This window comes from Vicia villosa, linkage group LG1 (genome assembly GCF_029867415.1).
Source record: "Vicia villosa cultivar HV-30 ecotype Madison, WI linkage group LG1, Vvil1.0, whole genome shotgun sequence".
Classification (NCBI taxonomy): Eukaryota; Viridiplantae; Streptophyta; class Magnoliopsida; order Fabales; family Fabaceae; genus Vicia; species Vicia villosa.
This window is the reverse complement of record NC_081180.1, coordinates 71,961,167-72,027,849: the sequence shown is the minus strand read 5'-3', so window position 1 is coordinate 72,027,849 and position 66,683 is coordinate 71,961,167. Positions and strand designations below refer to the sequence as shown.

Below are 66,683 nucleotides of genomic sequence, written 5' to 3'. Positions count from 1 at the left end.
GTACTCTTTCTATTTACACACTTCTTTCTTTTTTCATCGCATTTTTTACAGCCCATTTTACATATTCTTCATACCATGTCATATCAAGCAGATGAAATATAGTCTTTCGTAATTATGATATATGCAAATGATGATGGTTACTACTCCACATGTATTCCACATTAGTTCCGCTGTAAATAACTTAAGAGATGAGTTATTTGGTAAATCACACTTTTTTATAAAAGAGCAGCTATAAATGACATGGTAACCAAAATAACACTACTTTTCAACTAAAATTTTACTTATAGAAACCCAAAAAAAAAGCACATTCCATCTTTTCATAACGGCGTCGTGAATTCACATATAGCAATATAAAGTATTTCTAATAATTTAATTAGCATCCTTCACACTAAAGTAACAATTTTTTATAGTCTTCTAGAAAACTAATCCTTCTTTTTATGCTAGTTAGCTAGAGATGATATAGTTCGAACTATTAAAAAGCAAAAATTCATCTAAGGGGATAATTGAATGTTTGCCTTAGCTTAGTAAAGAAAAAGAAGTACCAATTATATGTAATTACGAAAATAAAGTTTTAAAGCATAAAATTTGAGACATCACATATGATAGTACCATATACTATTATTTCTATTTATCATTTTTATTGTTATTGTTGTATATGATGTCATACACAAATTTCAAAATACATTAACAACTTTTTTTATGCCTTTTGGATCCTCTACTATTTTTTTTATCCTTTTCTTATCCTGCTCCAATATAAGTTTTTAGATTAATCTAATGATACGAGAGTGAACAAGGTAAAAGGAATTTAAACCATTATATTTAAATCCAATAGTGAGACATTGCACTGGAGAGGTGGCTGCAGAAAAAACAAAGGCAGGAGGGGTTATGAAACTCATGTATATCATCATTTGATATTTTAAAAATCGAACTGGTAATAAAATTAATGAGAATATTTGGTTACTGATGTATTAATTGAACCACTGAGTTATTGTTCGAACCACATGAATAAATCGGATTAAATCAGATAACACAGTTGAATAAATCAGTCTCTACAACAAAATATATATAGTTATTAAACCGGCCGAATCGATTCCGTCTCTAAATTTAACAAGTTCATTTTTAAATTTAAAATTCTAGACATTGTTTTCACACAAAATAAAATAGTACAAAATACAAATATAAATAAATTTTGAAATATAATTGCAATATAAATTAAATAATAAAATAAATATAAATTTAATTATAAAGAAAAAAAAATTATTTCATATAACTTTTGAATAAAGTCTACTTATATTTTAATTTTTTTAAAAAAAAATATCAGAACGACGTCGTTTCATCTAAAAAACATAAACATTTAACCCGCCGAGTCATTGGTTTTGTCCGGTTTCCACTTGTGCAATAACTTATCCGGTCCAGCAATCAGTATAAACTGATGACCCTTCCAGTTCGGTTTGATTTTTAAAATATTGACATCACTAACTTATACTAGTACATTGTGAGGGAATGAGAGAGAGATATACCATATCTTCACCCAATATCTTAAGCATCATGTATATTAGTCATCTCTTATAAATCCAATATTTTACTTATTTTTGTGCAACATAAGGCTTAACTAATAATTACACGTCTACACCCAACAATTTCTACAAGAGGTGTGCTAAGTTGACACCGAATTATCTTACACCATAATTGTTTTTAAGCATAAACCTTGTGACAAAAAATACCGAGGCAAAAGAAAAATATTAAAAGAAACAAATGTATAGCTAACTTGTGTTGATGTAAGTTTTGGTGTTAATATATCATTTCTCTTTCTACAACCTGCATGATTTTTAGTGAAAAACCACGTATGTCGATTATTGTTTTTAGAGAAAAGCTATTTATACACCCATTTTCAACACCTACACCGTAAAACACAACAAAATATATACACATTTTATTTTTTAATAGTATATTTTGCATTGGTTTGTGTGAAAGAAAATTTTGCTTTGATGATATATACGGTGTACCATACGGTGTACTCAATTATGGTGTATGATTAGCAAAGTTGTTGTTTTTAATTAACTAACATTGATTCAACAATAGAAAACTTCGTCGTTTTCCATTTTTTATTAACAACTAGTTATATTTAGCTATAACAATAATATTTTTATTTTTTTAAATATTTTTTTTCCTCTTCAAATAGAAGAGTCCATTAAATTTAAAGTAGATTATCTTTATCCATTCACTAGTCTTCAAAGTTATATATTGCATACTATAATTACATTAACTGTTAGCATACCCACATTCTGTGTGCCACATAATTCATGAGCTCTCATCCTCTGTCAAAACCAATCTATATGCGTCCAACATCAGAGGCAATAGATAGTGGCCAATGGCCATTATAGTCACTGCAAGCTTCAGATAAAATAACAAGAAAGTGGAGTCCAAATGCACTAATTTCATATCATACTAATCAACATCATTACATAAACCACTAGTTCACATCTAAACCAACTTCTGAAATTCCAAGGCCCATTTTCAGCACACTCATGCCATACAACACTTCGTAACTTTCACACCAAGCAAACGTATCTTAACAATTTCTTAGTTCTTACTAAGCAGTAATTTTGAATTTTCCGGGTCATTTCGAAAAATTCCGAAAACTCGCATAATATAGGGGTTAGTTCTGGTAAAAAAAAATAAAAACTAAATAGAGTCAACTTTAGAAAATAAAAATTCCTACGGCATGAGCCACAATGATATGTATCAACTCCGAGGAAGAAATGTTAATTAGGAAACCAATCATTTATGTTTGACCTATGCAAATCAAAACAAGAACGTTTTCAGTATGAAGAGCTTTCAAATCTAATATCAAGATGATGTTGTGTGATGGTTAGGGAATCCTATATGTTAATTAAAAAAGCCACGAGTGACCATTTTTGGCAGTGTATATTTACTATTAAAACGATAAGATAAAATAAAGACATCTTCGAAGTGGGATATGGTTGCTGAATATTAAATTCTTATCGATGATCTTCGTAGTAAAATTTGAAAGAAGTTGAGTGTACATGTGATTGGGGCTGGTCAGCTCGAGTGAACAAACTTTTTTCAGTATTATAATAAAATCATGGATATAGTAGAAGTTTGCCTTTGAAACCTCAAGTGATGAAGAGAAGAAAAATATGTTTTGAGATTGATAGAAATCAGAGCGCTATGAAAATCAGTCGGTGACGATGGTGGTTGTGGGCGGCCGACGTCTATCTAGAGTCCATCTGAGTCGGACGGTCAGCGGCGGCAGTGTGTTTGGACTTGCAGTCTATGGGCATCATGTCCTGTTCCGGATGTTCGTGGGTATTGGACTTGGTTTTTTAGGTTCGCGAGCCCATTTGTTAATGAGTCGTGTTTTTGGCCCATTATGGATCTATTGGATTTCAGTAATCATAAATATGTATTTTTATCATTCTTTCTAAACCTTCAGAAGATAGTGGGAAAGAAAGAGAGAAGAGGTGGCAATCGTAGTACTGAAACTTAGAGAGACAATGGTAGAAATTCTTTAAAGTTCTTGGAGTTTGGGAAGCATTTGGAGATATATAAGGGGATTGTGAAACACTTCTAAACATATTGGGTTTGTGTGATTCATATATAAAGAGGTGGAGAGATTCCTAAACACTTTGGTGACTATTTAGTTGTAACTCAGTTGTAACTCATTTGTAATCTGTTTTAATACTTTTTGGAAGTATAGAGAATCACAAAGTTGTTGCTCCCATAGTATATCAGTTTGATAAAACTTGATAAAAAAATCTATGTGTTCTCATCTTTTATCTCCCTCTTACTTGATGTGAATATGCTTAAAGTGATACTAGGTTAATTTGGTGCTTTATGCCATTTATTTTAGTTGTCATTATTCTTTGTCTCACACGTCTTTACTATCAACGCAATTAATATTATTGTTAGATTTAATGATGGTTTGGTCTGATTAAACCATTTCAATTTCACAACAAATGTCGCACATCGTGGAGAAAAAGGCTTTTGTGCACGATAGATACTAAATGAGATATTGAGAAGTTTTCAAAATACAACGATTTTGTACAGTGGAAAGTGAAGATGCAAACATGCTTAACTCAACAAAAGTGTATTGAAACATTGAAGGATGAGACATTGATTCTTGAACGCCTAACACAAGCAAAGAAGACCGAGAAGGTGGATATGGCCACAAGTTCCATTATCATGTGCCTCAGGGATAAAGTTCTAAGGGATGTATGCAGTGATAAGTAGTGGTCGTGGTGTGGTTTTAGTGGTTTTAACGTTAAAAATCATATGAACTGCAAGAGAAAAAAATGTGCGGTTCGATTTGGTTCGGTTGACATTTGAACCAAACAAGACCAAATTAATGCGATTTAGGTTGGTTCGATTTTTTACAAAAAATTTATTGAGGTATACATGCACATATAGAGAAAAATATGATTTTATGTTTAATTACTCATACATTACCATAAAAAAGTTTATAATTATCAAAATAAGTTTATAGTTTGATACATAAAAATATGTCTTACAATTTTTTATCATGTCTAAAGAATGATATACATGAAATTGCATTTGTAAATAAATATTACATAAAGAATACGATAAAATATATTTTGTCAAAATAGTATTTATAAATGAATAATATTTTGTTTGTTGATGATGTATAAATTAAAATAAATATCATACAGAGAACATGATAAAATATACACATAATACTAGTTTATCTATCTAAAAAATTAAAAATATATATATTAGTTGGTAAGATTTTGTAACATAATGCGGTTTGATTTGGTTCGGTTCGATTTGCAAAATACAAACTGCAAACTAAACCGAACCGCGCGGGTATGTTAAAAAATGGACCAGACAAATTCGAATCAAATGCAGTTTTTTGCTGTTTCGGTTTGGTTTTGTTTGGATTTGCGGTTTTCTATTGGGCCGGTTCAGTTTTGAACACCACTAGTGATAAGAATGTGATTTCAACATGGCCAAAGTTAGAATTGTTGTATATGATCAAGTCTTTGCCTCACAGATTGTGTTTGAAACAACAACTTTATTCATTTTGAATGGTACAGAACAAATCCATAATGGAGAAAATGACACAATTTCACAAGATCATTGCTGATTTGAAGAACACTTAGGTGAAGATTGATGATGAGAACAAGACACCTCATCACCATCTATCAAGACTTTGTAAAGAAATTAGTCCACCAATTCACATCAAGCAGGCACTGAAAGATGTCGCCACTATCCTTTTCAACATTTGTTAGGGCCTTCTGAGTCTTTGAGGGAGTACCTTGCACGCTTCAATGAGGCAGCGATCAAGGTCGTCCATCTAAACCAATACATTTTTGTGGGTGTATTTCAAAATGGATTTAGCGAAAGACATATTAATGAACCCCTCCCTCGCTCAGAAGCCAACGTTTTCCTTAGCTGAGGTGGTGATACGTGTAGAATGTTATATAAAGGGTGAGGAAAGAAATGCTGAAAATAAGGCTAGAGATGTTAATGAGCGTACCTCTAATACTCAAAGCTCACAATAGTCATGAAGGAATAACTACACCTAGCTCATCAATGACATGACAAAGTTCAAGAGAAACAAAAAAACCCACCGAGAACTTCACGCCACTGAACACTCCTCCGCGTGCACGACATCCTACAACCTATAGCTTCAGAGTAAGATGTCATGGGGCCTAGGCCTAGCAAATGGTACAAGTTCCATGAATTTAAGAGATACCATATTGACGACTGCTATCAACTCAAGTATTCCTTGCCTCCTATAGAGGCAATTACTTACGTTGGATCCTCATTGATAAGTGCCAAAATGTTGATATTTTGAGTATATAATCGTGGAACTTATCAATTCTTTTCATTTAGTTTTGTAATAAAATCTCTACTTTTATGTAAATATTAGCATAATTGAGTTTTGATTCATTTTGTGTACCGTTTTATAGTTTTTCCTTTGTTTTATAGGTATTTATGCATATCGGAGCCTCAAGGAATAAAGTGTTGAAGGCACGGCTTCGATTGCGCAGTTTTGGAGCTAAATAAGGCAAAATAATACAGAAAGTCCGCTAAGCAGAGCACCAGCGCGCTTATGTTATCAAATTTCAATAACCCAGCTTGAAGCGGAGCAAAACAGAGGCGAATCAACTTTTTGAGTCCGCTTAGCGGAGCCATCTCGCTAAGCGAGATCACCTTTACTGTTGTAGATATTTTGTGTAATGAGTGCAGTCCGTTTAGCGAGCCTGCGTAAATTTCTCTTTATATTTCTTTCATATGAAACATTTAGGGTTATGGTTTTGGGAAAGTTTTTGGTCCCAACTCCATCAATTTCATTCTTATAGTAGGATTAGCTTAGAAAACAACACTGGGACATGCACTTGGATAATCGGAGGTGGATTTCTCCTCAACCGGAGCTGACAACCCGTAAGATGTTTGGTTTATCTCTTCTCTTCTTTGTGTATTTATTTTGTGTTGGGTTTTGTTTGTATGTATTTACTTCGAACTCATGTATATTTGTCGCCCATGGTGTTATATAAAACTTGCTTTACAAATCTGTGTTGATTGTTATCCTGGATTTTTGCTCTGTGCTGGGGATTTGGGTTGCTTTAGACATAAACTTCTTGAATCCTTATCTAGGATGATTATCTGTTAGTTTCTGAACTATAGAGATAGATTTAGAGCTAACATTCACTGTTTGTATATGTACTTAATGCTTTCGTGTTTGAGAGGTGCGCGAGAGATCGCCGACGCAAGAATATGAATGTTCTCGTGACTTTGCGTTAGAGATAACCTTGGTCGTGAGTTGATCTCGTATATGCTCCATAGATGGACACTTATGTGAGAGATACGTGATAACATGGACGAGTATCGTAGGTTGAGTATAACTGGTCGATAAGTTTAAGTTTGAGATGAGTGAGTATATTTGCATACTTGATAAGTTATTTCTCTCCTAAGAATGTGTTTATTTTTTCATGTCCATATCTTTGTTTACTTTTCGTTCATTCAAACCCAAGCTCGAAACTATATAAACTATTGAATGGCATCTCTCCATCTCTATGGACACGATAAATATCGGAGTAATATTTCCAAATCTTTTATTGCTTGCCGTTATGCCTGCTTCAACACTCATGCATAGATCCTTGCTTCCTCACTAAATCATACACTAGAAATAAGTCTATTCAAAGTTTTTTCAAACACAAGAGAAATAGTTAAAGGCATGTAATCCCGTCATTCAATCAAACCCCTAGGGGTAAAAAGTATAAAAAGGCCCTTAAAGGCACCGACAATCATTACAATAAATCCCTTTAGAGCATCATTACAAAGGCCCCTAGGGGCATCACAGATCAATAAACCTCACGCTCACCGGCCCTCCTCTAGAGCCTCCTTTTCCTCTTAGAAAATCTCCTAGGGAGCAATATCTCCCATAGGATTTTCCTCTGCTGCTTCCTTGTCACCCTCAGGCTCAATTTGGCGCCCTTATCTGGAGATACAACTGGCTTCTGAGGAGGTGGAACCTATTCTTCCCCCACCAGCTGGCCGCTACATACCACTTTAAAGATATCCATCTATCTGACTTAGGTCTGGCTTAGGGTACAAGATGGTTACATGCTCCTTTGTCTGCTCAAATTAAAAAAAAAAAAGCTTACTAATTCTTCTTTAAGGATAGACAATTCCTCATCATTTTTCTTCTTAGAGAAAAAGGTGTCCTCAAGGGACTCCTTTAGGCTCCTTTGAGATGGTGAGGTCCTGGGCCTTTGACTCCACCGCTTCAATTTTGACCTTCAGATCCTCTTTCTCTTTAATCAAGGTCTTTATTATTACCTAAACTTAGGCGACATTTCCTTGGGAAGTGGTGAGCTTGGACTTCAGCTCATTCATGATTTGGAAATGTTCCTCACGATTAAATTATTTCATAAAAAAGACCCTCGATAAGTGATTCTCATTAAAGTCAGGAAATTTCTAAGGCATCTTACTGTAAATGACCTTGTAGTTGCCCGAGAAATCTTCAGAAAAGGGAGGCAGACGCTAGTAAATTTTATGGCGTCAAATGTAGGATTGTTCCTTATGGACGATTGAGGAGGAAACTCGTTCTCTACAGGTGAACAATGCTCGCCCTCCCTATCCTCCTCAGGGGTCAATGTTGCATTATCTTTTAGGGGAAGGGGAGGAGCTCACTCCCTGCTTCTGTATTTTAAGGGCGCATAACTCATTGGGGTCGTCACCTCAACTTTCCTCTTGCCCCCTTCATAATCACACCATCTAAGCAAATTTTTGGACTATCAATGCCTTGTTCTCGGTGACTGGCCTTCATGTTGGCCATCCGCTCTTTCCTTTTGGCTAGAGGAATGTAGGACATTTTCTTTGCAAAATGATACAAAAAACGGGCATAAGTATTCTAGATGATAAATAGTCCAAAAATAAGGGTCACTACAATCCTAAACATACTCAAATAATTGTCAATATCACTGTCATCCTACTAGTCTAATATGATTATGGTACAGGAGCTCATGACCTTGAATTTGTCCGAAAACTGAACCACCTCCCTCTCATCATGCGTGAGTGTTAGCTGGAGATTTCGATTCTGAAGATGGGTAATCTGAAGTTGTGTATTCGAAATGTTATGGAAATTGGTTTGAAAGAGGTTATTTCGTGCAAATAGTTTTCGAAAGGAATAATACTTATGTCGAAGTATAAACTTAGAATAATCCTTGAAATATTTACAAGTACACTTTCGACAACATTGTTCGCCCAAACTCAAAACTTCAAGCGGGAAAAATTCGAAATTCAAATGGGAATATATGATCAGGCAAACACGTGGAGACATCTTAAAGAGGCAACGCTTGAGGCTACAAACATGGCAATCGTCTATGTAGGGACCGTTAGGGTCGAGTTAGTATAAATAGAAGTCTAAATGTTTAGATTTGGGTGTTCGAATTGATATACAAAAAATTCACAAAATTACTCTAAGTACCAGCGTAAGAGAAAAGAGTCTTTGCTGAAACAATGTATGTATGAAGAACACCATATTTACCTTTCATGTTATTTATTCAATGCAAGTCACATTTATGTCGAAATTTATTTTGTCATTATCTTTACATTTACAAATTCATTTCGTTTAAGTCATTTATTTACTGCAATTTAAGTTAGAAAGTTTTCTTCATTCAGTCTATTTACATTTTTGTCATTCATTTCCAGTATTGTCGAAAACCCTTTTAAAAGATCATTCAGTTTGTTTTACATTCAAAATCATTAGTCCTTAACTTCTACTTAGAGTTATTATCAACAGATTCTTAAAAGTTAACACTAGTTTAAAGATCTTAATAACATTTATAAACCAGAAATACCATCAGTTATGAACCAAATCACCGAAACACGAATCTTTGAGACACATGTCTTAGGATCAATCTAGTTAATCCTGTAAGTTACCAAAGTTTATATTTTTGGAAGACTAGCGGATGTTTGTCAAAAATTACTGGTAAACAGTGAGGTAGTCAAAGTCATAAATGGTGATTGACATTGGATTATGTGTCAATGTTAGATGGAAACAGGGGCTGCCATTCATCCAGTCATGACCATAAAGGCTCAGTTTTTCCCCCTAACTTCCATGAACTTGTCTTTCCAATTTTTATAATGATTATAATGGGGTTTGAATAATGATCTTTTGGGTAAGGCAATCAATCTCACCCAACCACCTTTAATCTCTTGGTACCATAAAAAAAGAACATGATTTCAAATGCTATAATCAAGCTTCAACCGTTAGGCAAGATCTGGGAAGAGGCGATGTTGACCACCTTTAGAACCTCTGTCTCGAACTTGGTGAAGTGGATTATAACTCCTAGGTCATGGATAATAGGGAGGTGTAGGTAGAAGTTTTGACAGGTCATCTAGGGCAGCCATATTAACCATCTTTACCTTATATCACACCTCCTAGACAACCCTCATCGTCACTAGAACACGACAATTTGACATGGCTCCGAAAGAAGGCTATCCTCTCCTCACCAGTATAATAAGTCTCAAACTCCTTGACGCAGTTTTCTCCAGAATCGGTACCCACCATTTACTTCGCATTTATTAAGAAAATAGAAGGGAAAAATGAGTCCTTAAGCATGCCTAGCTCTACTAATTTGAAATTAGTTGTCCCATTGGGATGTTTGGCGTTCCTATATTAGTGATTCCACATTTGTATACATTCACTGCAATTCGAAGGCTTTACTAAGTTGTCGCTCTCGTCTAAGTCCCTAATTATCGCCATAAATAGGAAAAAAGAGAACAAAGGGTAACAAACATATACATGCAAACGAGGGTTGATAGCTTGTGCTTGAGAAAACTGGATAATAAGTGTGCTCTTAAGGACTCTGAGGGATTTCTCACGAGAATGTTGAAGACGACGATATGTGTAAAAGTAAAATGATTAGGACTAAACCCTTTTTATAGGAATTTGAAGTCTAGCCATATGGGTCATCTAGGGTCTCTCTCGATGTTCCCCAACAGTCACAAAGGATTTCTCACATTTCTGACACATGTGAGATATTAAGGCCAATTTGGCTTCCCAAGGCTAAAATATAATTCATCACATTTAATATTGTGTGTACATTCACCTCAACTAATGTTTGACGGTTTACCTCAACTAATGTTTAGGGATTCACCTCATTGACGCCAAGAGGTTTACCCTAGGCCATACATGAAGGACTCACCCCAGATACGCCTAAGGGGTCGTCCCACATCATATTTGAGGGACTCTCCCTAGGTACGCCTGAGAGACTTGCCCCAGGTACACCTAAGGGACTCACCTTAAGTACGTATTAGGGAATCTCCTTAGGGATTAGGCCATACTTGAGGACTCGCCCTAGATCATGCTTGAGGGACTCGCCCAAATGACAGAAGGTGATTAAACTAAATCACTTTGCCCTTTACAAGTTCTTGCACTTGAGAGATCGTGTATTGATATATTTAGAAAGGGTCCACAAGAGGCGGTATAAATGTTCTCCAATGATATGGGATGCAATATGTCACCCCTTCTAGCTTCCTTGTTGCCTATTTATTGGAACATGAGCCCATATTTTGTAATGGTTTCTTGTTGATTGAAATATTCGCCCATTTATTAAAATGTGGGGAATGACATTGTCCATACCTAGTAACATTAGGGGAAGTCTAAGAGGAGGGTCATGTTCTTTAGTATAATAGGGAGAAATAAATACCCATTTCTCATGCTCCTAAGAGAGGAAAGTACTAATATTGCTCTTTTGGGTTCAAAGACTCAGGTCCAAGAGGTCTCTTTAAATAGCCCAGCCCTAAAATTTAGAAGGACAATCAATTCACTCATAAAACACCAATATACTGAACTTCTCATCATTCATGCATGAACTTACTTTAATACCACAACAATCCTATAATCCTAAACAACCTTACACCATTAAGTATTGTTACTTATTATATATATATATATATATATATATATATATATATATATATATATAAAATCAAATTACACGTAAAAAGTTTCAGTTATACCACGAGCTACACTCGCTCAATAACTTAATTTCGAATAATTTTTTTAAAATCAATCGTTGGATTGAAACATAATATCATATAGATCATACCTATAAAGTTTGAGATTAATCTATAATGATTTACTATGTCATTGAATTACATCATTATTGATTAATCTCAAACTTTATAGGTATGATCTATTTGATAGTATGTTTCAATCCAACAGTTGATTTAAAAAAAAATAAATTAAAGTTATTAAGCAAGTGTGACTCGTACAAATTAAAGTTACATGACAAATTTAAAATTACAAACATTAGAAATGGAATGTACAAAATTGAGGGTTTAAAATATCTAACATTTTTGCTAAAAAAAAAAATCTAACATTTATAACTTAAAGGATGAAAATAAAACTAAAAAGTTTATGGCTCTTCCATATCATTTTTCAAAACCACTCCACTGGTCATAGCTCAAAATAGAAATGAACAGATAGATATCATTTTGAGTTAACCCATACGACTTCAACACCGTACTTATAGATTTACAATATTCCGAAACTATTTACATCAATATTCAGAATTTTAAGAACCAAGTTCTTTATGCCTCCAATAAATTAGTATAAAATAATCTTTAGTTAACTAGTAACAAATCAAAATCAACCGTCACCCTTTAACCATAGTCTTAATTATGATTGAAGAAGAGCAACGACGGTTAAACAAATTACAAACATCATGATAAAAACAAGAAAATTACTACATCTATAATTTCTTCTAGCAAATGAGTGTTAGAATTTTATCTTGGCTTCTTAGCTTAGCAAAAAAGTGGAAAAACAGAAAAATGCCGTTTTTGTGTCACTTTCTTAATAGAATAAAAAATAGCATATAACTCCAAAAAAAAACTTTACTCAATCGACAAATTCAATACGGTCCTATCCAATTTTTATCCTCAACTTACTCAAAATGTTATGTTATATTTTTCTTCTTAACCATTGCTTATATCATCAAGTCATATTAATTATTTTTTTACACCATTATATAAGACACACCACCTTGAACACACTTTTACTCATACTCTTCCACTTCCACCACTTCATCTTCCATTTTCTTTTGAGTGAATGGAGAGTTCAAGAATCATGCAATGGTTAGACATTCTACTATGTGCACTGCTATTGTTACTAAAGACACATGGACAATTTGTTCCACTGACTCGGCTCGAGAGTGCGGTATCAAAAGGAGCAGGTGAGGATTTTTGTTTGTATTTTTTGTAATATGTTTATGTGATAGTAGAGAAGTTGAAGTGTTTAATATCTTGTGCAGTGTGTTTGGATGGAAGTCCCCCGGCTTACCATTTTCATGAAGGACATGAAGAAGGAGTTAACAACTGGATTGTTCACATTGAGGTCTCTTTTTGAAAACTATAATGATTAAATATTTGTTTCTTAGTTATATACATACGAATCGAAGCGACAATAGCTATTTGACAGATTAACTCTGGTTAATATATTGTTGTATGATTTTCACACGACTTAATTTAGGGAGGTGGATGGTGCCACAATGTCACATATTGTCTATACCGAAAGGACAGTCGGTTAGGTTCGTCGCATGAAATGGAAGAGCAGACTTATTTTTCTGGATATTTAAGTAACAACCAACAATATAATCCTGGTATAGTTTAATGTCAATTATACTATACTACTAATCAATTTTTATTTTTTTTAATTTTATTTTAGCAGAACATTTTATGTAGCTTTTGTAACAAATCTTAATAAAATTGCAGATTTCTACAACTGGAATAGAGTTAAAGTAAGGTACTGTGATGGATCATCATTTACTGGTGATGTTGAAGAAGTTGATCCAGTAAGTTTTACAAAATACATGAACAAAATATTAATTTTTTTCTTCGAATATTTATCTGTTGTGATGCGATTCTTATACTATGTTATATAAATCAGGAGACAAATTTGTACTTCAGAGGATCAAGGATTTTTTCTGCTGTAATGGAAGATTTAATAGCAAAAGGAATGGCTCATGCTGATAAAGTACAAGATATTATTTATTTACCACTTTTTACTTCCTTTTCGATTTTTTTTCATTCACTAATTAGATTTTTTAACTGTAGGCTATTCTTTCTGGATGTTCTGCTGGAGGATTAACTGCTATATTACACTGTGATCGATTTAGATCAATGTTACCTGATGGAACTAAAGTGAAATGTGTCTCAGATGCTGGCTATTTTGTTAATGTGTATGATCCTTTAGTTTTTCTTCATGTATCTAAAATTAAAATTCAGTAGATTATTGTATGATTTATGATGTTGTTGTTGTATAACAGAAAAGATATCTCGGGAGATTATTACATTGAAGATTACTTCGGTCAAGTTGTTGAAACACATGTACTAGTCCTTTCTCGCTGATTATATTTTGGAACTTCAAACATAATTACTGTGTCATCGTGATTTTGTCAAATTTACTGGGATTCCAAATGAACGGAAGACTTATTTGTTTTTGCATTTATTATTTTAGGGTTCGGAAAAGACTTTGCCTCAATCTTGCACTTCAAGACTCACTCCAGGACTAGTAAGTTTTGGCTTGTAATTTTATCTTGTGGCTTTGCAACTTCAACGGCGCGTTTCTAATTTTTACGAATTGATATGCAGTGTTTTTTCCCAGAATATGTGGCACCAAATATCAGCACTCCAATCTTTATTGTAAATGCAGCATATGACTCATGGCAGGTTAGATTTTTCAGTAAGAAACATAAATTGTGTGTTAATTTCAAAATAAACATTAGATATGATTTATTTGGTTGGTAAAATAATGATCGTTTGAGGCAGAACTACTATCAGTATTAGTATCGTGTCTGGTGTCTGTGTCAGTACATCACTGTGATGTTTCTTATGATTCAGATTAAGAACATTTTGGCGCCCGGTGCTGCTGATCCGAATGGTCAATGGGGTAGCTGCAAGACTAATCTAAACAACTGCTCACCAGAACAACTAAATATAATGCAAGGTTAACATTTTCTGATCTAATTACATAAGGTGTATCATTTGTTATTGCAATATTTTCCTATTGTTTCCTAACTTTACTTTTATGCATGAATTTATTTTCAGACTATAGGTCACAATTCTTAAAGGCGTTGAGTCCTATAACCATCTCTCCATCTAATGGAGTGTTCATAGACTCTTGCTATGTCCATTGCCAAACAGAACCACAGGAAACATGGTTTACAAATGACTCTCCAATGGTTGACAATAAAGTATGAGACATATTCTTTCATTTCCTTCCTTCTCCATGTGAGGGATTCAGACTCTCTGCAATCATAGTCGTAGATTTTGACCATTAGATGAAGATCATGCAACTTGTATTTCGAGTTGTATTATGGAATCTGATTAGGTGAAGTGAGAATACAAGTTGCATATCCTTCATCTAATGGTTAAGATAACTTGACTTTGTGACAACATGTTTTCTCATATTAAATGTGTGGATCTCGACTGTTAGATGATGATCATTGTATGACAAGTTTTATTATGAAACCAATTTGGTGGTCATAATACAAGTTGTTTAATCTTCATTTATCGGCCGAGATCAAGTGACTTCGTGACAACATTTTTTCCCATACTAAATGTGTAGATCTCGACTCTTAGATGATAGTCAGACGACTTGTATGACAAGTTTTATCATGAAGCCAATTAGATGAAGTCAGAATACAAGTTGTCTAATCTTCATCTAACGGCTGAAATCACTTGACATTGTGACAACATGTTTGCCCATACTACATGTGTGGCTCAACCGTTACATGTAGATTAGACGACTTGTATTTCAAGTTTTATTATGAAGCCGAATTGGTGAAGTCGAATATAAGTTGTCTAATCTTCATCTAACGGCTAAGATCACTTAACTTTCCGTGACTGCGCATCCTTTACGAGTATTTCAGTGTGACATTGAAAAGATAATTTGTTTGTTTGGTTGATTGATACTTTGCAGACAGTTGCAATGGCAGTAGGAGACTGGTTTTATGAAAGAAGTCCTTCACGTGAGATAGACTGCACTTACCCTTGCAACCCTACTTGTCAAAACCATGTTTTTAATGCACAAGCATACCCAGGAATACACTAGGATATATATTCATCTAACTATTAAATATTTATTACTCCTATGGTATAATAAGACTTATATTATAGAATGTAAAACTTAAGTAAGCAAAATAAGAGAGATCGCGCCATTGGATATTTGGATTGAGTTTGTGTGCTAGGCGCACTCAAAATCATTGTTTAATGTAACAATTACTATATACTCTTATGGAATTGTAAGTTCAATACTATCACTAATTGATGTGTCTACTTTTCTAATGTAGTTTCTTACTATTTCAAAAGTGTAAATCATTATAATTGAAAGTAGATGAAATACTTCACTATAACCCTAGCCTTGCAAATCATTATTATTCATGTTTTTTTAATAATAACTAGTAACAAACCCGTGCATTCGCACGGGTTCTGATCGGACACGCGTATTGTTTTTTACAAATAGTAATTGTTGTTTATAAAAATACATAAATGAGAACATAATTATTATTTGAAGTATAAAAATATTTTTATTCAAAGTAAATTATAAGATGTTTTTGAAAATAAAGTCGCAAGATATTTAGTAATTATTTAACGACTAGAATGAATGATTAGAAAAAGAAATTAAAAGAGAGTTAAAGCGTATGGAAAAAAATTGTGACATTAAGAAAAAAAATTGAAAAACTAAAGTTGAATTTCCAACAAATATATATATATATATATATATATATATATATATATATATATATATATATATATATATATATATATATATATATATATATAATATGGGTTTGTTTGGTAAAAATAGCGGTTGATTGTTAAGATAGCTGATAGCTTATAGCTGATGACTGATAGTTTATAGCTTATGGCTGATGGTTGAGACTAATAGCTAATAAGTTAATTGAAGTGTTTGGTAAAATTAACTGTTCAAGTAACTTTTAAATATAAAATGACATAAAAAATATTTAATAAATAATTATTTTATTTTAAATTAAAATAAATTATAAAGAATAAAAGTGAATTTTTACTAAAATAATAAGGATAAAAAAGGAAGAAAAAATGATAAGCTATAAGCTAAAATGCTATTTGAAATAACAGCTGGAAAATAAGCTATAAGCTAGCAAAATAACTTATAAGCTCGAGATGAAAATATCATTATTAAAAAGATCTAAATTGTCATATGAACTTATAACAAGCTTAAAATAGTGTCTTACCAAACAAAGTCTAATAAAGAAATGATAAAACAAAAATATTTCTTTTTTGCCATCATTTATACAAATACATAAATAAGTAGCATGTTTTTTCTCATATAAAAATAATATCGTTTATAAAAATATTGGTGAATTCTTATCTACCCAACCTAAAAAGTTGGGTAAAGTTACCTTCAATGTAAAATGTATTGGAAACAAAAAAAAAAATACTATTTAATAATTGATTAAATAAGATAAAATTAAATGATGCATGATTGGTGGAAGGTACCCTACCCAACTTTTTGTGATGGGTAGAGAAGTTGTCCCCAAAAATATTTGGGTTAATCATAAATTATTTTCCCGTATTTTGACATCATTTATAACAATATTTAAATCCCGTTTATAAAAATAATACAGATAAAAATTTGATTTAGTAGTTTCATTTTTCCAGTTACATATAATTTCTACATTATGAGGCAACAAAATTTATTAAAATTTTATTGACTCACTATATAATTCATAATTTTCATATAATTTATACGATATTAGAATATAAAATTTATTAAAATTTTTGACCCTCTACATATTTGGATCAATAGTTTCATTTTTTCCGTTTCATATAATTTCCACGATATGAACAAACAAAATTTATTAAATTTTATTGACTCACTACATAATTCATAATTGGATCAGTAGTTTCATTTTTCCCGTATGAACATCAATATCCTACATATAATTTTCTTGTATTTTTATAAGTGATAAAACTGTTAATCGTTAATTATTTTAATAAATATAATTTTTTCTTGGATTTATTCATTAATTATTTTTAATATATAAATTTTAGTAAGTAACACATATTTTTCTTGTATTTAGATCAAGAATATTTCTTTGCTCGCTATATCACCGTCACATGTTTGTTCAACCATTACTTCAATTGTATTTTGATCACTAATATTTGTTCTCGTATTTACATCATTAAAAAACATAAATAATTATATTAATTACATAAATTTCAATAAATAATATTCTTTTTCTTTTTCGTATTTGGATCACAACACATTTGTTATAAATATAATATTGAATTTAAAATACCATAACCGATTTTTATTTTGTATGTATATTGCTAAAATTTCAAACAAATAGGAACTTAATAAGTTATCAAACACTTTATACATGGCTATTTTCATTCGCGACTATCTATTGTGCCAAATGCTTTGTAACAATTATTGTCAAATATCGCTTGCTGAGAATTTCACTGCAACCATTTTTGTGAACACTTAAATATGACACAAAATGTTTAATAATCTAGTAGGCTAGTTGGTGAATATAAGTTTTAACAAATTATTTATACTGTCCCCCATCTATTTAACAATGAGCGATTCCCTAAAAAAATATATTGACTTATATGAATGACTCTTTTAATATTAAATTCAATTTTTAAATTTCTTTTTTTAATTGTATCTTCTAATTATCATCACGTGTAAATAAACTTCCTTCTAACATCACTCAAGTAAACTTCCTTCTAATTATCATCACGTGCAAATAAACTTCCTTCTGTTGGGATCTAAAGGCCAAAGAACTCTTGAATTAAAAGGAAGCAAGGCATAAGACATTTTCAATACAGTATATACATCCAATAACAATATACAATCCACCATAAGAATCTAAACCAGAACAAAAGCTAAAACACCTCAACTAAAAAATTGATACATCCAACCACCATCGGAACTGGAAATAACAACAACAAAATTTTGATAGTAGCAATTACAACCCAATAAAGATCCAAAACCAACAACAAAGTTGAATAACTATTAAAATTGGCACCAATTACAACTCAATCAGGATCTAACACCAACACCAAAGCTAACTATTAAAATTGAGTAACATAAAATGTGACTGTCATTCCGCAAAACCAAAACGCCGCTACTGAGCCGACCCGAGCTAATACTGATACTGCAACTGCAGTCGAACTGAATTGGTAAAGAAGCCTACTGAGAGAATCTAGACAATCGGTCTCACAATAGATAGCCACTACTACTATCTGTAACAAATAGACACTTAATAAGTTCTCAAATACTTTATACATAGGTAGAGGATGCTCATTGTTAAGCTGCGATAGAAAAATTACAAAAATAACAATCAATTGGAATCGTTTATGACATGCATATGCACATATAATTCATGAATTGAAAAGTAACTTGAGCCATTAAGTTGTAATAAATCATTAGAACTAAAACAAATTGTTAACTACAAGTCAACTGTTTTCTCTAACTATTACTGCAAGATAGAATGAACATATTGATATCCAATAACACTATCTCCTTTCATACAAAATAACAAACATCACTTCATCATATACCAAACGAACATTGTTAAACTATAAACATTTCCTAAACACATTTGACAATTGCACAAATTAGCAACAATGGCAATCATTGTTCAGTTTTAAAGGAATAGAAAACATGAGTGTAGATACTTCTCTGTCAAATTACTACCTGTTTCACAATAGTCACAGATATGCTCCCATTACATAAGCAATCTAGATTTGAATGATACTTGAGTTCTCTATCCATGGCCTTGTATACTTTCATGAAAGCTTATCTCCAAGTGGCCTCAAATAATTATTTAAGATTTCTAAAAGCAACCTAGGTAGATTGTGTGATAGAAAATAGTTAAAAACCACATGCCTCCTGTATCGTGTCAAGTGTTAAAAACCAATATTTTGTGTTAAAAATCAATATTTATGTGTTAAAACTCAATACCATAAAGTTTAAAATACAAAGCATAATAAAAGTTCAAAGATGAAGTGCTAAAAATCAATACTTTCTTATTAAAAATCATTCCCGCAAGTTTAAAATACAAAGCAGAATATTAAAAAACAAATCTTGAAATAACATACCAAATGCATAAGTTATAGCTAAAACAATCAGATCTTAAACATACCAGGTTACATAAAAATATGCACATCATCCAAACCCAAGGAATATTTGTACTATGAACTCTGAAGACACAAAGGAAGCCTTAAGCATTTAACATGTATTTTAGTTCCGGAGCAACAAAACATAGCTTTAGATGCAACCAAAACAATTCCAACGAAACTTTGATCTTTAGCTTTAACCAAATCATTCGATCGATGTCCTCCGACGTCCTCCAACAACCGTGGTATGACCATAAATTACACTAATGGCCACTGCCTCTCCAATTTCCAAGCATTTTTCCTAAGAGAAAAGAAAACCAGATCAAGACAGATTTGGAAAAATAAAAACTGGAAAAATGTAGAATATAATACAAATCTGGACATTCACAACCAAAATAAAGAAAATACAGATTTCAACAATAAAACCAAAATATACTTAAAAGAGAAACTCTAAACACACGCAAAGAATGGAAATACCTCACGAATTCGTCCCCTAATTCTGATGAGTATCTGTTCCCCTTTCTGTTTTTGTTTCGATTAATATTTTGATTTTGAAATAGAAAAAGAAAGAAGATGAATCCTTAGTCCTTCAGCTTCTCGAAAGGTCTTGTCATTACGAACTTGCAAACTTGAGGGCAGAAGATTGTGGGAAGAATCAATTTGTTGTTGTTTGAAAAGAGAAATGGAGAAGTATAAAACCTTTTGTGAGAGATAGTAGGAAACGTGTGTGTGAAGGAAGAAGAGCAGGGTAGCGTGAAGGGGTAGCAGTCAGTGAGACAATTGGAGGCGTGAAGAGGTATAAAGTGGTATGGCAGAGAAAAATTAAATTTTTAGGGTTTTAATTTATGGGGTTGTGGGCCAGTGATAAAGTAACAGATTTTTTCTTCTAAATTGATTTCTCACGGGCCAGTGATAAACCAACATTCTTTTTGTTGGTTTCAACCCAATTATTTTAATAAATAACAAAAAGACTTTTTTTACCCTCAAATATATAAATTTAGACTAAGATAAGCAAAAGGGTATTTTTGGATAATCCAGAACAGTAAATTTTCTTATATTATAGATTATAATATATACTCCCTCTATAGTTCTATTTATAAGAGAAATTTATTTTTTAGATTAACTTGAATAATTAATAATATATAGACCACATACATTAAACTAAGGCTTAATATCCAATTTGGTCCTCTACCTATACACTAGGGTCCAATTTGGTCCTTTACCTTTTTAAAGTTTCAAAGTGGTCCCATACGTTACCAAAAAGTATGCACGTTGGTCTTAACCGTTTGAAACGTTAAATATATTCCAACGTGGCTCCTAGGTGTCATGGGTAGGGTAATAATATTGATGACCTGTCATTTTCATTTGCAAATAGGGTACCCTCATTATCCATGTTCCATTTTTCGTTCAGCAAGGTTAGAAGTTTTCTGGAGAGAAGTGTCGAAGACGAAGACTTGTGCGAAGACGAAGAGGAGTGTGCGAAGACGAAGAAGACGACTTATCATCACATTGCGAAGTAATATACGAAGGTCAGATTTCTTATTTCTTCAATCTCTTCTTCTTCTTTATAGGTTAGGGTTTCTGTATCGTATGAAAATTAGGGTTTTTTCCCCTTCTTCATTTTTCCTGTTTTACTGGATTTTCTGGTTTACGTTTTGTTAGAAATCAAGCTAAAACTACGTATTTTCATCTATTAGGTTGAAATGGATGAATTTTTGACCTTTATTGTGCACCATAGTGGTAGCTTTCTGGACTCGGAAAAAACGGTTTATGAGGGGGGCATGTGTGACAAACTGGTAGTAGATGCTGATAGGTGGTCTTACTTTGAATTGTTGGGTCTTTTGAAAGAGTTTGGTTATAGTGAAGTTTGTAGCATATATTACAATGACCCAACATTTGGGATGAACCTTCTCATAGATGATAAGGGTGCCTTGGATATAGCTGTTCAAACTGGTAGAGCTCTTAAGTTTGTAAAAAATGACAAGCTGAGAGTGAAGGTTGAATGTAAAGAAGGCTGCAAATGGGAGGCTTATTGTGGGAAGTTGCCTAATGAGGAGACTTGGCAAATTAGAAAACTTGTTGATACACACACTTGTTCTAGAGAATTCAATGTTCCACTGATGTCTACTAAATGGCTTAGCACAAGGTTACAAAATTCATTGAAATCTAATCCTAAGTTGAAAGTTAAAGACATTAAGGAAAAGGCTATAAAGAAATGGAATGTGGGGGTTTGTAAGACAAAGGCAATTAGGGCCAGAAGTTTAGCTAGGGATATGGTTGATGGTTCATTTATAGGAGATTACACAAGGTTATATGATTACAGTCATGAGATACTAAGGACAAATCCTGGTTCTACTGTCAAGCTAAGTGTCACACCAGTTCAAGAGGGTGCTGAAGATACAAGGCCTTTTTTCAAGAGGTTATATGTATGCTATGCTGCTTGTAAGTTTCAAACTGTGTAGGCCTATTATTGGTCTTGATGGCTGCTTTCTAAAAGGATTATGTGGAGGTCAGATCTTAGCAGCTATTGGGACTGATCCAAATGATCAGATGTTACCTATTGCATTTGCTGTTGTAGAAGGGGAAACAAAGGACAGTTGGTCATGGTTCTTGCAACTACTCATTGATGACCTAGGTGGCAGAGAAGAATGTAGAACCTACACATTCATTTCTGACCAGCAAAAGGTACCATTCTATAATTGATCTATTTTTTTAATTTGTATTCACATTTATGAGATTATATCTATGTTGTTCTTTATGTTACAGGGTCTACTTCCTGCCATGGATGAGTTGCTTCCAAATGTGGAACAAAGGTTCTGTGTTAGGCACTTATACAACAACTTTAGAAAAAAGTTCCCAGGAAAAATGTTGAAGGAGATAATCTGGAGAGCAGCTAGGGCAACTTACCCACAAGCATGGGAAAAGGAGATGAGAGGTATGAGGCAGATAAATGAAGAGGCATACAAGCATATGATGCAGACTCCACCTAGATTTTGGAGTAAGTCTTATTTTAGGACTACTTCAAAGTCTGATACTGTGTTGAACAATATGTCTGAAGCCTTCAACAGTGTCATTGTGGAATCTAGAGGTAAGCCAATTGTGACAATGCTAGAAGAAATTAGGGGCTACATAATGGAGAAATGGGCAACAAATAGGGTGAAATTTCCCAACTTAAGTAATGAAGATGTATTGCCAAACATAAAGAAAAAAGTGGAGAGAACAAGTTCCTACACAAATTCATGGATTGTTAGGTATCTTTCAATGAATCAAAAAAACAAACTCTTTTTTATAAATAGGACTAGAGGAAGTATAATAAAAGGAAGAACAATTAACAAGGTGCTCTAGAGTACAAAGGACGACAATATATACGACGTATACAAAAAATATTGTTAAAAATAACAACAAATAATAATAGAACAATCATAAAGAAAAAAGAAAGTTTGGGATACATAAACAAATAAAACTAGACAAAATATCATAAAAAAAAAAATCCAAAACAATACACACCGCCCTTGATTAGGAGAAACATGGGCTAGATCTTAGCTCATCAACAGAAAATATAAACATCCAAGAAAAACAACAAGAACACTCTGACATAAGAACAATGTCCTAGACTCTCAAATTGCTATTGGTTTAGAGAGATGATAGGATTTTCAAATCAAGCATAAAAAACTCAAGAGTTGACTACATACCTATCGAGATATCATTTTTAAAACAGAAAAAAATGATATTTTCTTCCACATTTTTCACATTAGTTGACGATCATGAATAAGTAGTATCATGCATAGATTTTCAAACTAGCCAAAAATACCAAATGTTAGCTCGTGGTAAGCCATCCCCTAACCCTAAACATCTTCTTAGCAAGATAAACCACTGAAAAAGAGACCTAAGGTCCCTAGGAAGAACCAAAATCCAGCCAAACCATCTAAAAACTGTTACAACAGACGCTTCCCTATAGCTCACAGAGAGATGGGAAACCAACTCAAACAACCCCCTACACATAACACAAAAAGACACCGTCTAAAGATATTATCGTGTGAAAAACACATCATCCTTAACATGCCTCCACCACCGCCTATCACAATCTAGAGAGAGATAAATAGAGATGATTCCTGAATAACTAAAAATAGGTTGGAAATCATCTTCCATTCATAAACAAAAGGAAGTTTCCTCCGCTACAAATTCAAAACCAGAATCTCGTCCTCTCATCACCCAACCTCACCCACGGGCAAATATTACACTGCTTGAGATCACTTGAGGCTTTAGATATTTTCCATTTTTGTTTTCCTTTTTGAATAGTCAAATTCATCAAACCATATTACTTGGTTTTGCATCTTTAACCGCTTAAGTAATATGCTTGAATTATCATCAGTTGTCCTTATGGTTGACCTCATGGTTGTCTTTTACAACTGTCCTTTACAATTTTCATCACCAAAATAAGATGTCTTTGTAAAAGGCTTGTTACCTGCAAAACAGGGTTCCACAAAAAAGCGTCATTAAGAAGAAGTCAAATGGATTTTCAAGTACTTGAAGGGTACTTTGAGTTATGGTATCATGTTTAGAAATGAATATATTGATCCTTCCGTTGTAAGATATATTGATTCTGACTATGTAGGTGATATTGATGATATAAGATCTACGACGTGGTATGTCTTTACTTTAATAGAAGGACCTATTTATTGAAAATCATCGGTTCAATTTATAATGGCCATATCGAAAACTAAGCAAAGTACATGACAACATGTGTAGGTGCCAAAAAGGTCTTATGGCTTACATTATTGGTAAGAGAATTGGGTGTTGTGCAAGGTGCAGTTTGGTTACATTGTGATAGCCCGAGTGCCATTTATTTTGAAAACAATTGGGTGTATTATGCCATGACCAAGGATATTGATGCGAGGTTTCACCGGATCAGAGAGTTACTTGCATCTGAACAAATATTACTAGAAAAGTTTCATACTTCAGAGAATGTAACTGATATGTTAATCAAGCCAGACATTAGTGACAAGTTCATCCATTTCCTTGAACTTGCTACATGTTTCTCAGTGTTAAGTAGGAGGTGCACCTCCCTAGTTTCCATAATGAAGAGTCATGCAGGAAGTCTTCATAGAGTTTGATATTCGCCAAGGTAGAGATTATTACGTATGACTTATATTGTAGAGATTATAATGGATATTGTTGAGTATAGCTCATATCATGGAGATTATTGGATAAAGATAACTCTTTGTAGTGGGTAACGGAGAATTAAAGTTTTGGTAAACTGAACCCTAGTATTATATATAGGAAAATTCTTATATGGACACAACCATAACACATGGATTTACACACAACCAGTCATATTTTTTTATTAATTAAAAAATTAAAATAAAATTGTCTCTCTCCTCCATTAAACCAACCACCCCATGATAGCAATTAAAAAGGAAGTTAAATTTTTAACAAATGTCAATTTTCTCACTTTTTATTGGTTGTGCCTAAAAATATGGATTTAGGTTCGTATCCATGCAAGTATTTCTCTTATATATATGCTTTGTAATACTGACATTCTAATTCATAAGACAAAAATAAAGGGACTATAATTGTTCTATAGTCACAGAAGTAAACAACATTGATCGAACTGTGTTAACAGAAATCGATCGTGTTCATTGCCTTTTATTTTTTCGTTTATTTATGAAAATAATGGTCAAGTCAAATCTATAATATAAGAAAATTTACTGTTCTGGATTTCACCAAAATACCCTTTGATTATCTTAGTTTTAATTAATATTTTTGGGGCAAAAAATGTCTTTTGATTTTTAACAAATAATACCCTTTTATTGCTGAGCTGTATATCATTATCTCAATTTCAAATTTCAATTTCTTCTCTCTCGTCCTTTCACTCATTCTCTCTTCCTTTCTCTCTTTCTCTCTCTCTCTTTCTCTCTCCGGAACGTTTCATTCTTATTCTCCCTCTTCTTCCTCCTCTTCTTCTTCCTTCTTCCTCTTCTTCTTTACAAACTGTAATGATACTCTCTGCAACACTTTGAGAACGAAGCCCTAATCAAAGTCTATAACTATGCACGAAATCCGGGTTTGAAAATCCTATAAAAATGAAGATGCACAAAATTAGGGTTTCGGAAAAGCATTAGATGCTCTGAATCATGGTGGAAGTCGTAATGCTCGGCATTTATCGGATGTTCAGGTATATGATATGCTCAGATTTTCAAGGTTTGTGCTCTTCATCCTTCTGTGCTTAGATCTTCAAAGTTTTTAAGGGCTTGTTTTCTTCTTATAGTAAAAATAGATGTTGTATATGTTTGTATTCACTACAGAACAAAATATAATACCTCATGACACCAGTTTGGTTAGAACTTTGTCTATGTCCCTCGTCTCACCAACCAAGCTGCCTACATCGGATAAATCTTGCATTTACATTGCTTTCTAATTGTTGGATTTTGGTTTTCTTATATTTTCAAAGTGATTGGTTAACGAACAACTTTGTATAGTGTATATACTGATATTTGTATAGTCAGATACTTTTTCTCACTAGCCTTTTTTACTAGTGATTCTAAGTTGAGTATCTAAATGCAGGTAACTGCTGCTGGTGATCTTTGCGCTGTATGCCAAGAGAAGATGCATGATCCTATCCTTTTGTGCTGTAAACACATGTTCTGCGAGGAGTGTGTATCTGAATGGTCAGTTCATAATTTTATAGTGTTTTAGACCCTTGAAATTGCAAACATACAGCTTATTTAAACAAATAACTATGGTATTTTACCCAGTCATGTTTTCATTGCTTGTGAATAAAATTGTTGGTACTTTAATAATTTTTCTATTTCAGTTGTTTTTTGTGTGATTTGCGTGTTTATTCACTTGCGGGGTGATTTGGGTGTTTATTCACTTGCGGGGTGATTTGCGTGTTTATTACGTCCATGTGGTAGTTTTGTTTTGACCTAAGTTTGTTGGTGTTGCAGGAATGGGAAGGAAGAAACAATATTGACATGTCTATTACTGTTACTACATCGATTCGTGTGGTGGAAAAGAGATGGACTAACTACAACTTTCAAAAACTTTATATTTGTGTTGTTCTATGTTTTGTTTTTAGTTTTTTGATGGTTTGATTTCAACTAAGTATTTGTTACTTTTATTGTAGAATACTAAAGGAAAAGGGCAATTGAAGTATCTCTTGAAAAACTGAGTTGTTTGCTATTTACATGAGCTCAAAGAAATAAATGGCACACATATGGCAGGGAGATGGTTTAAAACATTGAGTTCATACATCTTAGTCTACTTTATGTTTTATGTATGCTGTTTTTTCTATATGTCAACATTAAAATGTAAATCAAGTTTGGTTTGGTGTTAACCATTGTTCTGTCTTCTAAACTTTTCTAGGAGAATTGCCGAGGTGAAGGCTAATGAAAGGAAGACAGCTTTGGAAGAGATCTTGTACACATTGGTTGTGCACAAGTTTATGGATGCTAATATTTCTTTGATACCCTCTCTAACGGCAGATCCATCTGGTACACTTCCCGGTGAATGCTTCATCGGACGTATCACTCGAAAAAAGGGTATTTATGCTGAAGCAACTAAGCTTGAAACTTTAACTCCTCATTTTGATACTGTAGATGCACCTTGTGTCTATGTTCCTCATTGTGGTGGTTGCAAGACACAGAATTTGGCTTATCAAGCTCAGGTTAAAGCTAAAGAAGAACAGGTTTCTGAGACCATTAAAATGACATTGCCAGTCTATAAACTACCTAAATTAATTTATCTACTCTAATTTTTATCATTCTTTTTCACTTTGTGGTTGTAATTGTAACTGTATTTTGTGAATTTAAATCAGTTTGTAAATACTGAATGTTGGGAGCCCTTCTCAAGTTCAAGGTTATACTGTTTTTTCTTTTATTTGGTACTTTATCCTTTTTCTACTATTATTTTTCACACAAAATTTTGTAACTTTCTCCTGACATATTATCAGTTCTCACCATGCTTTTATGCCTTCTGCACTAACATACTTTTTGGAAATCTTAATTTTTTCTTTGTTTTAGATTCCTTAACTGATTGACATGTTTGAATAATTTTAAAATTGAATGGGAAATATATGTTTTGCTTTCTAAGGTCAATGCCTGATTACTATAGTTTCGGTGGTTGATCCTTTTCTTACCTGTATTAGATTATAAATGGCCCTGGAGTTTTGAGCAAATTTTTGGGTGAAACTGAAGAAAAAAATGTAAGGGACCTATAGAAAGCTGATGATGAACAGGATCAGAGGACCTTAGGTGATGGATATATATGCATTGCATGGTCTTTAAGTTCTAATCTATAAGATAATTCATTTATCATGTTCTCTGTTTTTATTGGATGAAAGTGATTTGCATGTTATTATATTTGATGAAATTGATGCTATCTTGAATAAAAATGAATATTAGTTTCAAAGACTGAATAGTTGAGTATTTTAATTTGAATTTGAATAGTTTGACATCTTAAATCTTAAGAGATAGTAGTATATATTTTTATATAGCAGCAGCAAAACTATTCATCTCATTATTATTCATCATCTTCTAAAATATACTTTAGTTGAAAACACATCTCTTTGGGAGAAAGAATATACTTTGCATGGGAAATATTTAGTATTATGTTTTAAATTTGTTAAAACACAATAATTGATAGGGAAACATTTCACTAATACGAGAATATTTTTGTATACGGGAAAACATTTCACTAATATGAGAATGATATAATGTCAAATATTTTACTAATATTTTGGTATTATTTTTATATACGGGGACAAAGTTTACTAATATTTTGGTATTATTTTTATATACGGGGACAAATGTACTACTGATTCAAATATTTTTATAACTGATGTCAAAATACGGAAAAACAATCTATGATTAACTCAAATATTTTTATAAACGATATTATTTTTATATTAAAAAAAATACTACTAATTTCTGTATTTTTTTTAAATGATGTCAAAAAACAAACATTTTGACATTTTACTATTTCCTTATTATTATATTTACTAGATATTCATTTTTGCTTTCTCAAAAAAAAACCTTTATTAATGTCACAATTTTTTCTCATCCTTTGACTTTTTATTTATTTCTTTTTCTAATCATACATTTTAGTTGTTAAATAATTACTAAATATCATGCAATTTTATTTTCAAAATCGTTTATAATTTACTTTAAATATTAATTTTGTTCTTATTAATGTATTTTTTATAAACAACAATTATTATCTGAAAAAATAATACGCGTGACCGACTAGAACCCGTGCGTATGCACGGGTTTGTTACTAGTACATTATAGAGGTAAAGAGATAATTGATGGACTAAATGGTCAAATTTCCTCCTAGAGACCCATAATGGACCTAGCATTGAGACCAAAACTGGCTGGAAATTCAAATCATCTGAGAATTGTGCCACCTGACCCATCACAAATTTAATTTAAATTTAATGAAAATTGCAGAGACACACGTTACATTAAAGAAAAAAAATGCGAAAACTAATTTGAATCTCAGAGAAAACTGTCACACTGTTCTATGCACATTTTTCTCTGACAGTTTCTACTGAGGTTGCGTTGTCTCATTCACTCAGCTACTTCCATCATCACTAACTAAATTATCCTTTCATTTTCTTTGACCCAATTCAACAATAACACTTCAATCCCCAAAACAATGCAACACATTGCTACTACTTACCAATGCAGTGGTAGTAATAGCTTAGTTTTGCTTCATTATAGATCTAACCCATCTTCTAGAATCTAAAAAAAAAACCATTTTTGATTAATGGGTTTCCTTTCTTAGTGTGTTTGAAGAGTGTTCCTTGTTGTGGGTCATCATCATGGGATCCAATAGTAGCAAAGCCACTTCCTCTACAACTTCTTCTTCAAGGAATTTCAGGAAGAGGAGTCGCTCTAAGGCTCTCAGAGGGTTTCATTCTTATTGTCTTGGAACTAGTTCTGGATCTCGAGACAGTGATAATGAAGACCAGGTAGGTTGTTCCTTAATTTTCTGATGTTACTTTCTGGTTCTGTTCACTGTTTGATTAGTTATATGTAAAGACATTTTATGTTTGATTAGGGTAGTTGTCAAGTACTAAGCATTTGTACTATTTCAATATAACTGTTTTTTGTACTAATAGTAATGACAATTTTGTTTGTTTGTTTGTTTGGTTGGTACAAGATTATGTGGTCTTAATTGTAACTCATGATGTAGGTTTGTGATAATAATAAAGTAGATGACAATGATGTTACATATGCTGATGGCAATCTATCAGACTCAGATGAGGTGAAATCGAAATCTCTAAGAAAAGTTAAAGCTGGTGAGAGTGACAATACTTGTATGCCTAACATCAATCTTGATGAGTGGAGTGAAACAAGGATCCGCGATATTTCGTCTGGAAGTCGCGCCAGATCTGTTCACGATTCTTCAACTCATTCGTTGAATCCAACAAGTCGATTCCTCTCTCGACTTAGGAGATTTACTAGTTCAAGGTCATCAAGGCCTTGTCCGGTTTCTTCTCCAAGTTTATCAATGTTTGACAACGATGATGATGCATCAGGATCTGGTTTGCCTTGTTGCAACATGCAGAGAAATCCCAGTTGTGGCATTGGTGCAAGAGATGAGTTGGATGTGAACTTATTTTCTTCGAGAATTCAAGGAGACACGGAAAGTATTGAGACTAGACATATAGATCGACAAAAGAGAGTTCGAGAACCAGTTGAACATAAAGTTCGTTTTAGTCGAACTTTAAGTGTTGGAAGGCTTCGTGACAGAGTTCTTAGTCGATCAACATCATCTAACCTTACGCCATTCCCTCAACAACAAGAGAGAGAACTGAGAGATGATAGTCAGAATACTCGAAGGCAAGCAATGGAGCCAGGTTCAAGAGTTTCACCATCAGATCACAGTGCCATTAGTTCTTCTACATCTAGTATGTCTAACTCCATGTTTAGCAATCAAAACTATGAAGTTGAGACCTCACAATTGCGAGAAGGTAGGTATCAGGATTTACTAGAGCATAGATCCAATTTCCTTGAACGCGGAAGAAGAATACGGTCACAGGCCCGTTCTCTTCAGCGATTAGGTAGCCGGTTTGAAAATCAGTCCGCACATGGGAGATCATGTATCTTGTCTGGTCAACATAGGAGTGGTCGTTGTATGTGCCGATTCAGAAATCGTGACACAAATTCAAATGATGATCCTGGTGCTAGAGCTAGCATATCTAGAATTGTTGTACTTGCAGAAGCTTTATTTGAGGTAACTTCATAATTTTTTTAAATGTTTTGATTAAACTTTAATAATACATTGATACAATACGAATCTTTTGTACATATTTTGATTAGGTTCTCGATGAAATCCACCAGCAATCCGTGGTTTTATCTTCCAATCCGTCCGCCTCTTCTCTTGGATGTGTTCCCGCACCTATCAATATCGTGGAGTCTTTACCTGTCAAGCTATACGAGAAGTTGCATAAACATCAAGAAGATGCTACACAGTAAGTATTTCAGTTTTCCATCCCTTGGTGTGTAGTTTACCAGAGTATGCTTGTAAATATACTGCTATCATTTCTAACCCTTTAGTTTCTCAGATGCTATATATGCCTTGTGGAGTATGAGGACGGAGACAGCTTGCGAATTCTTCCTTGCCATCATGAGTTTCATAGGACATGTATAGACAAGTGGTTGAAGGAGATTCACAGGTATGACAAAATCAATATCTGGATTTGTATAACTGAACTATTTCAAGATATAAGAATTTGTATGTATCTAATCTCTTCTATGTATTATACGCAGGGTATGCCCGCTATGTCGGGGCAACATCTGCATTTCTGATTCAGAATTTTAGGGGCTTGTTGTTGATCAGCATCTTGATTGAAATGCCAGATCTTTTAAGCCGTGAATATCAAACAAATTTATTTGTTATGAATAAACTGCAACCTCCATGGCTCCTTTTTTATAAATAAACTGCCTATTCTCAAAGGTCAGTTTGGCCATCCACATGCATCATTATCATCATCATAAGACTTCATCAACAACATAATAAGAGCCATCCTTGATGAATATTTAAATTAATTTTGGGTTTATTAGTTTTTGGGCTTTAGGAATTTTAAGTCCAAATTTGTGATGTAGTAAGTTCAACTTCTAGAAGCCTATTCTAGAGAGATCCATAGAGCACTATAGAAGATAATGATAAGTTAGGATTTTTGTAGAATAGTAGAGAAATTTCTGGAAAGTGATTTATATCCATTAGATTATTGTGCTGGCGAAATCCTAGTCGTTGATTTAAGAATGCCACTAGTATAAATATAGGTGATATACTTAAGTTTGAGTTTGTATCAAGCAAAAAATTATAAACACTCAATAATACAAGTAGTCTTCTCTTTCCCAAAAGTTTTCCATCATCTCCTAAATATTTAAACACTTTCTCCACCTACCCAAAACTTCTTTCCAATAAATTGGTACTAGAGTTTGAAGATCCTCTTAAAGATGGTGAATAATGGTGTTCCTTTTCAAGCCCTGATGCTCACAAAGAGCAACTGCGTCTATTGGAGTCTAAGAATGGTGACTCTCAGCGCACATGATGTGTGGAAGATAGTCGCGAAAGGCCTTATCGACCTGGAGAATGAAGGCACTTCATTTCATACTAAAAATGATAGTTTGAGAGACTCAAAGAAGAGAGACAAAAAGACTCTGTCTAATCTATCAAGGATTAGATGAAGACACGTTCGAGAAGGTCTCGGGAGCAAAGACGACCAAAGAAGCATGAGAGAAGCTTTTAGCCTCTTACAAGGGAGTCGATCAAATGAAGAAGGTACGTCTTCAAACACTAAGAGGATAGTTTGAAGTTTTGCGTATGAAAGAAGGTAACTTATCTCCGATTACTTCTCAAGACTTTTGACAGTTACTAATAATCTAAAAAAACTAAGAGAAGTATGATGATGTAAGAATCATGGAGAAATTTCTTAGTTCGGTAGATCCAAAGTTTGAGCGTATTGTCACCGTCATCGAAGAGAAAAAGGATGTGGAGGCCATGACAATGGAGAAACTTCTTGGGTCATTGCAAGCTTATGAAGAAAATAAAAATAAGAAGGAAGATATCGAGGAGTAAGTTCTCACGACGCGAGTTCATTCACCTAGAGAAGTTCAAGGTCGGAGCAACCAAAGACGAGGTGGTGATCGAGAACGTGGACGTGGTTGTGGATTTGGAGGGGAACGAGGTTTGAGGCCTAATGATGACAACAATTAAAGAAGAGAAATCTCATTAAGAGGTCGTGGGAGAGGAACTCCAAAACCAATGTATGATAAGTCACGTGTCAAATGCTATAACTATGAGAAGTTTATGCATTATGCTTCCGAATGTAGAGCTTCTAGCAATCGTAGAGTTGAAGAGAAGGTCAATTATGTTGAATAAATAAGCCAAGAAGACGCGACACTATTGTTGGCGCATAAAAACAATAAAGAAGGTGGAGATAATCAATGGTACCTTGACAACGGTGCAAACAACCATATGTGTGGGCGAAGATGCATGTTTGTAGAGATAGATGAAACGGTGAACAAGAACGTGGATTTCAGAGATGAATAAAAAATGGTGGTGAAAGGTAAAAGAAAAATTCTCATCCAATTGAAGAATGGAGATCATCAATTCATTCCTAATGTTTACTATGTGCCAAACATGAAGAGCAACATCTTGAGTCTAGGACAACTCTTGGAGAGAGGTTATGACATTCAATTGAAGGATAATAACTTTTATATAAGAGATCATTCAAGCAAGTTCATTGCTAAGGTACCGATTTCAAGAAATAGAATGTTCATGCTCAACATTCAAAAGGATGTCGCGCAATGTCTCGAGATGTGCTACAAAGAGGAGTCATGGCTTTGGCATCTTCGATTTGGGCATCTCAATACCCTTTGTGCTCTGAAGTGTCTGCTTCGACTTGAAAACTTCCAATGAGTGTGTGACCTATCAAGAGTGCACACACTTTTGGCAAATATTACATGGAGAACTCATTGATATGGATAAGCTGTTATTCAATAATATTAAAGGGAAATTGCAATATAAACGCAACAGAAAACAAGAATTTTCCTTAAGTTGATCCTTACGAATAATCATGATTAGTGATAAAAATAGTTATCTCTTGTGACGATTAATACCTTTGATGCAAAATCAGATGAAGGGTCACAAACTTTGAACAAAGAACAACGCCTCTACTCAGTCCACACGAACAAAGTGCCTTCAATCTCAGTGCTAACTGCTACAAGAGCTTATGAGAGTATGAGAGAGAATACGACTAAGGTTCAAAACCGAATTTCATCAAACAAAAATGTGTAAGCTTCTACACAAAGGTTCTATTCATAGAACCACTTGTGTGGGCTACAAGTTGAAAAAGCCCACTTAATTACATCGTACCTTATGGTGTATTGTATTTCACTTAATTGCATGGTACCTTATTGTTTTCCGTATTCCACTTAAGTGCATTGTACCTTAAGGTGTTCTATAATTCACTTAAGCGCACCGTACATTACAGTGTTCCGTAATTCTCTTAAGTACATTATACCATACAATGTTCGTTATTTCACTTATTCATTGTATGTCTCAGTAATTTGTCCTTATGTGTGTCACTCTATAGGTTCTCGTGACATTTACAATATACTAATTCACACATTTAATATAATAAATAGTGATTATTATCTAGCAACACATTACTGCTATCCAAGTCACAAAAATGTCATTTGATCTGGCAAAAACCTTTTCTTCATAATGTTTGTGTGCACAATTACCCCTTTGACCTCATGTCTATATTGAAAATAAGACATAGACCGTGTCACCCTTGTCTTGTTCAATATTGGACCCTTAGACATATACTCTGTTATGCATAATGGGAAAATTTCATCTAGATCACTCATGTCCCTCAACATGATTTATGGAGTACCTATCAATCATTTTTATAGTCATCCTATTACGAATAATGTTTGATTGCCAATAAAGTACTAAACTCCACATCTAGGGTCCATAGTGGTTTCAAGTTGGAGGGTGGTATACACTATAATCATTTGAAAATAACTTATGACATTGACATAGCATTCTTTGTAGTATTCCCATTGTGGATCAATCCAGTATAAATATTACTCCTAATATTCATACCTATGTGAAGACTTTATAACTCTTTATCAATGAACCATAGGATGTGATCATCAACATATTCATATAATAGTCTCAATGTTTTAATGTTATCCCATTTCACAATAAAGTTTGATTATGGATACTTTAAGAATAATATCCTTATGTTTAATGGAATCTCATGATTTGATACAAGTTCCAAGTTTTAATAAACTTATTGGTTTCTAGGACTTACACCAACAATCTCTCACTAGCACTAAAGCCAGTCAGACATACATCTAATACCCATAGATCTAGTGTAGCTATCATACTTGTACTGTGCAAGAGGCTTTGTCAACAGGTCAGCGTTATTGTCAAGTGTTGGTACTCTACATATCTTCAGATCCCCTCTATCTATTATCTCTCGAATGAGGTGATATTAACTAAGTATGTGTTTGGATTGTTTGTGAGATATAAGCTCCTTGGCTTATGCGATGACACCATTCTTATCACAATAGAGATCAATGGGATAAAGAAGAATTAAATTTTGTTGTTGAATCAAATAAACCAAAATTATTAACTAATAAAACAAAAATTAGTAATAGATGAGATTTGAGGATTGAAATAGAACTTTGAAATTGTCAAAGATGAGATTTATTATGGGTTTCAAAGATTACGAGCATCATAGTAAAAAATTACAGTTAGAAATTGCAAAAATATTATAATGCATCTATTTTTATTTTATATATCATATTATTTTTATATAATAGTATTTCTAACTTATCATTGGATTATCACCCTTAAGTAATTTATAAACAGAACGAACTTAGACATATTTCTATTAATTACAAAATTTCCATCGTCTCGTTTTCTTAAATCATGTGGCACATAATTGACTTAACAACATATTCTCAAAAGTATTTTTTTATAGTAACATTATTATAATCAGTCGATAATAATGATGATGCTATTAACTTCAATAACAATAATATGATGTCAAATTTGCTACTTATCGTCCGGATCTCTGTTGCAAGCTCGTCATAATATGTAAATTGTTCTTTATAATGTTGAAGCCAATATTAAAAACAAGAATAAAGATAAAAGGGAGAATATGGATGAAGGTATAAGCAACCATCAACCACGCAAGAAGGTATATCGTACATGTATGTAAAATGCAACAAAGTGTTGCCTACATTACAAAAATTTATTTTGTCATTTAATGGAGTGTCACTACAAGATCAACGGTGTCCAAAAAAAGGAAAAAAGAGATACATGTTCAGAATAAAATAAAATAAAGAGATACATATCTAGAATTCAATATAAATCAGATCTCAAGATTCATAAGTTTGATGAAAGCAAAATATTTTGGCTTCTATTGTTAATTAGACATCCCTTGTTGCTACTATCCAAGATAATATTTGCAATAAGATTACTCCTCATTTTCCAACACTTCAAAGGGGATTTGAAGTAAAATTGGAGCATGCAAACAATTTACCTCTTTTTTTTTTACCCGAAGTCATATATAACCAACATTTTCTTAAACTTTTGATGTGTATTTCCCATCTTTCATGTATGGTAGACTATGGATTATATAATCATCAATATTCTTTTTTTATGATTATTGTTTTTATTACAGATCCAAAAATAGTCAACAACAAAACTGCAACAATGATAGTCCGATTAGAATGATGCCTTTGTTATTGTGATGAGCTTGCATCAAGAAAACCAATATGATACAAAGAAAGTATATCATCATCAAAAATGTAGAAAATGCAGCGTTTATCCGGTTAGAAGAAGTTGTTGAATATTTAAATTGATTTTTAGTTTATTAGTTTTTTTAGTCTTAGAAATTTTTAGCTTAAATTTGTATTGTAGTAGGTCCAACTTCTAGAAGGCTATTCTAGAAAACTCTACGGATCTCTCTAGAAGATAAGGATAAGTTAGGACTTTTTTAGAATAGTAGAGAAAATTCTAGAGAGTGATTTATAGCCATTAGATTAAGTTTGTGGTGAAAAAATCCTAGTCGTTGATTTAGGAATGACACTAGTATAAATAGAGGTGACGTACTTGAGTTTGTATCAAGCCAAAAATTATAAATACTCAATAATACAAGTAGCTTTCCTTTTCCCAAAGGTTTCTTATCCTCTCCCAAATACTTAAACACTTTTTCCACCTACCAAAAACTTTGTTTCAATTATTGAAAGGAAATTTTTGATTGGTGGAAAAAGTGTTTAAGAATTTGGGAGAAGATAAAAAAACTTTTGGTAAAGGGAAGGTTACTTGTGTTATTGAGTATTTAATAATATTTGGTTTGATACAAACTCAAGTACATCACCTCTATTTATACTAATGGCATTCATAAATCAACTACTAGGGTTTTGCCACCATAAACTTAATCTAATGTCTATAAATCTCTTTTTAGAATTTTCTCTACTATTCTACAAAAATCCTAACTTATCCTTATTTTCTAGATCCACGGATCTCTCTAGAATAGGATTCTAGAAGTTGGACCTACAACAACTCAAATTTGAGCTTATAAATCTTTACGACAAAAAACTAACAAATACAAAATCAATTTAAATATTCAACCTCCCCTTAAACTTGATTTTGCTACACCAAGTAAATATCTTAATGTGATAAATTCTTCGTGTTTGAGATGTTTGGTGAACATATTTGTTGATTGATCATACATCTTCACGTAATCCAACTGCACATCGTTGTTAGAAACACACTCTCTTATACAGTGATATCATGTGTCAATATTCTTACTTTGAAAATGGAAGACTGGGTAAGTTGGGAAAGGGAAAGCAACTTGTATTATTGAATGTTTATAATTTTTGGCTTGATACAAACTCAAATACATCACCTCTATTTATACTAGTGGCATCCTAAATCAACGACTAAGATTTTGTCACAACAAACATAATCTAATGGCTATAAATCACTCTCTAGAATTTTCTCTACTATTCTACAAAAATCCTAACTTATCCTTATCTTCTAGAGAGATCTATAGAGCTCTCTAGAATAGACTTCTAGAAGTTGGACCTACTAAAACACAAGTTTGGGCTTAAAATTCATAAGGCCCAAAAACTAACAAACCTAGAATCAATGGAAATATTCAACAACTCCTTCTAACCTAAAAATTACTGCGTTTACATATTTTACAATAAAAACTTTCTTTGTATCATCTTGATCTTCTTGATGCAAGCTCAATATAATAACAAAGATATCCTTCTATTCAGACTATCATTGTTGTTGCTTTGTTCTTAATTATGTTTGGACTTATAATAAAAACAATAATTAAAAAAAGGAGAATATTATTGTAGAATTCATAGTCAACCGTACATGAAAGGTGGGATATACACATCAAAAGTACAAGAAATTGTTGGTTACATATGACGTCGTTTCATAAAAAGAAAAAGAAAAGAGGTGAATAAGGCGGCGGCTTCTTGATGGATGGTTCATAAGGTGGTGGTGTTTTCTAAGTCTTGTCGGTGTTGGTGAGCTTAGTTAATGTGCTACTTTTATTATCAGATTCAGAATTAAAAAGAGAATTAAAATCACAATTTCAAATCTTCTAAATCTTTTGATTTGTCAATTTCAAATCTTCTATATCTTTGGATTTGTTAATTTCAGATCTTTTAGATCTTCTAGATTCTTGTTGTTATTGTAATAGTTTATAATTTTTCAATAATCTTGAATGGCGAGGCTTTTGTTGAACAATCTTCAATGAATGATTTTTATGTTCTTGTTCATAATTTTTGGGTTCTTGTTCATAGTATATGCTGATTTAATTAATTTTTATATTTTTAAGATTGGTGGGTTCATAGTTTATGTTGAATTCTTAAACAATTTTTATGATGTTTGAGTTAGGAATTTGGTGTGGTAAACATTTCAACGAAAATACCATCATTCTTTGTTGCTTTCTTTTTTCCATACTTTTAGTTTCAATGCTACATTGAAATTGGAAGATGCAATGGGTGAATATTTTTGTGATTCATAATTTAAGAAAATAGTTTAATGTTAATTATTCTTCCAATAAAAAATATTAATGGCCTTAACTTTGCTTTTTCATTTTTATGGTAATTTAATATATTTTTTATTTTAATTTTTACAAACTTTAATTTATTTGAAATTTGTTTATTTATTCAAATACAAAATTTTTCAGAAATTTGTTTATTTATTCAAATACAAAATTTTTCCTATAATTAAAATAAAAATTATTATAAACGAGATGGGTAATACCTAATACAATATAGACACTGCCATATCATAATTTTAACTGACACGTCATTAATGTCTATGTCATGTCGTTAAAAATTGGTTCTAGATTTGTATGAGACTAAAATCCTGGAAAAAAACTCAAAAAATAAACAAAAACCCAGATTCTAAAATGGAGGGGTCAAAATAAGAAAATAAGAGGACCAAAATTGTAATTAAAAAAAGCAAATTATCTGCAAGCTTCAATTTTACTACAAACCCACTTTGAAGTGTTGGAAAATGAGAAGCAATCTTATTCTAATCATTATCATGGATAGTAGGAATAAGGGTCTAATCAACAATATAAGTCAAAATAGTTTTGCTTACATCAAGCTTGTGAATCCTGAGATCCGATCTATACTGGATTTTAGATATGTATCTTTTTTTTTTGCTTTTTTATTCTAGACATGCATCTCTTTTTTCTTTCTTCGACACCCTTGATCTTGTAGTGAAATATCATGAAATGAAAAAAATAATTTTTGTGATGTAGGCAACACTTTATTGCATTTTACATACATATACCATATACATTTCTTGTGTGGTAGATAGTGGATTATACCTTCATAAACATTCTCTGTTTTAAATTCGCTTGTTTTTAATATTGGCTTCAAACACATACTTAGACGATATCACCTCATTCGAGAGATAATCAATAGAGGATATGTAAAGATATGCAGAGTACCAATACTTGACAATGTTAATGTCCCACTAATAAAGCCTCTTGCACATCAGAAGCATGATGAATACTAGGTGTATGATTGTTTAACTCTAGTGCTAGGTGGAGATTGTTGGTGTAAGCTCTTAAGGCCAATAGTTCTATTAGAACTTAGTACTTTGATCGAATTATTTATTAATAATAAAAGAAATTTCTTTGTAATGTTTATTTTTCAAAAAAAAATAATAAAGTCCCTAGAATAGTTAGTCCGTTTAATGAAACATTAAGTATGACTTAATCATAAGATCCCATTAAACATAAGACATTATTCTTAAAGTATCCATAGTCAAGCTTTATTATGAAGTGGGATAACATTAAAACATTGAGACTATTATGTGGATAGGCTTATGGTTCATGGAAAAAGAGTTATCAAGTTTGTCTAATAGGTATGAATACTAAGAGTAATATTTATATTGGATTGACCCACAATGAGAATACGACATAGAATATTATGCAAGTGTCAAAATTTATTCTCAAGGTGATAGGATGACTACTTTATTGAAACCACTATGGACCCTAGTGTAACGTCCCGAATTTAATTAATTATTCAATTAATTGATCAAGGATTTATTCGTTGGAATTAGTTGAAGTCGGGATTTATCGATATTATTCTAAAGGCGTGAATGAATTAATGTGTTGAGTTGAGCAGTTAAGTTATGGTCGGATTAGTCGGAGAAGAACAATTGCGAGTTGGTATTATTTAAGTTATGGATTGATTGTAGTTGTGGAATATTTTTGGGAATAATATCCGTTTATGTTGTGTGGCTATTTAATTAAGTATATTATGTTTTGTGATTTATTGGGTATATAATATAATGAAGTTAGTAGTATTGGGCCTAAGTGGTAGAGTTGTGGGTTAAGCCCATTAGTGAGATAGTAAGAGTTAGGGTTTTAGAGATTTAGTCTCGTAACTCATTTGGTGAAAGAAGAGAAAGAAGAGGAAGAAGGGAAAGAAGAGAAAGAAGAGAGGAAAGCTAGGGAATAAAAAGGAAGAACTCCATTGGAGAAGATGAAGCTTTTGCTAAGGTAAGAGTGAGGTTCTTACTCTCTAAGGGTTGGCATGATGATGGGTATGGTAGAGATTAGGTTTCATAATTGAAATCCATGAATGTGTGAAGAATTGAAATGTTGATGAATATTGAAATTGATAATTGGTTTGCTGCGAATTTGATGTATTATTAAAGGTTTAAATGAGTGGATGATATTGTGATTTGTGTTCAACCTTTAACCTTTAAAATTCATAGTTTTTGTATTGTTAGGGTTTGTGATAAATTTCCATGAAATTATGGTTGAAAACATGTTTTGGATGATTATTGTTGATGAATGATGTTAGCTAGCATTGTTATATGCTTCTAATTGATGTTTGAGAAGGGTTTGGTGTGGTGGAAGTGGGATTATGCAAGTCTATTCGCTCTGTTATTTTTCTACATAATCGTGCGTTCGCTAAGCGGCCCCTGGCTCGCTAAGCGGATGCTGATTGAAAATTTGAAAATGCGCGAGCCCGCTAAGCGGAGCAGGTCCGCTAAGCGGAGCTGCGAAAACTGAAAATTATTGTTTTTAGTCTGCACAAGCCCGCTTCAAGCTGGGTTATTGAATTTGAGTTTCCATAAGCTCGCTGGAGGGTCGCTAAGCGGACCCTCTTGTGCAAAACTTGTTCAAACTTTGAAATGATGTATCTTTTGATCCGTAACTCCTTTTTAAGTGTCGTTTGAACCTCCGTGAAGCTCTAATTTATGTCTTTCTGATGAATATGATTTGAAAACATTTGGAAACCTTTTTGAATCTTTTCTTTAAATGAAATTGTTTGATGTTGAGATTGTTGTTGTGATGTGATGTATTGTTGTATGTTATATGCAATTATGCGTATGTTTTGATATGCGTGAGCCGATAATGATGCCTTGTGGTAAATTAACAATAAATATATTTTCATTATGAAGTTGAATATCACGTGTTATGATGCCACTTGATTCGTATAATGTGATGTTTATTGTTAATATGATGAATGTGTTGATGTTGTTGTTAACAAGACAAGTTGTCCATGTTTGTTATTAACGTGATGAAATTGTTGTCGTTGTTGCTAGTATGTGGAATTGTTGTTTTTGTAGACCCTATGGTCAATGTTAATAAGTTGTATTGTGATGTATTGTGAAGTGAATTAATGTTGGGTAATGATACGGCATAGAGACGTGATTGAGACGTGATGAATTACTATAAAAGTAATGATGTTTAGTCGATGTTTGAAATGTGCTGTATATGTTGTTTTGTGTGGATGTCACATTCATTGAGTCACATCCATTGCATAAAAGAGACAAGGCCTTAATGGCAAAAGCAACGAGGCCTTAATGGCAAAAGCGACGATGTGCCCAAGTGGTTATTTTTGAGACGATGGGAGTTTTACTCCAAATGGTACCACATGCATGTGCATAAGTCGGGTCACATTTGAATTGCATTTGATTTGCATTTGAACTGTGTTTGGATTGTTGAGATCACGAGATGTTTGTTGTGACGTGATGATGAGATGTTTGTTGTGACGTGATGATGTTATAATTGTGACTTTGAATATGTTGTCCTAATTGATTAATGACATTGTTACCGTTTTGGAAGTTGTATTATATTGATAAGTTGTGAAGTTGTAATAATTGTTGTATGAAGTGGTGACATTATGTATGATCTATATCTCCTATATTATTTATCATGCATTCCTTTATATTGTAACATATCTCACCCCTTTGCTGATATTTCCCCTACCATAGGAAATGGGCAGGTACTCAAGAATAGAAGTGGAAGTTTGTAGCTTCATCGAGTCCAGTTGGTGTGTCGTTCTGATATGTAGCACTCGGGGGGATGTTTATTTGTTGTTTCATGTAGTTAATATATAAGTTGTTGAGTTCTAAGTTGAATAATGAGAAGTACTATGATGTTTTAAAGTTGTTTTTGATTGAATAAAGATGATTCGTTTATAAAGTTGAATATTATGATTCCGCTGCATATTAAGTAAAAGTTGGTTTGTCCTTAGAGCTGATATAAGTCATTTGTGACCCTCTGAGATTGAATTGTTACGTATCTGATTATGTGTTGTTTTTATGAAGTAAATGTGATATCCCAAATGCTTGTTGATAGTTTTTAAAATACTCTGATTTCTGCTTATAATTACCGGGTAGAATTTGGGTGTTACACCTAGGTTTGGAGTTAAGTACTTTATAGTCAATCAAGCGATGTCCGTAATAGAATGACTATAAAAATGGTTGATGGGTACCCACGAATCATGCTGAAGGGCATGAGTGACCTAATTGTAATTTTACGTAACATGATATATGCCTAAGGGTTTAGTATTAAATTAGAAAAAGGTGACACAGTCTATGTCTTGTGTTCAATATAGACATGATGAAAAAAAGGGTAATTGTACACACAGACATTAACATTGAAAGGTTTTTGTGAGATCACGAGATATTTTCGTGACTTGAGTAGTAGTGATGTGTCACTAGATACTGCTTACTGTTTATTATATTAAATGTGTTATTTTGTATAATCTACTCCCATTGAGAGTACACTCTTCCTATTTGGAATTATAAAGTTTGGATAAAAATAAACAACACAATCACATAGACCATGTGATAGCTCATATAAAAGGACTAGGTTACCTGATAAAGAGATGGAATATTAATCAAAGAGAGGCATAATAAGAAGAACATAAGACCATATTTCTCCTCATAGATGGAAGTATCCATCTTTAAGATCTATTCTTTTAGCATAATTTTGTGTTGATAATCTTCCTTTTATTCTTAAAAGACTTTACTTTAAACACACGGTTAGTAGAAAAATAAATATAATGAAGATGTGATGATTTGACACTTGTTAGAAATAATAACTGGAGTTTTTAGAGTTCATTTTCTACTAAGTTACTTACCTTTTACCAACATATAAGATTTAGAGGACTTCTTTCTTTTGATTATTTTTGGAACCAAACTCAATTTTCTTTGAAGTTTTCTAAATCGAGAGGCAATTTTCTTTTGACAATATTCTTGCAATTCCACAATCTATTTATTTCTTGATGAGACTTGTAACAGTCTGGGCCCCTCGCAAGGCGCTCCTAGCACTGCCACCTCACGATCTTCTTTACCCCCTCTCTAGTAGAGTTTTTTTCCTTTCGTAGGAGTCGAACCCTATACCCTGAGGTTAAAGTACATGTTCAATTCATTCCCACTACGAATTAAGCTACTAGCTCCCCCATCATAGTCATTTCATATGAGATTGAAATTCATGATGTGTGAGTAAGTTATAATCATCTTATGGCTTCTAGTTGTAGATATATAGGTACAAGTATCATTGAAATGTATATCTCTGTGTTAATTGTATCCTCTTGTAATGAGTCTTGCTTAATTTCTCAAAAAAATATTTCATCCTCGTAAATCTTGTTACGAAAGATTCATCTGGTTCAAATCACTTGATTAACTTAAGATTTGGGATAAAGTTCTCAAACATTGTTTCTCTTATAAACATGATCACAATTCTCATTATGTATTTTAGAATCTTTCAACATGTTGGACAGGATGTCTGACACATCTTTATCACCATCACGATTTCTCAAATTGGTTCTTGGGAATCCTTGTCAGAAGAAATTATAATGAGATGATGATTTCTCATAGGCCCATACGTGAGAGTAACATCACCCATATTCCTACCAACAACTAGATCAACCTTAACACCAAGTGGAATATTGTGGAGAGAAATATCTTATGCATACATCTTGTAGCTAGACCTTAATACACTAAGAATAACATCCAGTTCACGCTTCATCAAACATACTCTCCTATTTTTGGTTGATCAAAACTCCATACATATGATAAGGAATTATCATTGTAAGAATTATGCCATAACCATTATTCTTAGTTAGCTTCTTCTTTTGAACCAGTGTCGGTTGTTCAAAGTTGGGAAGACCTCCTGCCTGACCATCAACATTCTCTACAATGACACCTTCTTTCTTGAGTCTAAGAAACTTCTCATGAGGTGACTCCAAATCCTAAGTAAGATGTTGAACTATCTTGTCTGACATTTTGGTTGGCCTTTTTGCATAAACATTTCTTTTATCGATCTTAAGACATTGCAAACCCCTGATATATTCCTCAAATATGACCTTTCTTATAAGAGCTTCTTCACCTTTATTGGTGACACCAAGTTTAGATTTTTTGAAGTTCATATTCCACCTTTGTTCACAATCTTGGTTTATGCTGATCACATTTCCGGTTGAGCCTTTTCTCAGTAGTAAGTCCTCTCAACTAGGATTAACCAATTTCCCTATGCCCTTGATCCTTCCATTTGCTCCATTGTCAAGAGTGACATGAACTATCTTTTCTCTATTCATGTGTCTGGTACCCCCTCTATCACAATACCAACCTTATATTGAGGAATCTTTACGCGCTATATGAGTTATGGGCTAGTTGAAGTACCCTTGAGTTTCCACTTCTTCTTCACGTGGACTTTTTTTGTATCCTCTGTTCTTCAGCTTTGTTAGACTATCATATTGAGGATATCCATGGAGATCGTAACCATAAGGCATTATATGTCCATATTTACCATATTGACTACATTTAAGAGGCAGTAACACATGTTATACACGATGATGGGACATGTGGTCCATCCTCGGAGCCCTAGTTTTCTTTTCAGGAAGAACAACTTTCTTTGGGGGAATCTTCTTGTTTTTCTTTTTCTTTCTCGTCCCAAAACCCTCTTCATATCTCTGGACATCTCTCCAAACTCCACCATTCCTAACATATATCTGAACCAATTTTCATATTACTTTTAGATTGTATCATGTTTTCCAGTTTGGAGTTTAGTGATGAAAACTATTTTTCTACACCTATGATGGTTGAGACAAGTTTCTCTGTTTCCTTTTGAAGCACACCTATTATTTTCTTTTGATTGTCTATTGTTAACCACGCTTCTTCCACTTAGTGTGCAGGAGTTTGTATAATGTATATAGCTCTTCTTCAGTCAGGTCTTCAATACTGGACTCATCTTAAGACTCATATATTTCAGAATAAGCCATCACATTGTTGACAGTTTCTCCCTCATTTTCATTACCAGAATCAACCAAGTGGTGGATAATTCAGTTTTCTATTTTGATAGAAAGGTAGGACATTTTGCTTTAATGTGTCCAAAATCCTCACACTCAAAGCACTGAGTACCCTTGCCACCATTGGCTTTGTCTTCACTCCTGCATTTTTCTGGAGACTAATGTCGGACCTCTTGTCTTGGACATTTGTCCTCCAATTTCTATCCAATACTTCATGTAATTGTTGAATTTTTTCCAAGAAGAGCTATATCATCTGAAAAGTTCTTTTCTTTATCACCTCGACTCCCAACTCCCTCATGTTGGACACATCGACTATACCTTTATTATTCTTTTTAGTCTTATTATTGATAGACATATCAAAAATTTGTAAGGAACCAATGAGTTCATCAACCTTAATATTGCTTAAGTCCCGAGCTTCTTCAATAGCATTCACTTTCATATCAAACCTCTTAGACAATGATCTGAAAATTTTTCTGGCAAGCTTTTCTTCAGACATCTTTTCACCTAAGGAAAAAGAAGTGTTGGCAATATCATGCAACCTAATATGGAATTCACAGGTAGAATCGTCTTCATTCATTCTCGAATTCTCAAACTTAGCTGTAAGTAGATGCAGCCTTGACATACGAACTTTGGATGTGCCTCTATGTACAGTTTTGAGAATCTCTCAAGATTCTTTAGCTTCTGAACACGTGTTGATCAACATCAACATCAACATGTTCTTGTCCACATTGTTGAAGATAACATTCAAAGCCTTGGAGTTTCTAAGAGCTTCATCATATTCAACATCAGTCCAATCAGCTTCAAGTTTTAAACTGGTTGTATGATCTTCAAAAGTAACCACTGGATGCTTCCACCCTTTTATCAAATCTTTCCATAATTTGTTGCCCATGGATTTGAGAAAGACAATCATCATAGACTTTAAATAATCATAATTGATGCCATCCAAAATAGGTGATTTGTTGACTGATCCTCTGTATTTCATTGTGCCTATTTGAGCAGAATTTATCTTCCCTGGAGCTCACTCAATAGGGTAGAGTGTCTTCTCTAATTCCAATTGAAATTATGTTCCTTAGCAGACAGATGTCAAACGAGATGTCCTGGACAACTGGTTTGACAAGTTAAACCAGAATCACCATAATTAACACAGTATAACTTATACAAGATGATGGAGTAGAAAAGCAATCAAGAACACGACAGTTGGTAACCTAAGTCTGATGCAACAACACCTACGCCTAGAGGGTTGACTTCCAACCCAAGGAAGGAAATTAACTATTAGTAGCTTAGTACATTTAGTCTTATAGGAACAACAAGCTCTATGTTGTTTAATGCCTCTTCCTAATACTACCCAATGACTTTCTATTTAGGACTCCTCATAAATATGAGAACCCTTCTCACTTTCTCTCAATCACTAAACCCTAGTGGTCAACTTCACTTATCAATGTGGAATATTGATTTACAACTCAACTAGACAAACCTACAACTATGCCAAATTACAAAAACATAGTATGGTGTACATAAAGCAATAACAAGGACTCAAATAAACCTTAACACTCTAAATATCTTCAACGTATTACTTGCTTTTCAATGTGAATTTTGAGCTCCTTAGATAGCAAAGTATTTTGGGCTTTTCTCCTTGGATATTTGATTTGATTTCGTCCAAAATAATTGCATAATCAGTTGGATATACTTTGTTCCATAAATTTATCCAACAAAAAGATATGATTTGATTGATTTCAAATTTAAATCTCCATTTAAATCTGATTTGATTTTCACAGTTGTCTAACAAATCATATAAGCTTACTGCTAAATAAAAGCAACAAAATCTAATTGAATTTTCAACAGAGAATCATTCCAAAATGTAGCATTATGGCCTATGGAGCAAGACTCGTATGTCGTACTCACATGTTGGGGCATCGCGTCCAACATGTGTTCCTTCTGTACCATAAAAACAGCTTGACACACTGATCAATCTTGAACACTTCTCCATATTATTGTTTTGCATAATGTACAATCCAAAAAGGAACAACAATTAGCTCGTGGTAAAATATTTGTTTAGAAGCTTGAATACTAACAACTCCAAGATTCTTTTGTCGAAAGAGGACTAACAATTTGGATCCATCATTTGGAAAGAAGACTCACCACTCTACTCCTCATTTTATTGTTTGGTTGAAAATTAGTCATAAGTTTCATTTTCCTTGTATAAGTGGGTTCGTGAGTATTACCTACTAAAATCTCTCAAATTTGTTGGATAATCTCCAGATCATATCTTGGGTGAACTTGTATAATTCTTGGTGTTTCTCTCTTTCTCTTAAACTCTTTATTTCCGCACTTATATTCGGCAATTTTATTGGCCGCTTCTTAATTATAAACATTTTTCTACAAGTATTTTCAAACTCTAATTTCAATCGTAAAAATTTTCAAAACCAAATTTTTCCTGAAACAAGCAATTCACCCTCCCCTCCTTTGTGTGTGAATTCACATGTCCAATAAATTGGACTCCGTCAAAAATAGTATTTTGCTCTTGACAACTTTAAGATAAGATCTCATCTAGAAAAAACATATTTAATAGATGAGTTATTCTTGATCATGTTAGTGTCTCTTGTGGGCTATGTGTTAGATCAATAGAATTAGTTTCTCATTTGTTTAATACTTGTAGGATGGTGATTAATCTATGATATATGATTTTTTTTTGGCTTGGGAGGTTAGTTGTCTTCTCGGGAGAGATTAGCTCTCTTTTTTTAGTGTTTTTTGGTGCACTATGTACTTGCACCTATATATATATATATATATATATATATATATATATATATATATATATATATATATATATATAGAGAGAGAGAGAGAGAGAGATAGAGATATAGAGAGAGAGATAGAGAGAGAGAGAGAGAGATATATATATATAGAGAGAGAGAGAGAGAGAGAGAGAGAGGAGGGTTATATTGACTCCAAGAGTAAGTGTTCAACACTTACTCCAAATCATAACCATTGATTATCATTAATCCAACGGTTTTAATTAAAGTTTTATATAAAAAAATATTTCCAAAAATAAATAGATTAAATGATCAATTAAAACCGTTAGATTAATGAAAATCAATGGTTATGATTTGGAGTAAGTGTTGAACACTTACTCTTGGAGTCAATATAACCCTCCTCATATATATATATATATATATATATATATATATATATATATATATATATATATATATATATATATATATATATATATATATATATATATATAGGGAGCGTATCCGGTGAGAACTAATATTTATGTGAGAAACGAGAACTATTAATATCAATCGTTGGATTTCATTAACGTTTATGATTTAAAATTTTTAATATGAAGATCACCTCACTGAATTATATCTGTTATGCTCAATATTTAAACTTTCCATTTGAAGAGATTCTTACTGAAAATAATTCTAGTTGATGAGTTAATCATTATTAAAATAATTTTATAAATACACTTAATTTTATGATATAAATATAAAATATAATTCAAATATATTTAGTATTTCTATTTGAAATTAAAATTATCTAAAACTATAAATATTTTTCAAGACTAAAAACATACCCAAAATAATTTTTTTAAAAATAAAATTAATTTTAAAATAATCATAAACATAAATTGTACACTCATCTTACTAGTATTAAAATTATTTTTAAATAAATATGTCATAAAGTTCTTTAAAAATATTAACTCTTAAAAATTAATTAAATTAAAAAATTATTTTTAAAGTTATATCTTTGCATATTATAAAATTATATTTTTATAATTTATTTTGATAAATTAATTGCTATAGACTTACTTTGAAAACCAAACAAGTCTCCCAATATTTTAATACCAATTTAATCATAGTATAAAATTTACTAAATATTATGAAGTAAGAAATTTTAAAAAAAAAATTATAATTTAAGGAATGAGCTATGTCATTAGTGTAAGATTTTTTTTTAGTAAATTTTATTACGATAATTAAATTGTTATTAAAATATTGGAAGACTTGTTTGGTTTTAAAGTAAGTTTATAACAATTAATTTATCAAAATAAATTATAAAAGTAAAATTCTATAATATGCAATATATAATTTTTTATTTTTTAAATTAAACTAATTTTAAAGAGTTAATATTTTTAAAGAAATTTATATGACATAGTTTTATTTAAAAATAATTTAAATGCTAGTAAGATGAGTAAACAATTTATGTTTTTGATTATTTTAAAACGAATTTTATTTTTTAGAATTTTTATTTTTTAGAATTTTTCTTTTGGAATAATTTCAGGAATGAGCTAAGTGATTATTGTAAAAGAAATTTTAGTAAATTTTATACTATGATTAAATTGGTATTAAAACATTGAGAGGCTTGTTTGGTTTTCAAAGTAAGTCTGCAGCAATTAATTTATCAAAATAAATTATAAAAATATAATTTTATAATATGCAAGATATTACTTTAAAATAATTTTTTTAATTTAATTAATTTTTAAGAGTTAAGATTTTTAAAGAAATTTATGACATATTTATATAAAAATAATTTTAATACTAGTAAGATGAGTATACAATTTATGTTTATGATTATTTTAAAATTAATTTTATTTTTAAAAAAATTATTTTGGGATTATGTTTTTAGTCTTGAAAAATATTTATAGTTTTAGATAATTTTAATTTCAAATAGAAATACTAAATATATTTGAATTATATTTTATATTTATATCATAAAATTAAGTATATTTATAAAATTATTTTAATAATGATTAATTCGTCAACTAGAATTATTTTTATTAAGAATCTCTTCAAAATGGAAAGTTTAAATATTGAGCCTAATAGATATAATTTAGTGGGGTGATCTTCATATTAAAAATTTTAAATCTTAAACGTTAATGAAATCTAACGATTAATATTAATAGTTCTCGTTTCTCACATAAATATTAGTTCTCACCGGATACGCTCCCAATATATATATATATATATATATATATATATATATATATATATATATATATATATATATATATATATATATATATATATATATATATATATATATATATATATATATATATATATATATATATATATATATATATATATATATATATATATGGGGACGACTCAAGTGAGAACACTTGGTTATTATGAGAAATGAGAACAATGAATCACGACCATTAAATTTTAATTCTGTTGATTTTAATGGACTGGATTGGTTTCTCTTTCTATGATCTTTAGTATTTATTTTAAACCAACATAGAAAGAGAAACCAATCCACTCCATTAAAATCAACAAAATCAAAATTTAATGGTCGTGATTCATTGTTCTCATTTCTCATAATAACCAAGTGTTCTCACTTGAGTCGTCCCCTATATATATATATATATATATATATATATATATATATATATATATATATATATATATATATATATATATATATATATATATATATATATATATATAGAGAGAGGAGGGATCAAATTACACCAACAAGTTACACTAAATGTTACACTCTTTTATAACCATTGATTGTACTTTAATCTAACGGTTATTAAAAGACCTATTTTAGACTCATGATTCACGTGATTCTTTCTAAAGATAGTTTCCTCTATTTTTGGTAATAAATAAAAACATGATTTTTTAAATATTTAATAAATCAAAAAAGTTAGAATTCTTAAATAATTCTAAAACAAATTATTGATTATTAAAAAAATATTTTCTTCTTATTTTTAAAATAATCTCAACTTTTGTATTTTCTTTATAATAACTTTTATTATATTCAACTAAAGTAAATAATGAATTATGATTTTAAATATTTCTTAAAAAATCATAATTTTTAATAAAAAATGTGAATTTTAATATTTAATAATATTTTCTAAACAAAAAAAAAATTTATCCACGTTTTTCTTTAAATCAAGTTCTATTATATATAAATTCAACTAATACCTTTTAAACAATAGTATGCAATAATACATTCAAAACATGTATGAAGAAAATAAAACTAAACAACAAGTAAAGAGTATATAATATAATGTTTAAGTTTTGAATAAAATAAATAAAAAAATGATATAAATTAAGTTCAATAAAATGTTCACTTTTTTTCCCGATTTTCAACATGATAATTATACACACATTACTCACTATTTTATTTTTTTCAATTTATGTTTATTAATACAATTTTAAATTTTATTTAAAAACTTATAGGTTTTATTGTGTATTTTAAGTAGATAAATATTGTTTTATTTAAAATAAATTAAATAATATTGTTTTAAAAGGATAAAATTAAAAGAAAAAGTAAAATTTAATATTTTTTAAGTAAAACAAAATTTTATTCTTTTAAAGCATACTATGAAATCTATAAATTTTTAAATAGATTACAAAATCGTATTGAAAATATTAAAGAAATTAAATAAAAAATTAATTCATTTAAAATTAAAAAACTATTTTTTATTAAGAATTATGATTTTTTAAAAAATATTTAGAATCATAATTCATTATTTGCTTTAGTTGAATATAATAAAAATTAATATAAAGAAAATACAAAAAGTGGGATTATTTTAAATTTTTATTAAAAATTATGATTTTTTAAAAAATATTTAAAATCATAATTCATTATTTACTTTAGTTGAATATAATAAAAGTTAATATAAAGAAAATACAAAAGTTGATATTATTTTAAAAATAAGAAGAATTTTTTTTTATTAATAATCAATAATTTTTTTAAGAATTATTTAAGAATTCTAACTTTTTGATTTTTTAAATATTTAAAAAATCATGTTTTTATTTATTACCAAAAATAGAGGAAACTATTTTTAGAAAGAATCACGTGAATCATGAGTCTAAAAGAGGTCTTTTAATAACCGTTAGATTAAAGTACAATTAATGGTTATAAAAGAGTGTAACACTTAGTGTAACTGATTGGTGTAATTTGATCCCTCCTTATATATATATATATATATATATATATATATATATATATATATATATATATATATATATATATATATATATATATATATATATATATATATATATATATATATATATATATATATATATATATATATATATATATATATATATATATATATATATATATATATATATATATATATTCTACTAAGAACTTTATTATTTTGTATAGTTTTGTAGACTTATTGAAAGTTGTTATCTAGAAGAAGAGGAAGGAGTGGGTCAAGAAAATACTTTAAACTGAATGTAATTTAAATGAGTAAAGAAAGAAAACGATTGAAAATTCTTTAAAAATTCTTTCATGTTTTCTCTGCAATCTCTTAAATGCTTGCATGTTTTCACAACGTTTTCTAAAGTTTGGTCTTAAATATATCATGTTAATTAGTCTTATGTAGTTCTTTCAATTGTACAATAATCACACTTCTTGAGTAGGAATCAATCTCAACCCCCATTCATGATGTTGTGTCTCTTCTTAAAAGGATTAAGAGTTTCAAAAAAACTTCCTTAAAAAAGTGATTATTAATTTATAAAACCAAAGCAAACATGCACAAGGTGTGTCAGAATAGCAACCCATATTAGTATAACAAGATGTTCTATACCACAATTTGATACATCATTAACCCTATTTTGTTCTTTAAAGTTATTTGCTTTCATAATGAATGTATAAGAACCTGTGTAACTTTACTACCTAAAAATCTAGATCTATATCTGTATATAACCTGAATATAATCTACTGAAGAAAGAAGATGAGGTAAAAATATCTTACTAAAAAATCATTTTGATTTGGATGAACACTTGGAAGGTATATAACTACCATTCAATGGACGAAACTTAAGGTAACAATTCAAATGACAAGAATATTTAACAGAACCAAAAGGCCCTACCTTCCACCTAGTTCTACCAGCACCTTTAAAATCAAAACCAATCTCATTTCTTTTCCAAGACTCGTCAACTTTCTCCATTTGATCAGGCGTCAACGGTATCGACGATGATTGAACAACATACCGAAGAACATTTGAACTGTTTTTCGGCACATCAAATGAATCAGCAACAAGCACCGCAATTACTCGACCTTGAAAACTAAGACTAAATGTCATCTTAGAAAATTTTGCATGAGCTTTTGCATTTCCATTGTAAGCAGTCACAACAATGCTTAACTGAGTTTGAAGTAGACCGGCATAATCATTTCTTAGAAGATCTAAATGAGCACTGGTGACACTGATTATAGGTACTCTTGGATGGACCATTATGTAACCAATGAACATCATAATGCCAGCAACAATCATAGCTATAGCGAAAATTGTACAGATTATAGCTGCTAACCAAACTAATGGGTTGGTGTGACCACCAGAACCCATTACAGGTTTTCTCTTGAATGCAACCATTGTGTACAATAGTAGTGATAGTAACAATAAAGAAATGACATTAAAATTTGAGAGACTACATATATAGTTTCAATTTAATGTTGTTGGAAAAGGGTACAGAGTTTTTCTTGAGAATCTTACAGAGAATTTTACCTCTTTTGATTATAATTGGCTTGAAGGTTTGGTATCATCCTTTGCTCACTTGTAAAGCATTTGATTTATACATATAGTTGCGCGTACGGTTTAAGCTTCTAAAGAACAAAGAATCTTAACCACTGTTAACTTGTAAAAAGTAAAATACCAAACTTGCATTAATGAAGGGTATAGTTCAACATAAATTCGAATCAAAATCAGTCCTATAGAAGAATTGCGCTTTAAATCATAAAAGTTTTTCGTGCAAGCTCATCACTCAAGACACTTTACTCAAGTAAAATAATATGAAATTTTCAAAACAAATGGATTAAAGTTGCGAGTAACTAAGATTCGTAAATATGAAAACCAAAAAACACAGCTTTTGCAGCAGATCCAATTATCTGTCCAGTATTTGAGAGATTTTTCAGAGCTTACATTCACAGTAAAGGAAAATTAATTTACATGATCTGAAAATGAAAAAGGGATTGTTGCACAAATTATTTGTAATACAGAAGAGATCGGCCGTTATTGCAGGCATTAGAAGAACTTTTCTGGAAAAGCAACATCAGAGAGTAATTTTGAAAAACACCAAAAACTGATACTGAGACACTGAACACCTGAAACTAAATCAGTCTATCTAAGCAGATTATACTAGAAACCTATTTGGCTAAGGTAAAGTTTTTAAATAAAAACTGAACACAATAGAATTGCAAAACATGTCCATAAGGATAATTGATTCACAGCATGATTCCATCACAAAGCGTTCTTTGTATGTAACTAAGTACTACTGAATCAAACAAACTATAACTCTTAAAATGAACTTATACATACAATAACAATAATACAGAGACAGAAGTAAGTTAAGCAAACATGTAATAGACATGTTGTCACTATGTAGCACTGCGTTCAAACCTAGACGTCATAAGAGCTGCACTCCAACATTTTATGAGTAGCTAGTGCCAAAACATTTTGCTTGACAGGCTTAGACGTGATTCCTGCTTACACTAAATTGTTCCCGACTGAATAAACAGACTCGCAATGTATTATCAGTGTGTAAATGATCTCGGTATGGGAAAAAGATGAATTCCTGCTCAGTTATCAACACAATGAAAAAGAGATTTACAATGAACATGTGTCAGACAATTCTTAGTGATGTCCAACTAAAACCTTTTTTTTATTTGAACACTTATTATACGTGCACGCCTTGGACACACACCAAGAGCATTAGCCAACACCTGCTCTTGGCAAGATAGATTTTGATCATCCCTAACTAGATTAGATCTATCACTTTTGAGCACAAATAGTAAAACAATGTTTTTTATCAACTCTTTTTGTAAAGCTCGATATCATAGGAATAGGATAAACTAGTTGTTATAAAAGACATGATTCATCTTCTTATCTTATGATTATTTAAGTAAGGATTATATTATAATTAATGTATTATAAATAATTTATCTTAGCCTTAGTATTCTTTTTGTGATGGACATTATCATTACCATAACTTTCTATTTAGAAGGTTAGTATATTAATTTTAATTCTCAATGTAGGTTTCTGTTGTGGTATATGTTCGTGACAGTTAACTCTTGAAAGAATTTCACTATCAAACAGTTCTTTAATAAATTTCACTAACAAACAGTTCTTTAATAAATTTCACTAACAAATTCATACGCAAGATAAAAGGATGCTAGTCTAAAAAAAACATTATAGCGAGCTACCTAGTCAATCTCGGAGAGCAGCGCAGTGCGGCTAAATCTTAAAGTGGGATAATGGGATAGCATATAGCAGGTTGACAGATATTTTATATTTTTTTGGAAAAATTACATGAATAACATTTTATACATATATTTCATATGAAATATTATATAAATCAGAGGGAAAAAAAACAAAGTAAAAGAGAGGAATAAGATTAACAAATAACAAAAGACAAAATAGAGTTTAAGAAAATCAGAGTAAAAAAGAAGGCAAGAAAATAAGAAAAGAGGAAAAGGAAAGAAAGAAACAAATCAGGGTAAAACAAGAAAAGAAAGAAGCAAAAAAATTGAAGGAAAAGAAACAAGGAAAAAGAAACGATAAAGAATGAAGAACCACAGGGAAGATGATGAAATTTGACAAAGAAGCTTGTGTTTTGATCGAAAAGAACGACTGCCGCACGCAGCAAACATCTAGGGTTAAACAAATAACACTCAAATTCAGAGAAAAATACCAAACTGCCCGGAAAATGTTTTTTTTTAAGGGCTAATTTTGGTTTTTCAAGCAAAAAACAATAGCGATCCAAAAAGCGACCCATGAAACCCCTCTTGAGTGCCGGAACACTAATTCTCTTCGCTAGCAGTTTCGCTTCCGCCGACAGGCTCCGCGCGGCCGCGGTAGCGCCTCTATTGACTACCTAGATAACAAGAAACAGTTATTGCAAAAACTAAAACAGTATCGTATACAAACTATGCATTAACCCAACAGTATACTTAAATACTAAAAAAATAACAAAATCCATAAATAAATGGGTAATTATCCATAATAGTTATAATTAATTTTTACCATTTATCATTAACATTAGAAATCAAAACCCATTATACCTTAACTACTAATTAAATTGGTCTCTCAGACACCGTAAAATGGCAAATCGCATCACTATCACTTCAACTTTCATATGAAGGTCAAAATAACAAAGGGGAAAAATAAATCCATAGAACATCGTAGATGTTGAACGTGACTATTGCCATCACAGATGAAGTCACTGTCGCCATAAAATTTGTTGTCGTCTCAAAAAGTTTGGATGCTTGCAGTGCTCCATCAAATTATGGCCTCATCAACACCTCCACCAACGCATTGACGTCCATAATCGAAGTATAAAACATGACAGAGATATAGCCAGATGAACTTGCATTCAAGCCTTTATGCATTATAAAAGTTGTAAGTACGAGAATGGAACAAGCAGAATCAAGTTGCAGTTTTGTGGCTGTACTAAATTTCATAAAAAGTCCAGAAAAGAACTGCTCGTGCCAGAAAATATGAACCATAAATCAGGGAGATATTGCCGGGACGGCTGACAATCATAAACTCAAACAATAGAGGTATTTGCGGAAAACTTTGTAGTTATACTATTTGTTTTATTGTATGATGATGATTCTGTTATGAGCACTAAACTCTACAAAACTGGATGCAAATCAGCTACAAGCCCCTACAATTCATGAACGGCAAGTTCATCTCAAATAGCAGAGTGTAACCAACCTCACGAATACCAAAATAATATTTTATAAGGAGAAGACAATGAATTATACAGAAAAGGAACCTGGTACGACAAAAGGTTGTCGAGGAAATTCTACCATGGACTTGGAATGATAAAATTTGTAGAACATTGTTTACAGGGCAAAGCCAAGTCAAGAACAAGCAAAAGCCACTTGTCTCTGACACAATAGATACAAGCAGTTAAGTGTAAAACTCTATTAAAACATGAAGGAAAAAAAGAATTCTAGATTACAACTTGACTTGAGCTTTCCATCTCCTGTAAAGAGTATCAAATCTGTCTCTTGCACTTCTACTATCCTTACGGAACGCTTCCTTCAACTTGGACATTGTAGATTCATATATGACAATCCTTTTATCAAGCATTTCTTCTGCAAACCTTCTCACCTCTGACAATCTACCCAATTTACAAAGACCAATGAGCAACATATTTGCGCTCACCTCAAGTACCCCAACATGAGTTTCAACCATGTAACTCCAAATCTCAAGTGCTGCATCAGGGTCATCGCAATCAAAGAACATTTCGATGGCCACAGCACAATTAGACCCTGTGGGCAGACACTCGTTCTTGATCATCTCGGCAAAGAACCTCTCAGTTTGACGAACCTTTTTGTTCTTCACCAAGCACTCAAAAATCATGTTATATGTCAAAGAGTCGGGAAAAGCTCCATGGAGAACCATCTCATCGAGCAGGCGAAACGCATGATCAATCTCGCCATTGTTGCAAAGCAACCCAATCATGGCATTGTACATGATCAAGTTAGGCAATAACCCACTAACAACCATGACATCCCACAAAGGGATAGCATGAACAGCATCATTTCGCTTAACAAGCACATCAAGAGCATTGGTAAAGAATTTCAAACCTGGAAAGCAATCATTGTCCTTCAAAACTTTAAGAAACGTCACCACCTCATCAAACTGCAAAGCTCGAAGAAGAGTCATCAAAAACGCGTCATAAGCCGCTACATTATCCTGACTCCAACCAACCCGAATCACCATCTCACCAAAAGTACTTTCTGCTTTAGCAGGATTCCCTTCCTTCTCCCATCCCTCCAACAATATCGCAAAACTATCCCCATCCAAATCAACCTTCCCCTTAACCTTCTCCAAAAACTCCACACCCGCCGAAGTCTGATTCTCCTCTCTACAAATCGCGCTAAGCAACGAATTAACCGCCACAACATTCTTCTCAACATCATACCTATCCATCACATCAAAACTCATAACCGCCTCATTAACCCTCCCAGCCATACAATAGCTCTGAAAAACCGAAACAAAGGTAGGCAAAGACAGCACACCCTCCTGCTTCATAGTCCTAACAGCATCCCACATGGGCTCGAAAAGCTGATTCCGACCCAATAAATCAACCATCAAGTTCCACGCGTGGGCCGAGTGTTTTCTCAAACGCCCGGCCCACCGGAAAAACTTGATAGCCGAAGAAGGGTAATTGTAAGAAAGCTTAAGAACCTCATAAACACATTCCTCAGAAGGATGAATCCCAGAAGAGGATAAAGCGGAGTCAATCTCCTGAGGGGATGTTCGCGTGAGTAGATTGCAAAGGGTTCGAGCTGTTGATGATACATTTGGTGTATCAAGATGAGATGGAAATTCGTTGTTTTGATGATTAGGTTTAGCAATTGGGGTTGATTGTCTGTTAGGGTTTTTGGATGGATATTTCCCAATTTTGGTTCTAGGGTTTTTTGAAACAGGTTCCATGATGAAATTGATGAATTAACTGAAAATTAATGGGTTTGGAACAGAGCAATGAATGTTGGAAAGTGAATCAACATAAAAATTAGTGATTTTTGAATTGAAATTGATGGTGAAATGTGAAATTGAGGAGAGGGAATTTGAAGTACCTGATGAGAGTGCGGTTTTGGTTGATCAAGTTCAGTTGAGTAATGAAGAAATTGAAAGATATGGAGATTGGAATTGATGAGTTTTCATATTCAGAAACATGTTCTTGGATTATCTGGCCCAAAACTAAAATTACCTATATCATTACCATAAACTTTGAAAAAAAAAATCTTAATTAAACTATCATTCTTTTTTCTTTTGACAAATTTTCTACCATAATTTCAGCATATTATAACTCAATAGATAAAAATCGATATTATTAAGTTGTACGTAGTTTTCAGAACTCGAATATTGATACACAAAAAATCAATATTGTTAGGTTGAACATCGTCATCAATATTTAAATATTGATACTCAAAATTCTGTGTGAGAGTTTCTAATGATTAATATTACTTTGTCTATGGGAAAAAAAATTCTACCATAATCAATTATGCACCGTATACATTTTATATATTACATACTTGAAAAAAAAATTCTCTTCTTTTCTCGTTGTGTTTTTAAAAAATTTATACACTTTTAATGTTGAGAAAAAAAACTATCGCATACAGTTTTTTTAAATTGTTTGTATATATTATGACATCATATAAAATTAAGAATGACTCGTTCTCTTTAATATTATAAAATATAAAGATTGCAAGGCAAATATATTTAAGATAATGGTTGCAAGGTGAAAATGTGATTAAAAGTTTGTTGTAAAGGTTACGTAAGTTAAATTTGTGTTAAAAGTTGAATGTAAAGTTTGCGATTTGAACCTGTAGTAAAAGTTTAGTTGATAGTGGAAAATTTCAATGTGATATTCTTATGAACTAGACACAGGTCTCGTGATTTTATGCTAATTCAAGATAATTTTGGAATGAGTATTACATTATCCTAATCAGTTTTGTTTATTATTTATCTTCTTCTTCTTTTTCCTTGTTTTTAAAACTTAATTTTAAAATCTATTTTGTCTTTAAGCTTTTGGAAAAGCTTTTTAAATAACAATTCACCCTCTCTCTCTCTTGTATTTGAAGTCACTAGGTCAATGAAGTGACCCTAATGAGAAAAGAGGAGAAATTACTTGATAATGAAGAAGAAAATAGTTGTCGGTAGCGTACACCATCGCCGAAGAAACTTTCTCTGAAAGGGAAAACCCCATTCTAATGAATGTCGAGGGAGAAACATTCAAATCCTGGGAAGACCTCATCGTCAACAAAGGAGTGGAATTAGAAAGAATCGCATAACACAAATAGAGTAAAGTAACATGTGCATCAACAACACTGTAACACGGTGGGAGAACTGACTTTAAAGAAATGTTGCGGATAGCAAGAGTCGCCACCGACTTTTATTTTATCCAATTGGAAAGGCTAAAAGAACAGAAAAAGACCTTTTTAAAAGAGATTGAGTTCGGGGGGTAGGTTATACAAAGGGAAGGTTTAAGGTACCCTTTGTATCCATGGTTATCCATGGGCTCTTAATTGCTTAGCTCACTTTTGTTTTTCAAAATATTTGAAGTGTCGTGTGTGAATAGTAAAAACTTTGAAGAAGAACTTTAGCTTGTAAATAAGCGTAGTCTTTTTGAATTCGATTTTTGAGAAGAAGTGGGAAAAGCATTTGAATTTTGAATTGGATGTGAGCAAGCATTTAAAAACACCTACCCTAAGATTGTCTTTCTTGTTCTTTAAGTCTTTCGGGCGAAAGGGTCTATCCGTACCATGAGAGGGCAGGAAGTCTTTCAATTGGATGTGAAGGATCATCGAGAAATTATCGTTCGCCACAAGACTGTCTGTTGCCCTAAAGAGGGCAGGTAGTCTAAGGGAAGGATATAATAGTCATTTAATATCTTTAGGCATCATGCGAGGATACCTTAGCAACTGGGACAATCATCTTTTACCGAGGCAACTTCGAGGGACTAGATGATTTTCAATCTCTTTAGGCAACCTTGCTTTAGGTATCCTCGGAATCGAGGGACTTGACTATTTTTAGTATAATTAGAGGCAACAGATAATAAGGCAACAGGCAACAAGAAGGGTTACCCTAAAGGTGTGTGGGTGCACAATTACGTGATTCAATTCGATTATACTATCTTGTAATTAGGTGATGCTAATTCAATTCAAGGTTGCACTCCCTAGGATTACTAACCACGCAGTTAATGTCATACAGAAATTAAAAGGCAGAAAATATAAAGTCCTACGCTATACCAATCGACTTAAGTATGAAATGTTAATAATTTAATATTTATCAAAAATTCGACTGAATATAACAAATTAAATAATTATTGGACTAAATTCTAATTATTTAAAAGTATATGTGAAAATTGGTTTTTAATATTAAAAACAAATATTGATAGAATTAAAAAAGTCGAGTTTTCGATAAAAAATAAATGACTACAAAATTATTGTATAAAAAAACTAATTTGTAAAAAATAAATAAAACAGAAAAGAAATTATAGTAAAAGAAAGAAAGAAAAGAAATAAAAAAAAAGCATTCATATAATTAAAAATAAAATAAATTAAAAAAAAACTTAGCTCTGATCATGTGTGGCAGGTTTATGAGGGATTACAATGCACCCTCAATACTTGAGACGTTGGATCTAAGGCTGCAATGATCCTGAGGCTTGGACGTGAGGCTGCACCATGGGGGCGTTTAGATTCGCTACCCTGGATTTGGTTAAAAGTAAATAAAAATAACGCGTGGCCCCTGGGGATCGAACCCCTGTTTAGACTGTGAATAGCATACACGCCTTGCCCTTCCTTCCAATTCCGCTTGTTGATAATAACTGGAAACAGATTAATATATATATATAAAACAAAATTTTGAAATATTTAGAAATCAACCAACGCGCGTGACTTCGTCTTCTTCACAGGGATAGGAGTTTTGCCCACGGTTCACACCTGCTTCAGCCACGGTTACTTGAGCGTTGCCATAAACCCTGCAAAGACCAAAACTCGAAATACAGAGTATAAATTTAACCCAAGGACATATATTGGCCGGAAATCATCCCCTGAATCCAACTGCAGCGTTAATTCTGGCCAATTTTACCTGAAATTCAAAGTCCTTAAAATAGAACCCTAAAACCTAACAATGGCAATTCACGGTCCCTTCATCCATACTTAAATCAAATCACCCAGAAAGCTTGCAAACATGATTATGAACGAAAATATGTAATCAAAACACATTTATGGTGCGTAAATTATAGGAATCAATTCTTGAAAAAAGAAGAACAAACTGTGAGATGCAGAGGTCGGTTCTGAACATGTTAGCTAAAGGTGATGATGTGATTAGCTTCAAGGAACACCAAGGAACATGTTGCAATCCTTTAAATGCCCTGAATTGTCCTCCAAATTAGAAAACGCAATTGGCTTTTTCTTGAAGTTTTGAAGGCTCGGTTGGGGCTCTTGGAGGCAGAGAAAATGCTTGCTCTTCATTAGGATTCATAGTCTATATATAGAAGATTGATTTTAGGTTAATAAACTGAATCAAATCTTGGTAACTTTCATGATTGAAATTTGATTGAACCTTGAATTCAAACTTTCTAAACTTGCTCCAATTTCAATCTTTTTCTCTCAATATTGTCTTGCACGAATTTATATTGATAATATTACTTAAATGATGATTAAATTTGGTCCTTATAGTATCTCTAACCAAATATTTGATTTTCCTTTGATTTACTTAATTTTAATCATCTTTTAAATGAATAAAAATTTATAATAAATCAAATAAATCATGTAATTTCATGGCAATTGGATTTTGAATCTTGGATATCATGAGGATGAAGATTGGGCCAAGAAAGATTGGGTCCCTTTGCAAAAAGATTCATTTTGGAGCCTTTTGTTTCACATTTTTCCTCTCAAAATTGTCCAACTTTGACAAGGCATATCTCACTCAATTTTTAAGATATGGAGGAGTTCTAGGACTTTTTGGAAAGCTCAAGATGTCCTCTACAATCCATTTTGGAACCTCTTTTTCATTTGGAGATTTCATCTTGATAATATGGGCTTTGACAAAAAACTGCTTTTGGTTGACTTTCAAAAAGGACCTGTAATGTTTTCATCCATATCTCTCAAATGAAGCATTTTTAGACTTGGCATGTGAGAGACAAAGTTGTAGAGAATTCAATTTCCTTCAAAATTAGCTTTAGATGGGAAATTTCTGATGTTCCATGTGAAAGTTATGGCTGGTCAAAGTTTAGTTGACTTTCTCCTAATAAAACCCTAATTTAGAAACCAAAGGTTTCGTTGATTTCTGAGTTTCCCTTGATGAATCATGATCAATCCTTGATCAAATGATGAATGATACTTCAAAATGAGGATGTTGACCAAAAATCAGGAATTTTTACTGTACTTGGACCACAGTTGACTTTTAGGTCAACTAGTCGACTGTTGACTTTCTGAGTTATTGATTGAGTAATCTTGTGAATCAGGGCTTGAAACTTGGCATAGAGGTTCTTTGAATAATATGAGAAGCCATGAAGTTCACTTGAGGTGTCAGAAATTAATTTTCCTTGATTAAATCAGAAACCCTAATTTTGGATCTTGTTCCTTAGGAGGGAGTAAGTGTGCTCAGCTCATATATTGTCTTGAGCAATTGAGAGTCAGGTGAGTCAAAATATCTTGGAATATGATGGGAAAATTTTGGGGTACGACAAACACTAAAATGAAGCTAGATGAAGATCACAAGAGTAGTATTTGGAGGCTTTCCTAATTTCGAGAGGACCTCCTATAACTCAGTACAAAGAAAACTAAAAGAGATGATGATGCAAGAATCGAAGAAAGATCCTAGGGCAATAAAGAAAAATTAACCTCTGATTTTATTTATGATGGAGAATTGATCAACGAAACACTAAATTATCATGCACCTTGTTAGTCTAACCAATTAACATCAAGTTTCATTGGTTTGGCTCGATTTTTGCCCGAAATAAAAAATGTTCAACCCAAAGACTATGATTTTGTTTAGATTCCTGTTTGGTTCAGATTTTCCCGAACTAATGAACACCCTTACTTGCCTTTGCTTTGTAGGGTGGGGGTTTTGCTCTGTTTGTCCCCTTCTACCGGTCGTTGCCTGACTTGAGTGAAAAGTCATGACGTGACGTCATTGCCATGGGGAATTCGCGCCTTAAATGCTCCAAATACTCTAGATGTCTTTTCACATGCTCTATCATGATGACTTTTGGGAACTAGAATACTTTTTCTGAAGAAATCTAGACCGTTGATGGTTCCCTTTTATTTTCCTTTCCTTTAGTGAAGCGTCGTATGATTTTTCAAAATAATCATACAATTTCTTCGACCATCATCCTTGTTCTTTCATCATCTGCGTTATTTTGTGACATATCATTCTTTTTTACTAATGGAAGTGGTATCAAACATGCATCAAAAAGAAAAGGAAAATATTTGTGTTATTTAGGTAGACGCTAAAATTTTAGGCAATTGTTTCTATATTTTCTCACAAAGGTAGTCTCAAAAGGGCTTTTCTTGAAGTGGGTCATTTTTTTGACTGAGGTGCGTTGATCCATGAAGAAGACAAAAATATTTGTAGAAAATATAATGGCTAAGTAATTGCTTTTATGAACGTACTTTTTTGATGAACTTTCTGCCTAACACCCCTTATTTATAGGGTTAGGAAAGGTAGACTCGCTAAGCGCACCGCTCAGTCTTGCTAAGTGCGCCTACTTTGTTTTGGGTTAAGTAATACCATCTACCTTATGACTAGTCTTGCTGCCTATGCTCACAAAGTTCCCCTCCCAAAATCCCTTAGCCATCAAATCCTTGATTTTTCTTGAAGTAACTTGAAGTTTTTGAACCTCCTTTGCTCGCTAAGCGTGCCTGTGTTTCCTGGCTTAGCAAGGTGGCACCTTAGCGAGCCTTGATTTGTTGGAAAAGTTCTTGGCTTGTTTTTTTGTGTTGTTTTGGTGATTTTTTTATCCTTTTTGCATGTTTTTAATAAATGCACAAGTAAAATATTCATATAAACATTTTATTATATTTTTCTTTATAAATTTGGGGTTTTGTCATTGATTGCTAAAAAAATAAGTCAACAAGTGCCTATGTATTTTATGTATTTTTGACACATATCAACTCTCCCCAATTATCTTTTTTCTTTGTCCACAAACAAAATCAATACAAATTCATTTTGAGTGTTCATGAAAGGTCTTAAGACTTGATCAAGAAATTTTTGAAATCACTTTGAAGTATGACATGATTTTTCTTCAAATGCAAGTTCGTAATCAACATTATAAATATTCATAAACTATGACATGAAGATGTTGGTGATTTTAGTATCATCAATGTATTTTGGTAGTAATGTGATTTACTATAGGCCAATGCAATTATGCGTTAAGTTTGAAACGAGTTAGGGTAGTGCGAAGTGCACGCTCGTCGAGCCAAACGTGTAATTGAATATGAATAATAGAAACGGGGTTCCAAGGGGCGTAGCCCCTGGCGGGGTGCGGGGCAGCGCCCCGTCGGGGTCCAAGGGGCGGAGCCCCTGGCGGGGTGCGGGGCAGCGCCCTGCCGGGGTCCAAGGGGCAGCGCCCCTGGCTGGGGTAAATTCATTTGAATAGTTGCACCCTTTCCCAACGGACATAACAATTCGTTTGAATAGTTGCACCCGTTTCCAACAGACATAATTGTTTTTCCGAAAAGGTGTGTCTGTTCGTTTCTATTATTGGTCTCCTATATAAGGAGTCTTTTGGTCTCGATTTGGTACACGAAATTACATACTTCCTCTCTACATTCTGATATGCTCTCTATTGTCAGAAACATATTGTTCTTCAAGAATTATCCCCACAAAGATTTCGTGAACCCAGACAAGAATAGGGTCGAAATACTTTGTTCGGAAAGTGAACAAACATGATTCTTGAAGATATCCAGGATTATCATACTATTTCTCTTACAGAAGATAACAAATTTGCTTTACCAAACTATGATTTTTAAATATGTTCATATCAACAACCAATTGTTCAATCATAATCATTATCTTATACGTGTATCGCTCAAATGGGTTAGTGTTTCTCTCAATTATCAAATAATGCATCAACTATAAAAGTATTTTGAACTTCATCTAAATCATATCACAAAATACATAATCAATCATGAATCACTAAGGTCTTTTTTTGTTGTAACATGGTTAGGTTACTACAAGAGTCTTGGTTTTTTTTTAGATTTAAAGTGTCCATGCAAATAGAAAAAGTTTTAAAAGATCAACTTATTATAATAAATTAACTTAAAGGACTTTGGTATAATTTTGTCATTTGAATAAAAGCAACACATTTCAAATTTAGAGGAATAATCCTTTCTGAATTTTATCATTGTTACCTTCCAAAAACACAAGCACTTTGATTCTTATTTTTGAATGAG

General features: G+C 32.2%; 4 protein-coding genes across 5 annotated transcripts; 2 read left to right on the top strand and 2 right to left on the bottom strand.

Moving 5' to 3' along the window:
- Positions 1–12,539: 12,539 nt before the first annotated feature.
- On the top strand, positions 12,540–15,843 carry LOC131609267 (pectin acetylesterase 8-like). 2 transcript variants are annotated; one of them, XM_058880951.1, is made up of 12 exons: positions 12,545–12,731; positions 12,810–12,892; positions 13,028–13,157; positions 13,270–13,349; positions 13,445–13,531; positions 13,612–13,736; positions 13,824–13,884; positions 14,015–14,068; positions 14,149–14,226; positions 14,398–14,503; positions 14,605–14,750; positions 15,479–15,843. In XM_058880951.1, exons 1-12 carry the CDS (start codon positions 12,608–12,610, stop codon positions 15,608–15,610), a joined length of 1,206 nt encoding a protein of 401 aa, XP_058736934.1. In that variant the 5' UTR covers positions 12,545–12,607; the 3' UTR covers positions 15,611–15,843. The 2 variants fall into 2 exon arrangements, with proteins under 2 accessions (XP_058736943.1, XP_058736934.1); XM_058880960.1 differs by lacking the exons at positions 14,398–14,503; positions 14,605–14,750; positions 15,479–15,843 and having other exon boundaries at positions 12,540–12,731; positions 14,015–14,072; positions 14,149–14,216.
- Positions 15,844–29,153: 13,310 nt separating this feature from the next.
- LOC131609259 (uncharacterized) lies at positions 29,154–31,945 on the top strand. Its single transcript, XM_058880941.1, has 5 exons — positions 29,154–29,635; positions 29,860–30,903; positions 30,990–31,141; positions 31,235–31,345; positions 31,440–31,945. Exons 1-5 carry the CDS (start codon positions 29,486–29,488, stop codon positions 31,489–31,491), a joined length of 1,509 nt encoding a protein of 502 aa, XP_058736924.1. The 5' UTR covers positions 29,154–29,485; the 3' UTR covers positions 31,492–31,945.
- Positions 31,946–52,982: 21,037 nt separating this feature from the next.
- Positions 52,983–59,531, bottom strand: LOC131641574 (NDR1/HIN1-like protein 12). Its single transcript, XM_058911879.1, has 2 exons — positions 59,355–59,531; positions 52,983–56,635 (listed from the first exon to the last, which is right to left on the bottom strand). The coding sequence occupies exon 2, from the start codon at positions 54,136–54,138 to the stop codon at positions 53,527–53,529; it is 612 nt and encodes a 203-aa protein (XP_058767862.1). The 5' UTR covers positions 54,139–56,635; positions 59,355–59,531; the 3' UTR covers positions 52,983–53,526.
- Positions 57,577–59,461, bottom strand: LOC131641564 (pentatricopeptide repeat-containing protein At1g77360, mitochondrial-like). Its single transcript, XM_058911871.1, has one exon. It carries the CDS (start codon positions 59,209–59,211, stop codon positions 57,724–57,726), a length of 1,488 nt encoding a protein of 495 aa, XP_058767854.1. The 5' UTR covers positions 59,212–59,461; the 3' UTR covers positions 57,577–57,723.
- Positions 59,532–66,683: the final 7,152 nt, after the last annotated feature.

Coding starts and splice junctions, on each gene's coding strand:
- LOC131609267 (XM_058880951.1), top strand. CDS start 12,608: ATGGAGAGTTCAAGAATCATGCAATGGTTAGACATTCTACTATGTGCA. Junction 12,732..12,809: donor TGCGGTATCAAAAGGAGCAG/GTGAGGATTTTT, acceptor TATCTTGTGCAG/TGTGTTTGGATGGAAGTCCC. Junction 14,504..14,604: donor ACAACTAAATATAATGCAAG/GTTAACATTTTC, acceptor ATTTATTTTCAG/ACTATAGGTCACAATTCTTA.
- LOC131609259 (XM_058880941.1), top strand. CDS start 29,486: ATGGGATCCAATAGTAGCAAAGCCACTTCCTCTACAACTTCTTCTTCA. Junction 30,904..30,989: donor TTGCAGAAGCTTTATTTGAG/GTAACTTCATAA, acceptor TATTTTGATTAG/GTTCTCGATGAAATCCACCA. Junction 31,346..31,439: donor TGGTTGAAGGAGATTCACAG/GTATGACAAAAT, acceptor TATTATACGCAG/GGTATGCCCGCTATGTCGGG.
- LOC131641574 (XM_058911879.1), bottom strand. CDS start 54,138: ATGGTTGCATTCAAGAGAAAACCTGTAATGGGTTCTGGTGGTCACACC.
- LOC131641564 (XM_058911871.1), bottom strand. CDS start 59,211: ATGGAACCTGTTTCAAAAAACCCTAGAACCAAAATTGGGAAATATCCA.